Consider the following 72,089-nt stretch of genomic DNA (forward strand, 5'->3'; position numbering starts at 1 on the left):
GAAAAATAGAACGCTTCTCCTTAAAATGCTCCTTTTGCTGAACTTTCTCTTTGCTATGTGCTTCCCTGGGACTTCTCATTATTTTCCCACCATCAATCAACCATACTCCCCAGTGAATCAGCTCATCCACTCTGTTTCGCTCCCTGCAATTTTCCAGCAAGGTTAGCAACTGAAAATTGCCATAATGCTAAGTAATAAAAACCAACCTTTTTACAACTTGGCTGTTGCTTATTTTTCTCTAGTGGATGCCAATAAAAGAGAAAGAGCTCCCTTGAGCAGCACATCTGAGAAGCTGGAATGCTTTTAAGTGCGACAGGTTAGAAGAGGTCTTTGGAGATAATCTCCAGTGCTCTTTAAAAAGAACTCCTTGGGGAAAATCCTAAATAATTCTTCATAATTAGAAACTTTGTAACTGGTTCCAGCATAGTTACAACTACTTTATTGCCTCTGTTGTTGAAGCAGCCTTCTGTTACACTGAAGACTAGGTAAGCCTGACTGCTTGTGTGTTCTGCTTTTCTGCTCATGCAAAACCACTGACACCAAGGAGGGTAATGTGAGCTATTGTAACGCTCTGTTGAGTCAGATCAAGTCTTCAGCTATGTAACTACTTATTGTGTGGAGTTTTTATTAATCGCCCTCCTCCAGTTTGTTATCTGTTTACAGAAATAGTTCCTAATGAGAGGACAATACCCTGCAGGTAGAGGAAAAGGAAGAATACTGGAAGAGACAAGGTGGCAGGGAGAGAGACAAGACAGGTAACATGGCCCTTAACCTTCTTCTCCCTGTCCATCCTTTAGACTCTTTCTGTGGTGGCACACGGATTCAGACACACAGTGTGAAGGCTCACACACAGCACAGTCCCCAGATCCGGATCAGGGTTGGATCCAGCCCTGCTTGTGTTGGCTATGCATTGGTGACATTCAATGCTCATAGTATATGTGCTATACCATAAAATATGTGGTGAGAAATGTGTAGCAGCAATAAAAATATACTCTGATTAAATATTTTCTGCATGTTATTTAAAAGATACACAGTGCAAATGAAGTCTTCTGAGAAGGTGATTGGGAGCCATCAGCATAGATTTACCAAGGGAAAATCATGCCTGAGCAACTTGATTACATTCGATGGACCCCACTTGTGGTTTCCGAGATAAACGAATAACAACAAAGATGGGAAAAGGCTGCTCAAACTTAGCTAAGTAAAATGCTAATTAAAAATCACAAAATCACTGAATCATTAAGGTTGGAAAAGATTTTTAAGATCATAAAATCCAACCATCAACCCAACATCAGTCAAGAAAAAATAAATAAATGCTTCATGGATTCCAAATGCCAGTGCAATGAGTTGTTCCTGTATTTGGTATGTCTGTAAAGGATAACTTTGCAAAAAGTTTCCTGTATCTCTTGGGAAGCTACTGGGGTTGACCTTATCACTACACACCAAGTTTATGAACAGTTGTCTTAATTCTGAAGCCATCTCCAAAGATATTGACTAAGAAATGTAGTCTGCTTTCTGCCCAGCAACTTTGGGCCAAATGGGCAAGCCAAGGAATAGGGGGTATTGAAGTAACATGAAGCATCTGAAGGGCTGAAAGTTTAAAGTGCATGACAAATTTTAAAGGAATCGGTAACTAGGCAAGCAAGAGAGAGAATCCATAAAGAGTGAAGGTCTTACCCAAGATACTTGATCCCTGCTCTCAGCAGAAGCTCAATAACTCACATCCAGTTTTCTTGCCAGTTTTCTGATTTCTTTAAGGATCTGTGTCATGTTTGTTCATTTCTATCTCTATGCAAGAAAGAAAGAAAAAAAAAAATCCAGGAAAAATAATAATAGCTACCACAAAACAAAACAATCAAACTGATAAGCAAACAAAGCCCCAAAACCTTTTTAATGCTGTGTTTGCAAATAAGACATGATCCCTCAGGGGTCCGTGTTGGGACCAGTACTCTTTAATATCTTCATCAATGACAGTGAGTGTGGGATCGAGTGCACGTCAGCAAGTTTGCAGATGACACCAAGCTGAGTGGTGCAGTTGACACGTTTGAGAGACGAGATGCCATCCAGAGGGACCTGGACAAGCTCGAGGAATGGGCCTGTGTGAACCTCATGAGGTTCAACAAAGCCAAGTGCAGGGTCCTGCACCTGGGTCGGGGCCACCCCCAGTATCAATACAGTCTGGGGGATGAAGGGACTGAGAACAGACCTGCCGAGAAGGACTTGGGGGTCCTCGTGGATGAAAAGCTGGACATAAGCCAGCAAGGTGACTTGCAGCCCAGAAGGCCAACCACATCCTGGGCTGCATTCAAAGCAGCCTGGCCAGCAGGTCAAGGGAGGCGATTCTGGCCCTTTGCTCTGCTCTCATGAGACCCCACCTGGAGTCCTGTGTCCAGCTCTGGGGCCCCAAGCATAAGAAAGACATGGATCTGTTGGAGTGGGTCCAGAGGAGGGCCACCAAAATGGTCAGAGGAATGTAACACCTTTCCTATGAGGACAGGCTGATAGAGTTGGGGTTGTTCAGCCTGGAGAAGAGGAGGCTCTGGGGAGACCTTATTGCAGCCTCCCAGTACTTAAAGCAGGCCTGTAGGAAAGACGGTGATAGACTTTTTAGCAGCACCTGTTGTGAGAGGACAAGGGGTAATGGTTTTAAACTAAAAGAAAGAGGGTAGATTTAGACTAGATATAAGGAAGAAATTTTTCACAACGAGGGTGGTGAAACACTGGAACAGGTTACCCAGAGACACGGTAGCTGCCCCATCCATCCCTGGAAACATTCCAGGTCAGGTTGGATAAGGCTCTGAGCAACCTGGTCTAGCGGCAGATGTCCCTGCTGGTTGCAGGGGCATTGGACTAGATGACCTTTAAGAGTCCCTTCCAATCCAAAGATTCTATGATTCAATGATTCTGTACTTGTCAACCTCTATTAGCACATTAACCATGCATAAACCAGACAAGTAGTTTGCATTCATAACACAAATTTCCTTGGAATTAAGGAAAATTAAGTGCAAAATAAATTATATTACCTGTATTGAACTTGACAGTTTGGGAGATTTGCACATTTGATGTCGTTTCTCCTGAGGGTAGTACTGGTCCTGAGGGACAGCAAGTACAGTTTGTCCATGAATTCAGATTAGAGGTAATTCATGTTTCTGTCATTACTGGAGCATGTGTCTATGATACAATCGACGAAGGTGATCTAGAAGGAAACAGTTGCAACATCTGCTTTGTGAGGAAGTAAAGGCTTTTGCAAGAATCCAGCAGTTCTCTTTTGGCACCTCATATCAAGGTATGTGTTACAGAAAAAGTCATAGGTCAAGAAAAAAGGCAGCACAACCTCTTGCTTACGATTGCAATAAACTGTTGTGGAATGGAGAGGCTCATAATAGAGCATGCCATAGTCTCACTCTAGCCATAAGTAGCAAATAGCATGTTAGTTCCTATAAACCATAGAGCATGTTTGAGAATATCATGAAAGCATATATATTGGGTTTAGCAGTGTAACTTATTCTGCTTTTTATACTGAAGGATAATGTTGCTATCGCACACTGCAACTATTTGCTCAAGTTATTAACTATTGAAGTCAACTCCAAAAGTATTTTAATGTTTTTTGTCTTTTTTTTCCTTGTTAAATAATTATCTTATGGAAATTTTTGTGCACTTCAGACGGAGGTAGACTTTATGATTTAAAATGTAACTATTCCATAGCAAAACATTTTCCATGTTCTTGTATATCTTGATAGACGTGAGGCTAATCTGGATTATGCCTTGATGCATGAAGAAGAAAATTAGGAATACTTCAGATTGAGGTAAATTTTGTGATGGAGTGGTGTGGAGCTGCATTCAGAACCCATGAAAGAATCGTATGTACATGTCCACATAATAGCTCTTCAGTATTTCCTTTCCCACAAATTAGTCCTTCCTTATTGACAATTAATAATAACACACATAAAGAAGAATGAAACTAGATTCCAATTAAAAAAATATAGCTGATTATGTTATCCAGTTTCCAGTAAGGAATCTAACGGGGCTGCTGCTGTAAGGATGGAATGGCATCTCAGCTGGTCCTGGCTCAGGACTGGTGCCTGCTGCCCATCTGGCAGTAAAGTGAAAAAGCAACAACAGCTGCTAAGGGGCACGGAGAAGTTAATTTGAAGAGATATGCATGCCTGAAGCAGCTCGTGTAACTGCCTGAAGAAATAACATGTGCCTGCTACCCCATGGCCATAAGCAGAATGCCAGAAAGGGGACAGAGGAGGATGGAAAAGAGAGATGAACCTCCCACTGTTATTGACTGGAAAGAGGAAAAAAAGGATGATGTTAAGTGTTACCACGGGAACTGTACATAATGATGGAAGTTAACATTCTCCTAAAGATGGAGCAGTATGAGGTGCCTGTATAATAATAAAGCATGCTACTTAGAACGGAATACAAACTACATTGAAACAGTGATTTCAGACTAAAGAAACTGAAAAATATGAAGAAATTTCTGGGAACTTTTACTTTGCACAAACTTACTTTTAAAGAAAAAATATGATCCTTTTCAAATTTTCTAAGACAAAAGGAACTCACAAAAATCTATGTTTGTATAACAGAAGCAAAGAACTTCTGATTTCAAATCCTGGGTTTGGTACTAATTCCCTTTGTATGTAACTTAACGCTTCTGCCTTAGTTCTGATTCACAAGTAGTAAACAAGTAAGCAAATGTATTACGTCTTACATAGAAGTTTTATGAAGATAGCCGGTTCAATATTGGAGAAAGCTTTTAAGGTGCGTTTTCAATGAATAAGAAATTCTCTACCTAAGTTAGGACTTGCTGCAATGGTTCACATAATGATTTGTGTTACTTTGGGAGGAATAATGGGGAAGGACTGTATGTTGTGGTTGAGAACATCTTCCTGGAATATCTTTGATACACTGACAATGTGTTTATTTTCTAAAGGGATAGCTGGGTTTGCAGACTGTCTGTTTTGCCTGATGGCTGGGGAAGCACTTTAGAGCAGATTCATTGAAATGTACAGTCTGTTTGATTTAATGTATGCATATTTTATAAAGGTAATTTTAAGTGCTTCAAGGGACAGATGGAGGCAATAAATCCAACACAAGATGCTTATATATTGTTTTGAGGATGCAAAGTACAGGAGAGACAGACAGTTGAAAAAATTGTTGTAGCCCAGTGAAAACTGTTGAAATTGAAATTGTTATAATAAAGTCTGAGCAGCAATGGTATAGATGGCTCAAAACCCCAACCAACCACCTTCACAAAGAAACTCTAAGCCCAGGTAAAGAACTGAGCTAAAGAAGAGATGAGCTGTAGAGCATAGCAATGGAAACCTCTGGATGCTTTCAGGTTTTGTGGATGTCTTTGCCTGAACATGTCTACCAGTGACACGTATAACTTTTCTGTGTGTTTAATAATGCTGTATGCAACTGTTAACAATATTCCTTTGGTTTTACTGGCTGCAGAAAACACCATTTCACCCAGGATATAGTCAAAAGAGGGCAGACCAAAGTATCTACTTATACGGCTAAAACCCATATGCTGCTATGTCTTTGCAAGATCAGGTTTGGAAACCTTTTTCTGATTTCATCTAACAATATCATTTAAACCAGGTTTACTAAATAACTTCAGTTTAAACACATGCTTTTGCATATCAGTGTATGAGCAGTTTCAGCCAGTCTCAGAGTCAATACGTAGTTTCAAGATGTCTAAATATTTTTTTAACACAGCTATTCTGGCTCTTTTGAACCTGGTGCAATTTGGGAATGTTTGTTTTCAAAAGTCCCAACTGCCATGCACATGGACTCCTACTTGCCTAAGTTGTGTGCCCTGTAGAGATCTGCTCTGTACACAGGCTTCATATTTAGCAAACATGCTAATTTTAATCACTGTGTGCAAGGTTGTCTCTTACAGAGTTAGGGGTTCCTCCTTGTTACAGAAAAGCTGTCGTCAAGTCCGAAAAACAGTGCGTGTAGGTTGCCTTGGATAGAGTGGGTTTTGGGGCTGGAGAAAGATATTTTATGTACAGACCCTGCCCCTCTATCCTGTTTCTTGTAGCCTCTCCTGTAAAACTCCATTTAAGTAATACTAAAGGGCATTTTGACATTTACAGGACCTCTTGTGACTTGAGGGAGGACATCACCTGAAAAGAACACACAACCCTTTTTCATGTGGTTTCCTATCAACACATTTTCTTAAAGTCCTGTCATCCCTCCCTGTCTCGTCTGATCAACCATTTGTTTGTATTCTGTGTCTATCACCTCAGCTGCTTGATGTGGAGCACCTTTTACGAGTTCCTGAGTGCCCACTAAGCCTGCTGAGGACTACTGAATCCTTCAAGAAAAAGAGGACACTCCAAGCCTTTGGCAAAATCTTTATTGTGAACATAATGGATTGCTGCTCTTGCAACTAGCTTGTGTCCCTCATCTCAGCTGCTGGAGTAGCGGTGCAGACACCAGAGCCTAAAAAAAGCAGGCAAGAAGTGGAGTTTCCATTTTGCAGTCTTAGCACATAAGAGGTGAGACCATTAAGAAGAGACTGGGAACCGTTTTCCAAACTCAGTCATAACCTGTCTCTCCTTTAAACTACACAGCAGAGCAAGGTCAGGCTGCCTACTGTACTCTGACTTTTGGGGTTTCCTAGTTTTGGAAGTTGGACCCCCCCCCCTAGTTGGGGCCTCCTCTTTTGCATGGAGCTAGAGCCATAATAATTAGAATGGGAGGCAAATTAGGCTTCAAATCATGTTTTCACCAGTGTTTAATGTAAAATGTGAAGGTTCCCTCAGAGGAGATTTGTAACTCATCAGTCAGTCTGGCTAGAAACTAGGAAAATAAATAATTTAGTAGATATACTACAACAAGGGTTGTAAACATGTAGACTGATACACTTGTGCTTTGTTGCAGCAACAGTGCCTGATATAGGCTCTGCCATTGACTTTAGAAGCTGGAATTTCTTCAATCCTCATCCTTCTCCAGAGGCATAAAAGCCTGCTCTGTTCAATGCCTGCCAGCACTTACCACGCTGTGGTTTCTCAGATAAAGGGATAACAACAAAGATGGGAAAGAGCTGCTCAAACTTTTCTAAGTAAAAGCTAATTATAAATCAAGACAGTATATAAAAAATAAACCCATGAGCTGCTTTCTGATCTTAGACTGCTATAACTGGGATCAGTGGCCTGCTTTATACCAGCAAACTTAAATACATGTTTGTTTATCCAGCCTACAAACTCAAATACAATGTCTGCTTCAGTGTTGAATTGAAGCTAACCTTAAAGCTGCTTGATAAAGCTTAACAGTAAAACTCTGTCAAATATTACTGTGGTGTTAAAACAGAATCTTTGGCTCTTGGGTTAACCTTTAATGTTAAATACTCTTACAAAAACCACTGATCCAAAAATATTAGGAGAAACTGACCTCCAATCCATAATCTGCTAGGACTATATCCTTGACATGGAAATAGTGAAAATGCAGTCTACTTTTCTTTGTTCTGAAACTTAGTCTAGTATACTTCAAAAGTTTATATATAAAAGGAGATAGACATTGCTTTTACATACGGGCTTAGATAAAAAGCGTTGCAGATGTATCAAAAGGAATGTGATAGCTTGTTGAAGAATATCAAAGTATATTGCTTGAAAGACACACATTTGTGGGAACTGATGAAAACATGACACTAAGGATCTGCTAACGTTTCCATTTTGCTAAACCCCTCCCATTAAAAGTGCCCTGAGCATGGTATATATTTAAAGACTCTTCTTCTTTTAGTCAATTTTAAGTGGAGAAGAATCTGTGTGTAAAAAAACGAAATAAATGACTTTACTGAGAGAGTTTCCTATTCCTCAGATATGCTTTGCTCGCTGTACCTTATTTCACGATACCCAAAATTCATTTTGAAAGCACAGCTTCTAAATGTTAGCGCTCTCAAGAACTGCCTCACGTATTCTGTTGCATGAAAATGTAGATTCTTAGTTAGTGACTCTGGTAGAAGTAAGTAATTGTACGGCTAACATTTTGAGGTGTATCCAATGTTTGCACTGTGCAATTCAGGGGGACACTATCAACCTAATAAACTTGGCCTTTCTTCTATAGCTTGCCATTTCCTAGTCCTCACAAGTAATTTCGTGACTTCCAAACTTTAGGTTAACTACTCTGCATTACACCAACAGCCCTTGACAAATGCAACTTCTGGCAACAAAGCAGTCATTTCACGGAATGAAAAATTGGCGGAAGTTTCTTCTGTCAAGCTAAGGATATTCTTTTGTAAGGAAGAATCCCATGTGAGTCTTTAAGATGAATTGGCTTCAGTTTTCCATTACTGAAACAGCCGGAAGCAGCTATAGATATACCAAGTCTACAGCTGTGTTTCTGCCTTACATGTATAAGGATGGTTTAGATTTCTCATTTGCTCTTTCTGGGCTAGGACACTGCAAGGAATATCATGTAAGTCATCATAAAGCCTCACAGTTCTACTGAAATGGACTTGCTTTAGGTGTGTCACTATTTATATAATAACTAATACCAGAGTGGTGTCTCAGAATCTTCCCTTCAATGTAAATTTCAGCACATTGCTTAATGTATTCAATTTTTGTTCATGTCTTACATACAGTTGTAATAAAATCTGTTTGACATTTTTCTTGTAAAATCATTGTATTAACCATATATTTTATGTACATACATGTATGAAAAGAAACACGTTAATTTTCTGAATTGTATGAGTTTATGACAGTATATCAAATTATTGAATGTCTTTAATATGACTTTTTAACATGGCTTGTAGCTGAGAGGCTGAGACCATAAATAAAGTAATAAAGTTTCTAGTCCTATATGTAAACACCTAATCAATCAAGCTGCAAAATAACAATCTGGATTCCCATCCTAAGACTTAAAAAGTAGTACTCTTTATGAATACATTTATTGAGTTTTACAGGCATTTAATTTTTTTATGTTTGTATCTTTTATTTATAAATCTTTTCCGATTAAGATAGCTCCAGTGAAATCAATGTTACTTGGTCAATATTTGCTGAAAAAATTAAAACATTGGATGATTCTGATCGGATGTGTGGGAATGGTTCAAAGCTGCACCAGGGAAGGTTTAGATTGGACATTAGGAAGCATCTCTTTACCAAGAGGGTGGTCAAACACTGGAACAGGCTTCCTAGACAGGTGGTCGATGCCCCAAGCCTGTCGCTGTTTACGAGGCATTTGGACAATGCCCTTAACAACATGCTTTAACTTTTGGTCAGCCCTTAATTGGTCAGGCAGTTGGACTACACGATCATTGTAGGTCCCTTCCAACTGAAATAGTCCATTCTACTCTATTCTAAGTTCCTAAAATAGCACCATTTCTCCTCTTGCATCTTGTCATGGTTTAACCCCAGCTGGCAACTCAGCACCACGCAGCTGCTCATTCACTCCACCCTGGGTTGGGATGGGGGAGAGAACTGAGGTGCAAAAGTGAGAAAAATCGTGGGTGGAGATAAAGACAGTTTAACAGAGAAAGCAAAAGCCATGTGAGCAAGCAAAGCAAAACAAGGAATCCATTCACCACTTCCCATCGTGAAGGTTGGTGTTCAGCCATCTCCAGGAAAGCAGGGCTCCATCAAATGTAACAGTTACTTGGGAAGACAAACACCATCACTCCAAACATCCCCCCTTCCTCCTTCTTCCCCCAGTTCTATATGCTGAGCATGTCATCATATGATATGGAATATCCCTCATATGATATGGAATATCCCTTTAGCCAGCTGCGGTCAGCTGTCCCAGCTGTGTCCCCTCCCAGCTTCTTGTGCACCCCCAGCCTACTCACTGTTGGGGTGGTGTGAGAAGCAGAAGAGGCCTCGGCTCTGTGTAAGCACTGCTCAGCAATAACTAAAACATCCCTCTATTATCAACAGAGTTCCCAGCACAAATCCAAAACACAGCCCCATACTAGCTACTGTGAAGAAAATTGACTCTGTTCTAGCCAAACACATCTCCTGTTCCTGATGTAGCAACTTCAGAACTGGCAGTCACCTTTTACTGGAATATGAGATTAACAAATCTCATATAAAGCTACATGATAGCTTGTTTTCCTCTAGCATACTTCTCACTTGCTCTGACAAAACTGTGAATGCACATGTATTTAAAATATAAAAACCCAAATCAGTGGTGCCCAGCCTACGGCCTGCAGACCGAATTTGGACTACCAGAAGAATTCCTCTGATCATAGCTTGCTCCTTGCTAACATCTTCCCCCAAATCCTTGCAACACATCCTCTGTTAAACAGCAAAAAGTATTTCCCATCACAAGCAAAGCGTATGCACCTTCCTTCATATGGATGTGAAGGCACATACGACAAGAAAGACTGCAGATGAGATGGAGGCATTTCCAGTGACAAAATCAGCCTGCTGTGGTCAAAGAATGGTTACTCCCGACATAAATTAGTCAGTGCTGCAGGCCCCACCAAAGGACTTTCATGTTAATGCTGACAGGATTAAACAGCATAGGCATTTAGAAGTACAGTGGAGTTACGGTCCTTAGTACGATCTTCTGAAAAAAAGTCCTGTGTCTCCCTCCTAAAGAGCAATTCAGAAATAACCATGGCAAGTTTTCAGGAGCTCACAACTCAGAATAATTTTGGTTCCCGATTCATGGCTTAATGTATCCTCCTCTCCAGCTTCAGGACCCCTACGCAGTATGGACCAGTCACATGGGCTTAAATGAGTCATGTCTTTCAGTCCAGTAAGATGACTCCCACACTTAGTTGGCTGTGTTTGCATGGTAATTATTCCTTGAAATAAAAAAAGAGACAGGAGAAGCAGAGTTTCAAAATGCAAAAAAGTATTTCTCCATTGCTTGTGTCAGATCAAGGAAATATTGTGGACCTACAACATGGGCCTGGAAAAAACACGCTCATGGCAAAAATTCTTCAATATCCAGTACAATCTACATCATTATGAGAGCATCTTTCTATAGAAACACTTTTCTTGAAGCAGAACAGTCCTCTGGCTGTTACCCTGTGCCTCCCAGGTTTTAAATTGATTCGCTGGGAAATACGAAAACAAAATACAAAGACAGGTAAGAAATCTGCTCAAATGATACATGAGTTTAAAGAGAATCTAAGTAACTCAGCCTGAGGAGGTATATGAGCAGTTTTAATTGATGTAAATGTAATCATTTAAACCTGCATATACTAAATCTGTAATTTTTATTCCTATTATTTCAAAAAATTTCTGAAGCTACCCAGGCCAGCAGTGCTCTTTTAAAGAATAGGTTAGACAATGTTTGTTGGAAATTATTCACTAAATCAACTAACTAACTTGGGGGAAAAAAAATAAAGTGCTATCTTTTAAGCACAAAGTGTTTGTCCAAGAGCTGTGTGCTCAAGAGCGTCCCTGTTTTTCGAAGTGTAGTGAACGGTCTGTTAAAAGATAACTGCTTTTCCCTACAGATCTTGCCTTGCTTATATCATCAGACCATTGCAACTGCATCATTCATAGTATGGGAATATCTTGATTCACTGACCAGTAAATCTGAAAGGCAAACCATTTCATCCAACAGCTGGCAAAATTTCAAGGGTGTGTGAGGTTGGCTTTTTTCCCCTTCAGACAGTTATGAGCACGCCAGGAAGACTCGCAGGAGCCAGCTGACGCTGCCTCTCAGCTCTGTTGCTGTATCTCCTCTGCGTGTGGAGAGCCTCCCAGCTCCACGGGAGTCCTGTTGAATTCCTGTGGCCTTGCTTGGGTGTTTATCCAAAGATGCTTCAGCTCCTGCTCACGACCATGTTCCATGTCACTCAAAATCCGACTGCGTGTTGTCTTTCCTTCCTGAGCTATGCTCCAAGGATCTGTACAATGCCAGGGTTAGCTATCTTAGGGGGGACAGGCAACAGATGAAGTAAAGAATTTTCAGCTTTTATATTCCTATAGAATAGAGAAGCATCTCCACTAACGAACTAGTTAAAATATTTTTATAGGTTGGAGTGCAATATCAGCAGCAGGAGATTCATTCGAGCTCTGAGCACAAGGTTGCACACTTTAAATGCCGAAATGTAGGGGCAGCGTAAAGCATATAATTCTGACAGACATTTCCACTCAGGCTTTTTCATATTCTATGAAAGCAACTGTACTGAACAAAAATATACACAAGCTGAATCCACATCAGACATACATGCATTTAGTATAAAACCAGAAGTTAATATTTTGTCTTCTTGCCTTTCTACCGAACTTCCAGCCTTTCCTAGTTTGCTGAAATGCCTTACTGAATGTACAATTATGCCCATCATCCTTTAGAAGTCATAATGCAGGGCTTTCATGTTGTTGTTGTTGTTGTTATTATTATTATTATGCTGTGGCCAGCAGGAGTAGGGAAGTGGTCGTACCCCTGTACTTGGCCCTGGTGAGGCCGCACCTCGAATACTGTGTTCAGTTTTGGGCCCCTCACTACAAGGACATTGAGGTGCTGCAGTGTGTCCAGAGAAGGGCAATGAAGCTGGTGAGGGGTCTGGAGCACAAGTCTTATGGGGAGCGGCTGAGGGAACTGGGGTTGTTCAGTCTGGAGAAGAGGAGGCTGAGGGGAGACCTTATCGCTCTCTACAGCTGAAAGGGGGTTGTGATGAGGTGGGTGTTGGTCTCTTCTCCCAAGTAACTAGCAACAGAACAAGAGGAAATGGCCTCAAGTTGCACCAGGGGAGGTTCAGACTGGATATTAGGAAGAAGTTCTTTACTGAGGGAGTGGTCAAGCATTGGAACAGGCTGCCCAGGGAGGTGGTGGAGTCACCATCACTGGAAGTGTTCAAAAAACGTGTGGACGTGGCACTTTGGAACATGGTTTAGTGGGTGTGGTGGTGTTGGGTTGATGGTTGGACTTGATGATCTTAAAGGTCTTTTCCAACCATAATGACTATGTGATTCCGTGATTCTGTGATTACAGATGTACACTCTGCCTGTGTTTGCATCATAAGTAAAGAGCACACACAAAATCAAATGCTCACATTTGGATACAGGTAACAGCAAGAAAGCAGATTATGCTGGAGATATTTATCTGCAACTTCCCTGTTGTAGAGTCTCCCAGGATTGTTTTATTCTGCCGTGGTGCTAAAAGACATCTGTCATTTTCTTAGCCTGATTTGTTGGCTTGCTCACGTTATATCATTTCTAACGGCATATTTTGCAAGTGAGCATATTTGCAGCACATTCTTCAAGGTATGTTCTGCATTTTGAGATTTTAGTTTTGTTTTTTCCATTCACCCTTTAACCTTTACAACTCCCCCACACATTCTCATTTTATATACGGTTGCAAATTTCCCAGCAGAGGAATATAACTCCACTGGAACACATATTATGTTTAAGAGTTGTAAAGAAAACAAAACCCTTTCTGCACTACACAGCTCCTATCGTTAGCAAAGCTGGAGCAAGAGTGACCTACAAAGCTGTCGAGACTCGGTGAGGCTCCTGAGAAAACAGCCCTTTAAATCGAGCTCTCGCTGCGTATTCGGGCTGTTTCTTTCTTTCTAGCAACGGCTCAAAATCCAAGCTCAAACCACCCAAAAGTGTGTCTGAGCCTTCAGGCCTGTGAGCCAAGCCGTCGGGTGAGTCAAGCTGCCCCGATGTGGCCATGCAGCCGCGGAACCAAGGGGCCTTGGCTGCTGCGCGTCGGCTCAAACCCCCGCTGCTGGCTGGGGGAGGTTTGTCTCGCTTGTGAAGAGGAGAAAAATGGGGTGTTTGTGATACAAAGCCTTCAAGCAAGGGAGGGAGAGCGGCGACATGTCACAGGAGCCCGAGGGTGACCGTCTCGTCAGAGATGCCTCAAGCGCGCGTTCCTCTGACAGAAAATAACCCGCTTCTCAGCACGGTCGCTCCACATCCCGCCGGCTAAGGCTCTGCCGTGAACGAGGGCTTCTGCGAACGGGGCAGGTAAAGGCCCGGGGCTACCCACGGGCGGCGAGAGAGGCGGCCCCGGCCCGCCCGCAGCCCCAGGCGAGGGCCAGGCGGGCGGGCCGCGGCGCCCCGCTGAAGCGCACCCCGGCCGGCCCGGCGCTCCCGGGGCGGAGCAGAGCGGAGGGCGGGCCTGGCCGCAGCGCTGCCGCCGAGCCCCGCAGCGGGGCTGGGCGCCGCTGCCGCCGCCTCCTCCCCCTCCGCTGCGAGCGGCGCCCGGGCTGCCACATCGGCACCGCCGCTCCGAGGAGGCGCTTCCCGGAGAGGAGCGGGAACCCCCCGCGTGCCGGGAGATGGAGCCCCGCTGCCGCGGTTGCTGCTGCCGCCGCTGCCGTCCGCCGGGACTCGCGCTCCGCCAGGGCCGCCGCTGCCACTGCCGGGACGGAGAACGCGGCGCCGCCGCGTAACGCCGCAGCCCCGGCGGCGCGGCCGAGGGGGGAGGCAGCGCGGAGGCCGCCGCGGCCCCTCCGCTCGCCGGGCCCGCGCGGCGGCGGCGGCGGCGAAGCGCGGCCCCCTCCTCCCCGCCCTCCCCGCTGCCGCTTCCCCGCCCCCGCCCGGCCCTCGGCTGGGCTCCGCCGCCGGGAGCCGGGCCATGGCGGGGCGATGAGGGAGCGGCCGCCCCTGCCCGCAGGCTGCGTGGGGAGGCGGGGATCGACGGGCCTGGGCGGCTCGGAGGCGATAGAGCCGGGCGGCGGGGCGGGGGGATGTGGGGCGCGGGGGCTGCGGCGCTACAGCTCCTCTCCCGGGCCGTGAAGCAGGCGGCAGCGCAGGGAGCCCGGCAGGACTTGGGCCGCTGGTTGTCCCGAGCCGCCGGGACGGCGGCAGGAGGCACCGGGGATCCCGTCGGCTTCGTCCCGTCGGAGGCGGCGGGGGCTGGCGGGCTGCTGCTGGGGCCCTACGGGGAGCAGGGCGGGCTGCCGCCGGCGGAGCTGCTGCTCTGCCAGCTGCCCGAGGCGGGCGGCGGCGGGCCCGGGCTGGCCGAGGCCCGGGGCTGGCGCTGCTCCTGCTGCCTCCTGGGCACCTGCTGGTGCAAGAGCTGCCTCAGCGTGTGCGTCCTGGCGGCCCTCTGCTTCGCCTCGCTGGCCCTGGTGCGCCAGTATCTGCGGGACCTGCTGCTCTGGGCCGAGAGCCTGGACAGCCTGGCCGGCGTGCTGCTCTTCACCGTGGGCTTTATCGTCGTGTCCTTCCCCTGCGGCTGGGGCTACATCCTGCTCAACGTGGCCGCCGGCTACCTCTACGGCTTCGTGCTGGGCATGGGGCTGATGGTGCTCGGCGTCCTCATCGGCACCTTCGTCGCCCACGTGGCCTGCAAACGGCTGCTGGCCCATTGGGCGCGGGCCAGGATCCAGGGCAGCGAGACGCTCAGCGCCATCGTCCGTGTCGTGGAGGGCGGCAGCGGCCTCAAGGTGGTGGCTCTGGCGCGGCTGACGCCGATCCCCTTCGGGCTGCAGAACGCCGTCTTCGCGGTGAGTCCTGGCCCGGGCCGTGCGGCCAAGTAAGAAGCTCTGGCTGGAAGAATGGCTTGCAGCATGGTGGCCGGTGTCACTGATGGAGGTTGTCTCCTTTCCCAGGAAGAAACCTTGGTTTCTGTCTCTTTTAACAGAAGTAAAAGCAACCCCCTGCCTGCTTTTGCTAGTGGCTCTTCCGTGCTTGCGGAGGGACGGCAGTCAGGTTTTCGAGGCGCCGTGTTCAGTGACATTGTCCTTGATTTGCTCTCTGGCTTTTGAGGCTATATTCTGGTGTTAGAAAGGAGGACCACGGTGCTGTGTACCAAAATCTGCAGAGAACTCGACAGTTTTAAAGTGGCTGTGTTTTTAAAGTGATCCGAGTGGGAGGAAAAGTTGTATTTTTAAGCAGTCTTGCCAGCTCTCCCTAAACTACTTAATATAAATAATCATATGGGAAAGGAAGAAATGCACAGATTAAAATTCTTGCTCAGTTTGGTTGATGTTTGTAGCATACATCTGGCAAATCCATACAGGGTGTTAAGTGCATGCACACCGGAGAGGTCACGTATTTTGGGCAGAGCAGTCAGGTGTAGGCTCAGAGCTGGAAAGAGACTGTACACCAGAGTGGTACTGAAAGTTGGTTTAAACCTGAGTTTGGAAAAGGGTTAGTCTTGCTTTTCTTTCTACTTTTAGATGAAGATTGCTACATTCTTTAAGAATAATTATTTAAAATTTATAATCTTGTTATTGTCTTTGATCATCTTAAAGGAGAAAGTAAAGAAGAACGTAGAGCCCTTTTTGAGTACCAGCATGTTGATGATGACAATTTCAGACCCTCAGCTCTTCCTGAGTGCTTTGTCTGAAGGATCTGGTTTTGGCTGTGTGTTACACCTCAGTTGTGTCTGCTAACTCGGTGAAATCAAAACAAACCAAACCAGCTTGTGAAATACTTTAAACGTTTAACAGTAACTTGTATCTTCTTTAAATGTAAGAGACCCTCTAAACAAGTGTTTTGGTCTGCCACTTTCTTATAGCACACTTTCCTTCGCCTGTCTGCAGTCCTGATCCTGTACCCTTCTAAAGCACTTGCTTAGTTTTGACAGAATCATCTGGTTGAAATGAGTAGGTCACTGAATACAAGATTTGTTATTTAAGAAAAAATTAATCCACACAATTTTTAGGAATTAACACACACATTAAATACTTAAAATTGCGGTGTATAAAACTTGTGTGTGCTGGGGCATTTGTCTCAAGAGCTGCAATCTCTGCCTGTAAAAGCTGTAGCAATTTATAATTTCTTTTTAAGTAGATCCCTTAACCATTTTCTTGTTATGAATGAGAAGAACCTCAGCTGTTTTATTTATTTACCTATATTACTGCAGGACTGAGGAAGCTCAGACCCATGTGTCTGGAAGCAGAGTCTCCCCAGAGCCCAAGGTCCCAGTGTAGCAGATGAAGCTTCTGCTAGAGTGTGACCCTCCTAAAGTGGGGAGAGCTGGTGTGCTTTGGTTGTTCACAGCTTTTGTGTGTCACTTGAATTAGTCAGCAGATGTTGTAGAGTAGTCTTGGATCTGAAAAACTGACCAGAGAATTACCAAATTAAATTATTTCTTTCCTGGCATAACCATTCTGTTGGAAACACGATTCAGCAGAGTAGTCAGGCCAGTGCAATATTAAAAAGATGCTGTCAACCAGTGTTTTGTATTCTCTAAGTACTGCAAGCTAAATAATTTTCTTTCCAAGTGGAAGGTTTCAGTGTTAAAATAACAGATAGGAAATGAGATTAAACCAGATTCTTGGGTATGCCAAATAACTTGGATGTTGTCTGCTAAAATTACTTTGGGTTACATTTATTACTACAGATCTATTACTTTGCAGCATAGTCAAATAAAGCATGGTGTGCTCAGTTTTTAACTGAGAACATTTAATATGAACTACTAGATTAGATTACTGAAAAATAAAAACATTGCATGCAAATCAGGGAATTCAAGGCAGTTTCTCACTGTGAGTCAAGTTCAAGTAACATATAGAATACAAAATTCTACCTACACAGACTGAGCTGTCATTTCCTTGAAATCTGACTTATTTGAAAACTTAATGCTCTAATTAGGTTTAAAATGCGAGGGGGGGTGGAGTACCATCTATCCATTCCCTGTGCTAGCAACTTCAGTGATGAATGTGAAAAGGATTGCTCTTAGTAGTAGAGGAAAGAATGGTGAACTAAAGAAAACCTATGCATCTTTAATTTTCCAGCAGTCTGGTCTATGCATGTTTTCTATGTGCATATTTATAAGTAAACTGGAGATACTGAGAATACTTAAATGAGAGGGAAGGGAGGAAGTGGCACATGAGGTCCAGGACAAGGCATAACCTTGATGTGAGAGGGGTCATCTGCAGGGCTGGGATTAACAGGTTTCTGCCAGCACTTGTTCAGTGGTATTTACCATCTGCTGAGGGTTTTCAGGAGGTTGAATTGCAGAGGAACATAGAGAAGGAAGGAATTGCTTCCTGGCATTTGATTAGTGATGGGATCGTATTATTTGAAACAGCACAAGAACAAAATTGTCATGAAATTCTTAGCTCCTCACTAGCCAGACATGAACATTTTGCTTCTTAAGGTCATTCTGCTGCTCCTTGAGAAAGCAGTGATAGCAGGAGCAGTGGGGTAATGCTTTTACATGCCTTCAGACCCAGAAACTTCTTAACTGAAAGCATGTTTGTATTTCACTTTGAGTAGGTTTTGCTTAATTGTTGCTCCTGGGGTGCCAGGGTGGCCTGCGCTGCTGGGGTGGGCTGCTGGCTCTTACTGAAGTGTTTGTCCCCACACAGCCCTCTCCCCTTGGCAGCTCTGAGTGTTTTGAAGGCAGGTTGGTAAGGAGGCCTGGTATGCAGGTTATCATCTCCTTCCCACCGGTGTGACCCTGGAGCTAGATTTGTGCAAACTGATTATTTGTAGTGCCAGGTGTAGGTTAGATCAGAATTCATATTTCTTTTTTTCTGTCTTTGAGAAGAATATCACATGGAAGAAATAACCTGGCTAAAAAAATCTGAGTGTCCAAGTGTGCATCTCTGGTTCCAGAAATGCACACAGTGAAATCAGAATTGGAGAAATGGTATTTGCTTTGCAGGAACATGCAGGCTGCTTACTCTGCTTGTTGGATAGCTAAATTATTTTTTAGAAAATAAAGAGCATCAGAACTGTCCTTTGCTCTCGGTTGCTAAACCTACCTGATCCAAAATGCAGGGATTCATAAGTTGAAGGGAGAGAAATCTGCTGCAATCCCCAAAGGCGTGTGAGGCCCTAACAAAGACCTGACACAGGTGTTTATTCTTTGACAGGACTGAACCAAAGGTGTCAACTGCAAAGAATATACAAAAGTTCTACCAGACAAAGCCTATCCAAGGCTTAGTGGGAGAATTTCTGGCTAATCTTCTTGTTACCAGAGCAGTTAGGTGGTTCTTAATTTTATTTAAATACATTGCTATGGCCCATAACACAGTTGCATCCATGCTTGCTTTGGGATTTCACTTAATTTTTCCTGGCTTGAGCTTTCACTAGAGAGAGAGTCCTGGTAGCCTCTGTTTGGCAGCTTGGCCATGCAGATCCCAGTCTGGCAGGTTTATAGAACAGATAAAGTTCATAGAAAGAAAGATATGTAAAGCTGTAAGTTTTATTGAAAATTTCTTAGTTTTCTTAGGAACGCTGTCTGCTTCCTGTGTCTTCTGGGATACCACTGTAGGTCTAAGCCTTGCAAATGGGCACCTACAAAAATCCGCCCCCCCCTTAGCTTTCATTTTAGAGGGAAGTACAAGTTGCAGTCCAGCATATCCATTGATAGCCTCCCTTTCATTTGGAAACAGTCTCTCTCACGGCCCAGGAGGCCCAGTTGCTTCAGGACAGATCCAGATGTGCAGACATGTTGCTCTGCAACTGAAGTGTTCTTAATACATATACAGAAATGAAAGAGGTGCCCGGGAGTGTTAAAACAATCTTTGGGAAGTTTCCCAGCTCCATTAGATTTAATGACAGTGTCCTACTTAGCAAATCTTGCCTCAGCGTTAGTATTTCAGAGACTTTTAATAGCAGCTTCTTCAATCCCTTGGCAATATGGGAAGTTTTGGTTGTGCATTCTTATTACATGGCCCAGATTACTATAATGTATAAAAAAATTTAAAAACCCCAGAACTTTTCAAAGCATTGGTCAAATGTGAAGTTTGACATAATTATGTAGTGCTTTTTCATTATAAATCTAAATTAATCTTGTACAGAGAAAGAAATGTATTATTTGTGTTGCCGGTATACATTTCAGTCTGTGGGAAAGTATACTTTGCAGTGTGAAGTTTGGAATTGGCTTATTGGATCTTGTTCCAGTGACTTACTCTTAATCTTTATGCTTCATTGCGTTTTTCTCCTCCATTGCCCTTCCTTCCTCCCAAAAACTTTCCACTGATGGCGTTTAGAGCTCTGAGAATTCAGCACTGTGACTTTCATAGTAACCAAAGTTTATTTTAAGAATAGTGTGATGAAATGAGTAACTTTGCTGCTATTCTCTTGTCTTTGACATTCTACAAAGCTGTCAAGGTCAGTAATTTCCATGTAGGCTCCCAGTGTTAGGGGCTGGTCTTAATTAGAATCATAGAATGGTTTGGGCTGGAAGGCACCTTAAAAATCATCTACTTCCAATGCCCCTGCCATGGGCAGAGACACCTTCCACTAGACCAGGTTGCTCGAAGCCCCATCTGACCTGGTCTTGAACACTTCCAGGGAGGGGTTGGCCACAGCTTCTCTGGGCAACCTTTTCCAGTGCCTCACCACCCTTGTAGTCAAGAATTTCTTCCTTCTATCTAATCTAAATCTACCCTCTTTCACTTTAAAGCCATTACCCCTTGTCCTTTCACTACATGCCCTGGTAAAGTCACTCTCCAGCTTTCTTGTAGGACCCCTTTAGGTCCTGGAAGGCCAGGCTATAAGGTGTCTCTGGAGCCTTCTCTTCTTCAGGCTGAACAACCCCAACTTTCTCAGCCTGTCCTCACAGGAGAGGTGCTCCAGCCTTCTGATCATCTTCGTGGCCCTCCTCCGGACCCAATCCAACAGGTCCATGTCTTTCCTGTGCTGAGGGCTCCAGAGCTGGATGCAGTAGTCCAGGTAGAGTCTCACGAGAGCGGAGTAGAGGGGCAGAATCACCTCTCTTGACCTGCCGGTCATGCTTCTTTTGATGCAGCCCAGTATATGGTTGGCTTTCTGGGCTGCAAGTGCACCTTTCTGGGTCATGTTGAGCTTCTCATCAACCAACACCCCCAAGTCCTCTTCCTCAGGGCTGTTCTCAATCCATTCTCCACCGAGCCTGTATTTGTGCTTGGGATTGCCTTGACCCATTGTCAAGACCTTGCACTTGCCCTTATTTAACCTCATGAGGTTCACACAGGCCCACATCTCAAGCCTGTCAAGGTCCTGCTGGGTGGCATCCCTTCCCTGCAGTGTGCTGACTGCACCACACAGCTTGGTGTCATCATCAAAATTGCTGAGGGTGCACTGAATCACACTGTCCCTGCTGCTGACAAAGATGTTAAACAATGCCGACCCCAATACCGACGACCCCTGAGTACGCCACTCATCTCTGGTCTCCACTTGCACATCGAGCCCTTGACTGCAGTTCTTTGAGTGTAACCATCCAGCCAATTCCTTAGTCGCCAACTGGTCCATCCGTCAAATCCATGTCTTTTCAATTTAGAGACAAGGTTGTCATGTGGGACAGTGTCAGATGCTTTGCATAAGTCCAGGTAGGTGACATCAGTTGCTGTTCCGTTATGTATGAACGCTGTAGCCCCATCATAGAAGGCCACCAAATTTGTCAGGCACGATTTGCCCTTTAGTGAAACTATGTTGGATGACACCAGTCTTCTCCTTATTGTCCATAGTTTCCAGGAGGAACTACTCCATGATCATGCTGGGCACAGCGGTGAGACTGACTGGCCTGTAATTCCCCGAGCGTTCCTTTTTTCCCTTTTTAAAAATGAGGGTTATGTTTCCCCTTTTTCAGTCAGTGGGAACTTCACTGGACTGCCATGACTTTTCAAATATGACGGATAGTGGCTTAGCAACTTCCTCCACCAGTTCCCTCAGGACCCGTGAATGCATCACAAGGACTTGTGCACCTTCAGGTTCCGTAGATGCTCTTGAACCTGATCTTCTACAGTGGGCAGTTCTTCATTTTCCCAGCCCCTGCCTTTGCCTTCTGCAACTTGGGTGATGTGGCTTAAGCACTTGCTGGTGAAGATTTGAGGCAAAAAAGTCATTGAGTACCTCAGCTTTCTCCATATTCCAGGTAACCAGGTCTCCTGTTTCCTTCTGGAGAGGGCCCACATTCTCCCTAGTCTTCCTTTTATCACTAATGCACCTATAGAAGCTTTTCTTGTTGCCCTTTCTATAGGGCTTTAGCTTTCCTAACCTGATCTCTGGCTGCCCAGATAGTTTCTCGGTATTCCTCCCAGGCTACCTGGGGAGGCTTCCACACCTCTGTAGGCTTCCTTTTAGTGTTTGAGTTTGTCCAGGAGCTCCTTGTTCATCCATGCAGGCCTCCTGGTGTTTTTGCCCAACTTCCTTTTTGTTGGGATGCATCACTCCTGAGCCTGGAGGAGGTGATCCTTGAATAATAACCAGCTTTCTTGGGCCCCTCATCCTTCCAGGGCTTTATCCCATGGTACTCTACCAAGCAGATCCCTGAAGAGGACAAAATCTGCTCTCCTGAAGTTCAGGGCAGCGTGCTTGCTGTGTGCCCTCCTTGCTGCCCAAAGGATATCGAGCTCCACCATTTCATGGTCATTGCAGCCCTTGAGCTTCACATTCCCCACTAGTTGTTCCTTGTTGCTGAGAACAAAGTCCAGTATAGTACCTCTCCTCATTGGCTCCTCTCACCTGTAGAAGGAGATTATCATCAACGCATTCCAGGAACCTCCTGGATTGCTTATGCCCTGCTGTGTTGTCCCTCCAACAGGATACTGGGGTGGCTGAAGTCCACTTGTTAGACCTTGTTTTATTACTGTGTGATCAGTTGGATTATCTCGAAAATTCCTTAGACTGCTTGTTTCAAAATTGCCCTTTTCATACTCTTAACCCGTAAGTTTCCTCTGATTTCAGTTTTCTTGTGTAAATATCTCTTGGCCTCTTGGCTCTTGCATTTAATATTTCCGAATGGCTGCTGACTCTAATTTAGCTAGTACTGTGTGCTTTGCTCCCATGTAAACTGTAGACATACTGACTCAGAACAGAAATTTCGCATCAAAGAGAGGAAAATATCTTGAAGTATTATTAGTGTTTTTTCCAGAGAAACTAACAAAAGCTATAGCCATGTGTACTATTTTGTTCACTAATTGAAGTGTGACGTAAAATATCTTTGGTATTAATGTTACCTTATTTTGATGATAACCATGTATATCATTATAGATATAGATAGATACCGCTGATAGTGATGACTGCTAGATATATATGTATGTTAATGAGCTATATAACTTCCCTTGCAGAGGCAAATTGTATCTGCCGTTCTGTTTACCTAGATCATATTTGATACAGTGACATTTTGAACAATGGCCTCTTTTATTAGTTACCATACGTGTAAAATGCAAAGCAAATAGATTTTTGCTTTAGACCTTCACATTTGATAAAGTAATTTCTTCCTGCGAGCAAATTCTCATAAATTGTAGGGCTCCATTCACCGTGAAGAAAAAAAGATCTTCAACGAACAGTGTAATTGCATCCTTAGTTAATGACTTTTGCACAGAGATGTTGCATAATGTAAGATGAAATGGGACTAAAACCTGGTAACTTTAAAAAGGCCGGATGAAAACTAGCCACATACTGTTTTATTGTATTATCTTAGGTTCACATACAGCGGAAAGTTGCAGTGAAGGAATGTAAGAAATTCTTTCATTATTTTGCACGGATGATTGTGGGAGCGGCAGTCTGGTTGTTTGTGCATAGACTGTGTTGGAGCTGTGCTCGATTTCTTACGCTGTCTTTTACTCAGATTACAGATTTGTCACTACCCAACTACCTGATGGCTTCTTCAGTTGGGCTGCTTCCTACTCAGCTCCTGAACTCCTACTTGGGCACTACCTTGCGCACCATGGAAGATGTGATTGCAGAACAAAGTGTTAGTGGCTATTTTATATTCAGTTTACAGGTAAGTTAAAATGATTGCTTTCATGGATCTTGGTAACAGTAATGTTAGTCTCTTTCTGACTGCTCGGGTAAGCAATTACTCTTGGAAACAGTCATGTTCTTGTGTTTGGGTTTATTTCTATATCCACCTAACTTCTTTCTCATCTACTGTACCAGTGGAATTCAAGACAGAATTTTTCTTCTGGAGGCAGCAGACAAGTTTCTTTCCTGTAGCTTTGTCTCTTCAAGTCATTGAATGTTTGCTTTGGAGACTGCACGCCCGTAGGAATGTGTGTGAGACATAGAGTGATTAAGTGTTGCGGATTTGTCTTTCAGGTTCTACAATCCCAAGTGTAAAAGGAGTGGGCTGCAGGAGGTTTAGGGGGCTGCTCCCTAGTCTGAGGCAGCCGGCCTCTTACAGGCTGAGAGCCAAGCAAGTATGGCATGTGGTATTGAAAAGTAGCAGGTTTTAAAAAGTGTTTAATTTGTAACTCTGTTACTGGTATTTTCAGTCCCTTGTGTAAAACAGAGCTGGTGTTTCTTTTTCACAGGCTTATTGACTGCTAGATACCCAGACAAATGGATTTCCAGTGTACTGTTTTCTTTTGTTTTCTTCTGTTAGAAAAGTTTAATTCTCTGATACCTCACATGACACAAAGCAGAACTTAGTCAATGTTCTCTTTTTCTCTTTCTGCCACAGTTTTGTCAGGTTTTCCTCTCCTGCCCTCTGTGGTAATCTGCTGCTTAATTTTAGACTTGTCAAACCACCCCTACACAAAAGCCCATGTGCCACCAGCTGTGAGGTAGTGTGCTCAGGGTGTGCAAAGCCAGCGCTTGTGCAGTGTTCACTGTTAGCACTGAACACTCCTGATTTTGCATAGGTGTTCAGGATTAAAAGTACTGTAGAAGTACAATTTTGCTAATGCCTAAATCAGAATATCCTAATTTTGCAAGTGAGTAAATTCATGAGAAGTATATAGTACCTTTACATGAGCTTAGCCAATGAAATAATTTGTCAATAAATCTTGGAGGGGAGCCTGAAGTCTGAGACCATTATGAGCATAGAGGTCAGGAGTATTTCAGACCCAGATTATATATTAAAACCTCCTCTGACAGTGTCTTTACTTCAAGCTATGTTTGACCAGCAGTTACCATTGCAGACTTTCGGTTGGTACCACAGTCATTTATCTTCCTCAGATCTTGCCACCTGTCCTGGTTTCTGCTGAGATGGAGTTACTTTTTTTTCTGATAGTTGGTATAGCGCTGTGTTTTGGATTTGGGAGGAAAATAATGTTGATAACATACTGATGTTTTCAGTTGTTACAAAGCAGTCAAGGACAGTCCAGCTTCTCGTGCTGGCCTGCCAGCAAGAAGGCTGGGGGTGCACGGGAAGCTGGGAGGGGACACAGCCAGGACAGCTGACCCAAACTAGCCAAAGGGATATTCCATACCATATGATGTCATGCTCAGTATATAAGCTGGGAGAGCTGGCTGGGTAGGCGCCATGGCTCAGGAGCTAACTGGGCATTGGTCAGCAAGTGGTGAAGAATTGCATTGTGCGTCACTTGTTTTGTATGTTCTTTTATCATCATTGTTATTATTATTCGCTTTTTCCTGTTCTTTGAACTGTCTTTATCTCAACCCCCGAGTTCTACCTTTTTTTTTCTGATTCTCTCTCTGATCCCGCTGCAGGGTGGAGGTGTGAGCGAATGGCTGTGTGTTTGTTTTAGCTACCTGCTGGGTTAAACTCCAACACAGTCATAAAACTAATATAAAACTAAGTCTAGGACCATTTTACACGCCCCCCCCCCAAACTGTGTGTTCTTAAATGGAACATATAATTTATAGGCTTCATAGGACAGGTGTATGAGTATTAAAAATGCCTTTGTAAATATGGGGTAAATAGCCTCAACAGATGAAAGAGCAAATAAATGTTCGCTTGATCAGCTTTCATTTTAGTCATGAAATGTTATTTCCAGGTTAGTAATTTTTAGTGGTCTTTTCCTTTTTTTTTTCCCCATTAATTTTTTTTTTTAAATGACATTGACTCTCGTTTGTAGATTATATAGGTTGTAACGTAATTGTCGCTCACATAAGCGCTAGCTGGACAGGCTGAATGTTTGAATAGGAGTGATCACCACCTTAAGAGCAATCCTTGGGAGCTGACTGAATAAGTGAAGGGGAGCCTGTTAGTGGAGGAATTACTTATGTTCTCACACTTTTACTCAGGCATCTGTCTGGCTGGGCTTTGATGGGACTTTGATTTAGTAAATAGCTCTAAATGTTCTTCACATTTCATGGTTGTCTGTGTATATATATTGTTTTAATTATTCATCTATTCAAACCAGGCTACTGGTGATAGCATTTCTAAAGCCAGTCAAATTTAAAAGTTTGGGTAAGCTTTTAGAATATGATTTTTCCTATGTATTCAGAACTTGGTGTCTGTGGTCTCTTTTTGACTCTTACATTGCCCAGCTTTTGAAACGTATAACTTGAATTAGTGAGGAACATCTTTCTCGCCACAAGGGTAGTCATGCAGTGGAGCAGGTTGCCTACAAAGGTGGTGAAATGTCTATCCTTGGAAGTTTTCAAGACCTGAGTGGACAAAAGTCTTGAGAAACCTGGTCTGATCTTGCAGCCACCCTTTCTCTGAGCAGCAGGGTGGGCTAAGAAACAGCCAAGATGCCTTCCAGCTGCAATTATCCTGTGACCATACTTGTCAATCATCTTAATCTGTGATATTCTAGCATCTTCTATACCACGCTGACAGATGTTTTAAGTGATAGTTCTTAATATTAAAGAAAATGTAGCCCTAACAATTAATAATGAAGTTCAGATTTTGGACTTAAAACTTTATATTGTTTACAACAGAGCCTAACCTTTTTGGTTTTTTGAAAGGAAGTTGCAGATTCCAGCTAGTCTCATAAAACATTCTTAAAAAAGGCAGAGGAATTTACTTCTTTCAAAGAGACTCTCACTTTGAGACAGCTTGATTTTTATTTGAAAATTTTATTTTTTTTTTTAAGGAGGATCTCAGCTGAAAACTTAACTGGTGTTTTATTGAAACCAAAGGCTGCCTCCGGGGAGTGCAGTGCACACCAATGTCATTGAATGAATAATTTCTAAGCAAAAATTGTCCAGGTTTATCCCTGATGATTTTTGTGGTGAAAGTTTAAAAATTCTTGGCAATAAAATTCGGAGCAAAAACCTAAACTAAACCTCTAGTTTTGGACGATATTTCCTCCTTAAAACAAACAGAAAACCCCCACACCACCAACATCCTGTCCTCTCCCCAGAAACCAAGTTCTTCCTGTAGAGACTATGTCACTCAGAAGCTCTGATTCTGTCCTGCTTAGTCCTGATAGCTGAGAAGCACAGTGACGCTGCTGCTCTCTGCAGTCTTCCACACCAGAGGGGCAAGGACAAGAAGTTTTATTTCCTTTACTTTGGATCATTCTCTGTCTCTGCTCTTTTGTAAGTTGCAGTACAATTTCAACCTGTTATTCACTTGGTACATGGAAAACAGACCTTTTGACTTAGGAACACACCACATCATTTCTTTGTGGAAACATTTTTGCCAAGAGAGAAGGTGAAGGGATTGCTTTCTAACAAGTATGCGGATGTCAATGGAAAGAAAGAAAATACCTTTTCACTTCATATCGATATTTAAGTTTGATGTAATGTCTGTGTTCTGGTATGCTGGTTACGTTGTTAGCATATGTAGGTTTAGAGCCACTCACTGGTTAAGTTCATCTCCCTTCTAATGTCTTGCCTGTGAGGCATTGAGTCAACAGATGCCTCCATGAATCTGCCAAAATCCAAAATCTTGTTTTGTTCAGAACGGTTGCTTTGTATTCATGCTTACAGTTTATGTAGCCTATAAGACTCTTTTGTTTTATTTGCAGATTGTCATAAGCATAGGACTCATGTTTTATGTTGTTCACCGAGCTCAAGTGGAACTGAATGCAGCTATTGTAGCGTGTGAAATGGAAATGAAGACATCACTTGTTAAAGACAGTCAGCCGAGCATCAGTGGTTCAACCACATACTGCAACAAAAGGACAGTAGCATTCTCTGGAGCAGGTGTCAATATTGTGTGATTTCAAGTATTAATAAAGTAAGGTTTTGTGAACCTAAGCTATTGCCTAGAAATATCTATGGACAATTCAACTAGTTTTAAAAAAAATTACAAGTGCTTACAGGTTGTACTGTGGCACAAACCAACCGACCAGCTCTTGAATTGCACACGGGGTGACTTCTAGCAAGAAGAGAAAGATGGTGAAGTAACTTAAAATGTAAATGCAAATTTGGCTGCACCTTTGGTCATTTATTATGCCTGTCATGGCCTGTAGTCTGCACTTTAGTTTTTTTTCCTTTGCTCCTATAAACTGAGAAATGCTTCTATAAACTGAGAAAAGTAGCACAGAGGTAAATATTTTTCTGCTTCATTATTTATAAGGCTAAATAATTATATGCAGTAGAATTGTATTACTGATAAAGATGAATGAGAAAGTATGCAATTCAATGTATGTGCTTTTGCTTTGGAATTGCTTCCAGAACATGGAGTGTATTATTTAGCTAATGATGGGACCATTTGGCTTTTCCTTCATTTTTGATTTAAAAAAAACCAAGAGAGAACCCTATATAAAATTTTGGTTGAATGTATTTTTGTAAATCATTAGAAATGTTGCAGAGCCATGCATATGTATTCACACAAGCTTAAATCCTACATTGTGGGACTGAAGTGCTCTTAAATAACATTTTAAGTTACACTGTGTAATATGCAAAGTAAAAGGGAAAATACAGAAGTTATAATAGATTGCAGTGACTATTTGCAGGAGACTTCATGACTTAACTGTTGCATTGGTTTTACCACCTTGGTGATTGTAACAAAGGGCTGTTCTATGTTAGTCCTATTTATAGTATTTTTAATTGTTAAAAGGATGGAGCTTTTCAGCTCATGTGACTGCATGTAATAAGGCTTCCAGAACAGGGAGCTAGATCTCTCCTTTAAACAAAATGATGAGATACTGGCAGTACTAATTCTACATGAAGGTGGCCTTTATTTTGTAAGTGAATCCCCCCTCCCTTTAAAAAGCTTTAAAAATTCACTTTGGTTGGCATGGTTTTTTTTCTAAAAGTTTTGCATTTTTTAAGGTGCAATCTACTATAAATCTCATCAGAGTGAAGAAATGAAAACTAGAGGTTCTCCTTGGAAAAATAAATAATCCAGTAATGGAGGAGGATGGTAACGTCTCTGAGACTCAGGAATTCTGCTCCATTTTTGCAAGAGAACACTGTATTGGATAATGCTCCTTTTACATGTGCTGTGGACTGTTTTTTCACTGCATTTGCATAGACTGGATAACCCGGTAGTAACTTGTGTGTGTGTGTAAAAGGAAAACAACAATAATGCCTGATCATGATGTCTTGTATGTGTGTTTCATGTAGATGTATGTACCAATGCAATTGCTCAAACACGTGCAAGTCATCTGATACAAAAATAATGTATTGCTTATTTTATAGTTATTTTGCGTAAGTTTTTAAAGATGCTTTCAGTCTTCAAGATTTTGTGTTATCTTCTAAGAGCATGACCGTGCCTCCTTTTTGTAAGGCTGTTTGTTAGGTTCAAGCATTTTTGTCTTGAAAATAGCAGGTCTTCAAGGTTTTTGGGAAGCAGAGATTTGATAGCCTCTAACAGTCTTACTGCGAGGATGTACAGTACTCACATAATGTGGCATCTACACATTCCTTGATAGTGGAAGTTCAGTTTTGTTCTTTAAATATGTATCCTTTGCAGACTGCTTGTTCTTGGGCCTTGTGACCTAAGGAACTGAACTAGTTAAATGAACCAACAAAGTTCAGATTGTCTCCTTTTTGTTGTTTTGGGGTTTGGGGTTTTTTTTTGGGGTTTGCTTGGTTTGCTTTTGAAAGGCAATCTGTATATACCTGGAAGTGTTCATTTACACATTTCTGCCTCTGACAGCTCCTGTGTGAAAACAAGAGAGCCAGATAACTTTTTGATGGCGTTTTTTGTCATCATAGTATAATTGAGCTCTTTCTTAACTAATGTTTTTATTTTTTTGTTTCTTGGAAAGAACAGTCCTTCAATAAATGAACTGATCTGAACTTTGCTCCATCTTGCCAAATCAAGAATAGTGTTTTGAAGAAGGTATCTCTTTCTTTGCATTTTTTAACTAACTTAAGGAAGTGTTGATTATTCAAGAACATTTCCCAAATATGTATTTTGAAGTGCTTTTATTTCCATGACATTTTGTAACCAGAGTAACTTCACTGTGTGAACACTTTTGTAGTATGGAATTAGTTCTTAAGACTTTTGCATTTTGCTTGATACTTGTAATATTTGTGTACAAGTTAATGGGAAATGTGCATTAAAAGGAACTTTTCTGTACCATGCCAATCATAATTTTATACAATAAATTCACTCAAATTTCTTTAAAGGAATATGTATTAAATATTTAGGTTGCTGTGAAGTAGTTGGAAAGCAGGTGCAGTGGAGTGTTGTCTTTACGTACGCATGCAAAGATAGTTGTCTGCATTACATAATAACAAGTTAGGATTTAAGGATTAATTCCATGGGTGGGGAATTACTGACAAGGGAAAGACACTTGATTTTATTTTTTTTTAAACTAAACACATGCTTAATTCTGTTACTTTGAAGGTTAGGTATTTGTAGCTGCCTTTTTGGTAGAAGAATAAGCATACATGTGTTTATGAGAAATGTGCTACTGAACTGAGAGGATTGGTATTTTTGAATCTAAACGTTGTAAAAGTGATGTGGGTTTTTTTGTTTTTAAACAGTCTCCCTACTTAGTGCAATTAAAAAATAAAAGAGATGAATATAGTTTTAAAAATACGTGGCAAGTCACCTTGATGAATATTTGCTGAGTTGCCTTGATGGTGATTCTGCATTTTATATATGAAATGTGCCTAAATTACAGGTCATATGGAAGAAGGAATCTCTCTCAGCTGTGTGGCATCAGTTTTCCTTCTTCCTTCTTGTGGTAAGTGCAACTGTGTAATAAATGTCTCAAAATTTAACTTTATCTTAAGCACCTCTGAAGAAACCCCCTTTTTGTCCAAGAGCTTTATATGCTATTTTCATACTGATTTTTGTACAATAACTTCAACAAGCGTTGCCGATGTTGAGTTTGAAAAATGGAAAAACTGCTCTTACATGGTGTGTGGCTAGTGTCACGTATCGGATCCTTTGCATTCATTTTCAGCTTTCTACCCGAGCCTGGTACGATTTGGATTTTGACTGACCAAGTTTACTGGAGTCATCAGTGGCCTTGCAAATGATCTAGGAGACGATACTCAAGAGGAAATACTATAAATGTGTTCCCATTCATTCTGTGGTTGTTCTTAATGACAGAAGCAAATAGCTCAAGTAGCTCTGTGACAGACTTCCTCACTATAATAAATTCAAAGTTGGTACCAGTCCTGTCCATATAAGACAACAACGGTTTGGGCATGAGGGGATAGGAAATTGAGTGCAGAGGGGAAGCTGATGCAAATTCAGCCTCTGCTGGGGAAAGCAGCTCGTCCCTGTCTTCTCCAGTCCTGCAGAATTAGTGATGTGCCTGGCAGCACAGGGATGGTGGGTCTAACACATCCTCTCTTTGTAGACATTAGCACTTGTCTCACACTGTCCTGCTGTATTGATCTTCAATTTATATTAATTTGTTAGTAATAAGTAGCAAGAAATAATTGAGTCTGCAGTTTCAGTCCTGTCCCTTTCCTCCTTCAATAGATTATTTTGGCATATTGCTAAACTTAAAACACTACATTTTAATGAAGTCTTGCATTCATTAATGTAAGTTAAGTCCTCCTTGCTGGCCAAGTGACTAGTATATATTTGGTTGGATCAGGATTCTCAATTCGTTTGGAAAATTAGCTGGGCAAGATTTGCTGTCGTGAGGATGCAAAGTCCTCTAACTTTCCTTCTAATTATTTAGGACTTTAGATACATTGTGAAATTAGTTATCTGTATAGGTTTATTGTACAGGGGTTTTTGTTGTACAAAAAAAAAGTTGTTAGCAAGATAGCAGAGGAAGGTCCTGAGCCTGAGACTTGAATACTGAGTGTCATTCTCCTTGGGAGATGAGAACGTTGCCAAGATGTAACACACATGAGCTTAGGTGAGTCAAGGTAATTAGGTGCCTGCTTTGGTGAAGGGGATGTAAAACCTGTATCTTCGGGTCAGCATGGCAAGTCTCTTTTTTATCATACAATCTACAGACCAGCACAGTTTGGCATTGGTGGCTGCAGTGCATTGCTACCCATCCCTCCTCATCTGGAGGAGGAGGAGTCTAGAGACCTACAACTCTGTCAAGCTGAAGGGGAAGAAGTAATAGTCTGATCACAGTGGACACAGTTTGAGGAGGGTAAATTAACCTTAATGTTGCCAGAACTGTGAGTACATCTAAGTGCCTTGTTTTCTTAATTGCAAAATCCTTTGACAGCTTCCACTTCTTTCCATGGAAGGGCAGGTGGGTGGCCTCACCTGGAGGTAGGTCAGCATTTGGTCTCCTAGAGAATTTCAGCATGCTTTGGCTTTGGGACCTCTTAACTTCTAAAATAGTCTTTTGAAAAATTTTGCTGACCTTTTTCTCATTAGAATGGTAATTAGTCCCAGTAACAGGGTGAGGTCAGCTGGGGTGCAAACATTTATGTAGCAAGTGGTGTTCATACATGTGCACCTGGCCCAAGAAGGAACTTCTGTAGGGCAATGTGCATGAGCTCGGTTTGCTGAATGTGAGGTGTTTCCCTCTGTCCCAGTGAGCTATAACTGTTTCCCTTGAAGACTGTAGGTGGGAGGAAGGAAGGAAGGAAAGGCCTGTGGTGATGGACTATTCTAATAGCAAATTTTTGCTCTCTGCCTTGGAAACTTGATTGCTTAAGATCACAAATGTTCTCCATTTAATGTGAGAAATGGTAGGTGGCGGAGGAATAGACTAATGAATTCTCTGACTGTGGTTATTGTGAGGGAGTAAGAATTTGCTTCAATACATGATGAAGCACCCAGATGGTAGAGGGGTGGTTTTTTTGTTGGATTTTTGGGGGTGGGGATGGGTGAGGGTGGTACTACTGGAAGCAAATAATGCTGAAATGGCAATGATATGAAGTTACTGCTGATTCTTTTGAACCTTGACTTATGACTGTTTCAGTTGTCTTTTACAGCTATGAATAGTGTCTCGGAAGCAGCTAGAGTAAGAGCACCTCGGCTTCTGGAGGGCTGCTAAATACGTAAATTGCTGCCTCCAGGGCCTGCTTTTATAACCTGGGCTAGCAAAGTCCAAACCAGAAGCAATGGATAGCTCTCGTCAGAAGAGGAACATTTGTTGCTCCTTTTTTGATATCTTAGGCAGCAGAAGTATATGGCAGATGGTTTGCCTGCCTGAAAGGCTTCCTTTTTGCCTTGCTCCACCTAGCTCAGGTGGTGGCTGGGTGAGGAAGAGCTGTGCACTGGCTGTTTGCTTTTCCACCAGCTGGGAAGGCAGGGTCTGCTGAGTTGAAGCCAGAGGTTGCTTGGTGTCTTCCATTCTCAAAGCACTTTCTGAGTAGCTTCCTTTCCCCTATGCTCTAAAAAACCCTCAACTAAAAACTGACAAAACACCCAACAAAAAAACCCCAGCACCACCAAAAAACATTCAGGACTGGTAAAATTCATACCAGTAAATGAATCATAGAATCATTAAGGTTGGAAAAGACCTTTAAGACCATCAAGTCCAACTGTCAACCCAACACCACCATGCTCACTAAACCATGTCCTGAATTGCCACGTCTACATGTTTTTTGAACACCTCCAGTAATGGTGACTCCACCACCTCCCTGAGCAGCCTGTTCCAATGACTGATCACTCTTTCAGTAAAAAAATTTTTCCTTTCCGATCTAGACCTCTCCTGAATATCCTATATATTCTCCTGTGGATGTAAATTGAGGTAGAAGATGATGTTCTGTTTTCATCCAGCTGTAGTAATCTCTTCCACACTCAGCGGCTCCTGTGCTGAATGAAGTTCTCGTGCTGCTGAGCTTGCTAGGATCCAGGACTGTGGTAGCCATGAAGGGGTTTGTCCTTGCAGCTTGCACTGTATCGAATCACTGATTTCCAGTCTTCTTAATGTTGCACTGACTTTTGGGGTTTCACAACTGTGGAAACGATACCTGCACAAGCGTGTGCAGTTCCAACATCTCATAAATCAGTGCTTTACAAGCATTTTGTGTTGTCTCTTGCATTTTGTGGGAAGGCTGCACTGGTTGTAACGTGATGCATGTCTTGTCCTGGTTTTGGCAAGAGTACAGTTGTTTGTTTTTTTATGCAGTGTGTTGAACTGTATTTCACTGACTGTGGCATGCCTTTCTGCCCCCCGCCCCCACATCAGCCACAGTGGTTTACCAGATGTTGTATGGTTATTGCTTAATTTGCAGTCAAACAGAAGACTCCAAAATGCTTACGTGCTGGTCCAGCATTGAACAGGTCCTTTCCTGCGTCTGGCTCCTTTCAGCTGAGAAATCTGCCTTTTTTCCAGCTACATCAGTCAGTCTAATGAAAGACATTCACTCTCCTTGCAAATGATGCTTCTTTAGATTAAGCTGGTTATGACAGTGCCACTGTTTCTTTCAAACAAGCTTTGAGATGGGAAAATCCTCCAGGGTCTGGAGGAAGAACCCTGGACTCCTCAGAGTCCCTGGCATTTGCACTGGGGAAAAGAGACTTGGAGTAATGAGTTCTTAAAATGTTGCCATGAAGAAGCAGTTAGAGACTGGAATTGAAAAAGGAGGAGGGGAAAAGTTGCAATTAGTGCAAGAGTATTAGTCTACTTACTAGGAGGTAAAAATCCTGGTAGCTATAATTAGATGAGGTTATTCTCCCCTTTTCAATGAGTCATTCCTCAGAGAATGGATTAAATGTATTTTTTTTTTAAAATCCTTTTCACTTGTTAAAACCCGAGTAGAAAAAGGAGAGGGAGTCACAGAAGAATGTATTAACAATGCAGAAAATGCAGACTTGTAAAGATCACTGAGTATTAACCTTGAGGCAAGGCAGAAATTTGCTTTTATAAGTCGCAGGTATGTTGGCATAAATCTACTTTTCTTCATTATATCCGCTCTGATAAACAGTAAAGGGAAGGTAGCTATGTAGTGAAGCATGGATAGATTTGTATCATGTGGATTATATTCTCTTGGGGAAAAGTCCTTGGGGATTCAGTCCTTTATGGTTGCATGTAGCACAGAAGTACCTGGTGTCCTCTTCCTATGCTCCGTGCTGTGACTGCGTATGAGCCATTTCTGTGTCTTGGAATTGGCCAAATGTACAGCTGGAATAGCATGATATAAGTCTGATCAAATAATCCCTCCCTCTTATCAGCACCTCTTACCAGCTTGGAAATTGATTAAAGGAAAGTTGGGAGGTGCACCTATATTTTCTGATAATGGGTATAATTATCATTAATGATATTTACAGTGTTTCAGGTACCTTTAACGGAAGCCCTGTACAGATGTAATGTGTGATTGCATTTGCCCAAATAAGACTTGAGTTTTCTCCTAAAAAACCCCACAACTATTTCACCTACTATTTAAGCATAGTCTTATCCAAGTTGGGAACTTCTGTCTTAACCAGATGAGATCAAACTGATCAGCTGAAGCTCCTCTGAAAAGCAGTTTGTCTTCAGGTCATAGCACTATAGAGTAATGAAGATTGGAAGGGATGTCAACCAGTCCAGCCCCTGCTCAGATCACATCCATTTAGATCAGGTTGTCCGAGGGCTACATCTAGTTGAGGCTCGAATATCTTCAAGGATGGAGGATCCACAAACCTGGGTGACCTGATCCAGTCTTGAACCAGCCTCACAGTGAAAGAGTATTTCCTTATACTTGGTCAGAATTTCTTGTGTCCATTGACTTCCCTCTTGTCACTGAACACTTGCAAGAAGAGTCTGTCTCTGTCTTCTCTTGCCTGCCCATTAGATAGTCAAAGATAGCAGTTGAATGGGAGGTGGGAGCCACCATTCCCTCAGAGGCACCTCTGCTGGTCTGCTCCTGCCTTGCCCTGGCCTGCAAGAGCCCAGCTGGAACAAGCAGAAGATGCTGGGGTGAGGGCTGGCGCTGGGGAGTTTGTAACCGCGATGGGGGAACTTGGCTGGGCAGACAGCAGAAGTGCAAAAGGTCATGATCATACACACAGCCCTGCGGGTCAAAGAAATGCACGGTTCCTTGGACTTCTTGTCGCTCTGAGATTGTAAGGAAATGCACATGCTTTGCGTATTTACATTGCAAAACAGTTATTTGTGCAAGAAGATCATGGATGAGGAGAAAGGCATCTGCAAACACTGACCTGGCTAAGTTACAGCTAGAGAACAAAGAAAAATATGAAATCCCAAGTGACATCTCAGACTAATTTTGTTTTTATCCTACTGCTGGATATGCATTTTTGCCATTTTATGAAGCAACTTCTTAGGCATGTCCCGAAAACTTGGATTTTTGAATTGTTGTGTTTAATGGCTTAAATGAAGTATCTACATCATGTACTGTTTTATTCAAAATTTTTTCTTGTAAAAATTCCACTGAAATTACCAAACTATTCTTTTGAAGGTATCAAGCATTGGAACAGGCTGCCCAGAGAAGTACTGGAGTCACCATCACTGGAGGTGTTGAAAAAACATGTAGACGTGGCACTTCGGGATGTGGTTTAGTGGACATGGTGGTGTTGGGTTGACAGTTGGACTTGATGATCTCAGAGGTCCATTCCAACCTTAATGATTTTATGATCAACTTAAAGTAGTATCAGGTAAAAATAATACCAGAATATCAGTTATTCAGAGCAGAGTGTTTTTGCTCATAGAGGTAAGTGTCTACAATAATGACTATTAATCCAAATGTCTAAACACATGCAAATATGTGTTTTAAGTACTGTGAAATCAGTGTGAAGCTTTTGCAGTCCCAGCAACTGCTTTACCTTTTCTATTGTTTAAGGGTAGTGGGTATTTAACAGTAGCACAATGGTGATGCTACTAACACAAGAAAATAATTTGTTTGAACTTCTCACAGAACACTGGAAGTTCTGTTATGCATCGTAAGTATTAGATACCCAGAGATCAGTTTTCATATAGTACTTTGATGTGTGAAGCTGTGTACCAAGGGTCTCCAAAGCACTCCAGCGCCCAGTGCCACTGAACGTTTCTGATGTTTACCAGTGCTTCTAAGCGGTGATCTGTGTCTTTGCCTTCTGACCTGCTAGCATCTGTATCACTCTGTCTTGCCCTGCGTTCAGTGAGGCACAAGAGGATCAGAGTGAGAGTGCTCTGGTGTCTTCTGCAAACCAGCAATTCCTTGATCCTTGCTCCCACTGATGTCTGAGTTCAGCAGCTCTTGGGAATCTTCACTCATGCCGAATCAAGATACTATGATAAAGGTCTCATGGCTCTTGGAGAGGAACTGTCTCTTGCTGAGTTGCCTCAGTCATGTTTACCTCTAGTTTAGAACAGAAGAATTAAAATTTTATATACTTTTCTTGAAAACTTGCCAAACCTTAATCTACCTAGATGTCATCATTTAAATGCAGACTGCAGAGTAAGCTCAGTTATACGCTGAATTTCACATAAATCACAAGTGAAGGCTGTGACTACTGAAACACGAGACAGTGAACTAGACCCGCTCCCTACTAACATCTTAAATTACCCAACCTAAATCACGTGGGGCTTGTGAGTAGGAACTGTAATGTAATGCAAAGCAAAAGTGCTGCTTGCTATGTATGGTCTCACTTTGCTCTAGAGGTTTCTCAGCATGTGTCTGAGATGATCCTGAAGAAGGTATTGCTGACATATTGTTGGGGTTTAACCCCAGCTGGCAACTAAGCACCACACAGCCACTGGCTCCCCCGTGGGGTGGGGAAGAGAATCAGAAAAGTAAAAGTGAGAAAACTTGTGGGTTGAGAAAAAGACAGTTTAATAGGTAAAGCAAAAGCCGTGCACACAAGCAAAGCAGAACAAGGAATCCATTCACCACTTCCCATTGTGAAAGTTGGTGTTCAGCCATCTCCAGGAAAGCAGGGCTCCATCACGTGTAATGGTTACTTGGGAAGACAAATGTCGTAACTCCAAATGTCCCCCCCTCCCCTTCCTCCTTCCTCCCCCCGGCTTTATATACTGAGTGTGATGTCATATGGTATGGAATATCCCTTTGGTCAGTTGGGGTCAGCTGTCCCAGCTGTGTCCCCCCACCAGCTTCTTGTGCACCCCCAGCCTCCTCGCTGGTGGGGTGAGAAGCAGAAGAAGCCTCGGCTCTGTGTAAGCACTGCTCAGCAATAACTAAAACACTCCTGTGTTATCAACACTGTTTTCAACACAAATCCAAAACATAAGCCTCATACTAGCTACTCTGAAGAACTCTATCACAGCCAAAACTAGCACACACATTTTGCTTGTACTCTTTGTACTGTGTACAGGAAGAGAGAGGAGACGTGGAACAAAGAGGTTAGGAAATCAGTTGTTCATACGTATATGTATATAGGAGACTGCAGATTAAGTAGGCTCACAGCCTTATGATCTCAGACACACAGGCATTCTGGACCTCAAAACACATTTCTTCTTGATCTGACCAAAGCAACTTAGCAGCCATGCAATTTTAATCTGCAAAAAAATTTCGCACAAGGGTTTTTGTGGGGCACTGCGTCTGTGTGCTTACAAGTCAAAATCCTTTTCTCGCTTTCCTGTCCTTGAAAAATCAGCCTGAAAGTCTGGCCCCTGGGAGTGCTTCTGTGAAACTAGCTCTGAGATGCTGCGCTTGTGTCTTTGCAGAGAGGGACATCAGGAAGACATACTGCCAATTCAGGCTTGCAATTGCTTTCAGTAGCATCCTCAACACATTTCTCTTTCTAAGGATGTTTCTGATTCACAGCAGGTGAAAGGAAGCACTCATTGTTGAAGGTAATGCCGTTAGTTGCCAAAGACTGGCTTCCACATTGCCTTGGGATAAAGTTTTATTCCATTTGGAGATAATTCCTTTCAGCAGTCTGCAGCATGCGTGATCAGTCTTCAGCTGCTATTTGGAAAGGCTGAAATTTTGCAATAAGAAAGTAGTGGCAATAAGCAATAAGAAAGCTTTATTATCTTGTGTCAATATTCTTACAATATTAACTTCATATGGATTCCAAGAACTCTGTGTTATATTTAGATTTGTGTCCTCTTATGTATACTTAACAGTTCGGGGATTTAATAATAAATTAAAATACAGGTGGCCCCCACTCTGGAACTAGCTGGTTTATCTCATTATAAGTAACTGGAATTGGAGCAGATAAAAGCAAAAACAGTTGTATTTTATAATTTAAGTATAATTTAATCTTACTTTAATTTAGGGTTATTTTATCAGTACGTTCATGTATAGATGCATTAAATCTCTAGCTTCTACTTAAAGGCTTCAGGAAATGCTTGGATGAAAAAGCAATATGCTAAATATTCAAAACTGGAGGGACAAGAGGGAACTCCCCCACTGTATCTGCCATCCTCCCTTTGTTCTAGGAAACCAGAAAAATCCCTCATTTTCTAAGTGTTTTCATGTGTTCAAGGATTTCAGGTCTTACAAATCTAATAGGATGCAGGAACATTGCTTAAAACATTCTCTTTACATTCATCTTCAGAGATGGCAAATAAAGTCAACAAATATTTAGTCAATATTAATAATTAATAAAAAAGAATAATAGAAAATAAAAGAAACAGCTGCCTCTCCCTTCATCCCTCCTCCTCTTTGAATATATATATGAAGCTCCAAGCAGCATTTCTGGAAAATGTCAAAGTTTGGACTTAAGTCTGAACCCAGCAGAGAGGTCTGTACAGCAAAGTAAGTTCACGCATTTTTGCAGAATAATGGATTAATAAAGTAGTGCAATATCCCCCAAAGAAAATTATTGTGTTAAATGCTACATTAAATGAAATCTTTTTAATCATTTCACTACCTAAATACCATTCCTTTAATAATCAGAATAATATTCAGTGGAGAAAAATTGCACGAGAAGTAATAAAAAGGTATGTTGATTCATTGTGAGTTGCAGAGGTGAATCCCTCTACCCACCTCTTGTAGAACAGTATGTTACAGTCTAGTTCAGAATGAATTAAAAAAACCCTGTTCACTAAAAATATAAGGAAATTTTTAGGTAGGTAGGCTACATGGAGGCAGACAGGCAGCTTTTTGTACAGTGCTCATTTTGAGAGTCTTTCTCTCTTCTCCCATTTCCTACTCTCAGAATGGATTCTTTGTATTGACAAGGTCAATATCTGTTAAAGACAGATTTTATTTTTTTTTTAAAGGGGTAGCAATTTCTGAGGATTAGGAATCTTTTAAACTCCCATGGTAGCAGGATTTGATCCTGTCTCTTCAGTGGAGCTACTTCTCCTTTCGCAGTTTGTTTTACCTTTGTAATGTTTGCCTGGCTTTCACTTGCAGCAGAAGAAAAGGTGAAGATCTGGTCAGCTGCCACATGCACCCCAAATTTGCCTGTAATAAGAAAAGAAATTGGTGCAAGGCTGACCATGGTTTTTCAAGAGGGATGCTTTGGGATAGAAAACTGCTTTATATTCTATCTGCTAACTTGACCTATTTGTGTGCACATCAATAATCATCTCTCTTTAGAATTTAAAAAACCACAACTGTGGGTCTTCTTAGGAGCCTGCTAGCTTCCTCATGTTGATAACCACGTCTGGCTAATTAATGGGAAAGATCGATTAGTGTGGTCAGGAGGGGGAGTTCTGGTCCACAGTTTGTAATCTCACTGACCACCTCTTCCCAAATGGGGATTCACGCAGGAAAACAAATGACTGTTTATCTTAGTAACCTTGTGGTCTGTGGCGGATGCAGGAAGCAATGGGAATCACAGCAGAAGTTTCTTTCCTTCTCTTTGATCTACTGATTTATTTCCACTGGAGCTATCTGAAGAGGAGCTGTACAGTTTGGCAAGTAGGCTGACAGGCCATAATTAACAGAGAGTTAAGCTGTGACTGTACTGATAAATTACGTCTGGGACTGTTCGCTGGCACTGAGACATAGCACTGTGAGTAGTCCATGTCCACCCAGCTAAACCCTCTTGTGCTGTTAAACGGAGTGCAGATGCCCAAACTGGATGAATTCCCCAACCCTACTAGCTCCCAAACCCAATTCGGAAGCTTTTTAGGAGAGTGACAGTTAGCCTGGGGACTCTTGCTGGGGACTGTTTTGGTAACTGAGCGATGTAGTTGAGAGGGTGAATGCTCGAGATCACTCCCCGTCACTTCTTAACATTTGTATTTTGAAAGCCAGTGTATCGCTTGCTTTATGGAAGAAAAGGAGTATTCCTAGGAACGTTTCCATTACTGTGGGGCACATGAGCCTGCAAACCTCAGTCAAGCTGAGGGAGATGAATCTAAAACGGAGAAAACATCTGCCAGGCAACGGGACCCTTCTCTCGCTGCAGAATGGTTGAAGGAAAACTATCCTGTCCTCTGGAGAGTTACCAGGTTTTCCTTGCCAGGTATTACAGTCCCTTCTTCCTTCAGGCTGAACATCTCAATGGCAGCCCTTAGCCACCTCGCATGCCCACAGTTGTCCTGCTGGAACATATTGCTTCCTCTGGGGACAAAGGGCACACTACGAGAGATTGATCAGAAAAAATGCCGATCCAAAGCAAAGTCTGGTCAAATCACCTATTCAAGAGCATAGTATGCTGCCTGGTAGAGCGTGCTAGACAAGAAACAAGCACAATTTCCTCCTGCAGCAGTTGTGAGCTGCAGCGATACCACTGTAATCACAGATGACCGGTACCACCACCCCCATGGTAACTCTCACGTTAAAGCCATGCTTGGATACTCTTTCTCCTGCTGACTAACTCTTTATGTCTCAAACAATCTCCTGGCTTTCTGGGCTTCAAAAATTCAGGTCCACACAAAACTAAGATGTGTTTATTTACAAGCAAAGCACCCCATTCCTCTGGGGAAAGAAAGGCAGACCCATGGTAATAATCATAGAATCATTAAGGTTGGAAAAGACCTTTAAGATCATCAAGTTCAACCATCAACCCAACACCATCATGCCCACTAAACCATGTCCTGAAGTGCCACATCCACATGTTTTTTCAATACTTCCAGTGATGGTGACTCCACCACCACCCTGGGCAGCCTGTTCCAATGCTTGACCACTCTCTCAGTAAAGAAATTTTTCCTAATATCCAATCTAAACCTCCCCTGGCACAACTTGAGGCCGTTTCCTCTCGTTCTAACACTAGTTACTTGGGAGAAGAGACCAACATCCACGTCGCCACAACCCCCTTTCAGGTAGTTGTAGAGAGCGATAAGGTCTCCCCTCAGCCTCCTCTTCTCCAGACTAAACAACCCCAGTTCCCTCAGCCGCTTCTCGTAAGAGTTTTTCTCCAGACCCCTCACCAGCTTCGTTGCCCTTCTCTGGACACGCTGCAGCACCTCAATGTCCTTCTTGTAGTGAGGGGCCCAAAACTGAACACAGGATTCGAGGTGTGTCACTGAAAGCAGGAAACCTAAGGTTGAGTCTCCTGTGTTTTGGGGGAAGTGTCTCTCAGCTTTTGTTCCTCATCTGTAAATAAATATTGTTTCTGTTTTCTGATGTGCTTATGTTGTGTGCTTGTGACAGCAGTGGGCTTGCTCACAGTGCAAGCAGCTACAGACCCACTACAGGGGAGTCCTGTAGCTGCGGGAGTACTCTAGGCACTGTGAAAACTATGAAAAGTAATAATCAGGTATATGTAGCTCTCTATATGATGGGGATTTGCAATTCCTTAGAATATATAGAAAACTCTCCATGGAGAAATAAGGAATGTATTTATGTTTCATTCCTTCAGTGTGCAAGGAACCTTCTTTGGTTTTAAGTAAGGAAGGGATTGATGCTAGAAATTATTGTATGACAGAATTACTTGTAACAGCAGGGGACTGAAGTCAAGTAAAAGGATGGGGGAAGCCATGTTTAGTCCAGCACGACTGTAATTTGGTTGTGTGTTTGTGTTTGTACGTAGAATTTAATCACTTGTCTACAGCTATGCAGCACTGAAATCATGCAGAAATACAGTATTTGTACCGCCTCGAAAAGGAGATGTTAGCTATAAACGTGTCCTATGAAATATTTAGCACACTTTCCTAGTGCAGAGAGTTTGAAAGGCATGCTGCTAACGTTGAGGTAACAGTGTCTCATCTGATTTCACACTCAATACAGTTCGTGCTAGATGAGGATGCCACATGGACAGCTGACGTCTGTCAGTAGCTGGCTTGGGGACTAAGAGTGATGAGTAAAGGTAATTGAAAGAGTAATTAGATTCCAGTTAGTAGCTGTTCAGGCATCTGCCTTCTCTAGCTTGTTTTCCCTTGCAGTATTATGCAGTCTTCCTGGGTGACAACCCACAAACAGATTCAATAAGTGCTGCGTGTTTCAGATGACTCGAAGCTTTATGGTTCCATGTTTTATCGACTTTTTGCAAACTAAAGTATTCAGAGTTTTGGCTGTGACACAAGAAGCACATAATGAGTAATGTCATCTGTGTGTAAAGCAGAATACATGTATATTGATAGCGCCAGCGCCTCTCACATTGTGATATTGTCTTAAATGGCCACAAGAATATGAAGGGAAGATGTAAACAGCTGCCCCAGCCTCCCTATCTCCTGCAATCAAAGCTTATGATGCATGGACACGAGGTGTATTTGTTACTCTCTGCAGGCCCAGTCCTGCGTTATCTCCCCAGCCCCTTTCTGACCTTTCTATACATGCCATGGTAATATCTGACTGACCAGCCTGAACCAGTGATTCCTGCAAGATATTGAGTGGTTCCAGCTATCTCTAGACTCAATGGAGAGTAAGGTGACAGTTTTGGGAGGTCAGCTCCACAGTTATGGTATTACCTTAGCATGTGTGTGTAGTTACATTGCAAACTCCAGTGCCTGAAAGGAGATGTCTTTTTGCTCGTATGTGAGAAATCTCTTACAGAAAACACATACCCTTCATAAAGCTGTGAACATTTTTGTTTTCCAAATGTCTGATATTGTTCTATGTTTCTGCATCTTCCAGTGCCCACATTGATCAATTCGGTACCCCGAAGCCCTCAGGATTGTCGATCTACTAGTCAAATACCTTTTCTGACAGCAGGTTAGTGCCTTTAAGTTAATACCAGTTAAACCAGGTCTGTGCTAAGAAGGGATGTGCCTCATCCTTACGTTGTTTCTGGGCAGTACAAAGCCTGCCCTAAAATCTGACTTGTTACACTGAAGTCGGTTGTATTCATGTGTATGTGTATGCCTTCCATGAGTGTTTGCTGCCATGACCCTCAAATTCTGGTTGAGCTCACCTAACTTTAAGTGTCTGGTTGTTTTGGTTCCCAGCAGAGTCAGTGGAAATTAAAGTACATTTTGTCTGATCATATAAAAGGTGTCTACCTGAGGATGAAATGAAGCAGTCCCTGAACTGTTCTTGCAGTTCCTGCTCAGCTCCCTGCTCTCTGCAGGACTATGGAAGGATCCTAAGGTGACTTGGCTGAGATGTATGCTAGGCATAACCCCTGCCTGATTCAATGAATCTCATCCCTGCTGCGTGGGCCTTTGATATCCGGAGAGCAAACTTTCTAATCAATATCACAGAATCACAGAATCCTTAAGGTCAGAAAGGACCTTTGAGATCATCAAGTCCAACCGTCAACCCAACACCATCATGCCCACTAAACCATGTCCTGAAGTGCCACATCCACACCTGTTTTGAACACTTCCAGTGATGGTGACTCCACCACCACCCTGGGAAGCCTGTTCCAATGCTTGACAACTCTCTCGGTGAAGAAACTTTACCTAATACCCAATGTAAACCTCCACTGGCGCAACTTGAGGTCACTTCCTCTCATCCTATCACTAATTACTTGGGAGAAGAGACCAACACCCTCGTCACCATAGCTCCCTTTCAGGTAGTTGTAGAGAGCGATAGGATCTCCCCTCAGCCTCCTCTTCTCCAGGCTAAACAACCCCAGTTCCCTCAGCTGCTCCTCATAAGACTTGTTCTTCAGACCCCTCACCAGCTTCGTTGCCCTTCTCTGGACACCCTCCAGCACCTCAACGTCCTTCTTGTAGTGAGGGGCCCAAAACTGAACACAGGATTCAAGGTGTGTCCTCACCAGTGCTGAGTACAGGGGCACAATCACTTCCCTACTGCTGCTGGCCACACTATTCCTGAACAGGCCAGGAAGCTTGGTTGCCCTTCGTTGGCCTTCTTGGCCACCTGGGCACACTGCCGGCTCATATTCAGAGGGCTGTTAACCAGCACCCCCAGGTCCTTTTCCGCTGGGCAGCTCTCCAGCCACTCCTCCCCAAGCCTGTAGCGTTGCATGGGGTTGTTGTGGCCGAAGTGCAGGACCTGGCACTTGGCCTTATGAAACCTCATACAGTTGACCTCTGCCCATTAATCGAGCCTGTCCAGATCCCTCTGCAGAGCCCTCCTACCCTCCAGCAGATCAACACTCCCAACTTGGTGTCATCTGCAAACTTACTGAGGGAGCACTCGATCCTCAGCCAGGTCATCAGTAAAGATATTGAACAAGACCGGCCTCAGAACCGAGCCCTGGGGAACACCACTTGTGACTGGCCATCAGCTGGATTTAATGCCATTCACCACAACTCTCTGGGCTTGGCCATCCAGCCAGTTCTTTACCCAGCGAAGAGTAAACCTGTCTAAACCACGAGCCACCAGTTTCTCCAGGAGAATGCTGTGGGAGACGCTGTCAAAGGCTTTACTAAAGTCCAGGTAGACAACGTCCACAGTCTTTCCCTCATCCACTAGGCGGGTCACCTGGTCCTAGAAGGAGATCAGGTTGGTCAAGCAGGACCTGCCTTTCATGAACCCATGCTGGCTGGGCCTGATCCCTTGGTTGTCCTGCACATGCCCTGTGAACGCCTTCAGGATGAACCGCTCCATGATCTTCCCCGGCATGGAGGTCAGGCTGACAGGCCTGTAGTTCCCAGGATCCTCCTTCCGGCCTTTCTTGTAGATGGGTGTCACATTGGCAAGCCTCCAGTCTTCTGGGACCTTCCCTGTTAACCAGGACTGCTGATAAATGATGCAGAGTGGCTTGGCAAGCTCCTCCGCCAGCTCCCTCAGTACTCTTGGGTGGATCCCATCAGGCCCCATAGACTTGTGGGTGTCCAGGTGGTTTAGCATGTCCTTAACTACTTCCTCCTGGATTATGAGGATTTTGTTGTGGTCTCCATCCCTGTCTTCCAGCTCAGGGGGCTGGATATCCAGAGGATACCTGGTCTGGCTATTAAAGACTGAGGCAAAGGTGGTATTAAGTACATCAGCCTTTTCCTCATCCTTGGAGACAATGTTCCCCACCATATCCAGTAGGGGATGGAGATTCTCCTTGCCTCTCTCTTTGTTGTTAATATATTTGTAGAAGCATTTTTCATTATCCTTTACAACTGTGGCCAGATTGACCTCTAGCTGGGCTTTTGCCTTTCTAATTTTGTCCCTGCTTGACCTAACGAGATCCTTGTACTCCTCGCGAGTTGCCTGCCCCTTCTTCCAGAGGTGATTGATAAACTCTCCTCTTTTCCCTGAGTCCCAGCAAAATCTCCCTGTTCAGCCAGACCGGTCGCCTTCCCCGCCAGCTCTTCTTACAGCACATGGGGACCGCCTGCTCCTGCACCTTTAAGATTTAACTTCTTGAAGACTGTCCAGCCTTTCTGGACCCTTTTGCCCTTCAGGACTGTCTCCCAAGGGACTTTCTCAACCAGTGACCTGAACAGGCCAAAGTCTGCCCTCCAGAAGTCCATGGTAGCAATTTTGCTGACTCCCCTCCTTACTTCACTAAGAATTGAGAATTCTATCATGTCATGGTCGCTAAGCCCAGGACGGCCTCCGACCACCACATCTCCCACCAGTCCTTCTCTGTGTAAACAGCAGGTCCAGCAAGGCACCTCCCCTGGTGGGCTCACTCACCAGCTGTGTCAGGAAGTTATCCTCCACACTCCAGGAACCTCCCAGATTGTTTCCTCTCTGCTGTGTTATACTTCCAGCAGATGTCCAGTAGATTGAAGTCCCCCACAAGAACAAGGGCCAGCGAATGCGAGACTTCTGCCAGTTGCTTATAGAATGTCTCATCTGTCTCTTCGTCCTGGTTGGGTGGTCTGTAACAGAGTCCCAGCAGGATATCTGCCTCATTGGCCTTCCCCCTCATCCTTACCCACAAGCACTCGACTTGGTCTTCACAATTGTTGATTTCTATGAGATCGTGTTTCTGGGCTCACCTGATGACAGCACAGGGTAAATGTGCCACTGGAAGTAGAACCGCTCCTGTTTCCTCTTTAATCCGACTGAACCTAATTTCTGCCTGCATTCCCAAACCCTGTCTTTTCTGTTAGTAGCCTTCAGCAAGCCAAAGAAAATACTAGGCTCTGCCATCATTACAAGCAGGAACTCTTTAATGTTCTAAGTAAATGCACTGTGCTATTTATGTTTCACTAGTCTCTATTCTAAATATGCTTCTGTCCCTCACACAGCAAGCTATCCTGAAACTTTGCTAATGCAGATATATTGCTGGCTTGGCAACCAGCTCTTCTGTGTACTCAGACTTCCCATTCACTCAGGGATAGAAATTACCCGAGAGTTAAGCACACGTGGAACTAAAGCTCTCAGATATAATGAGGAGAGTAGCAATAGTAACATAATTATTTAACAAAAAATGTATTTTTCTGAGCACTGTTAAGAGGATTGTAATGCTTTTCCTCCATGTGAAAAGTACTAAATTTCTTTTCTGATCATTAGGAGACTTTTTATTTTCCCCTTCTATTTACAACAGTACAGTCTTAGTCTGTTGCCTTTTAGCTGGAGTGACAAAATAAATATTGTAGCTAAATATATAGTCTGCAAGGAAGTTGTTCTTGCAGGAGAAAACACTTATAAAGTCTCTCAGGACTCCTTCATCATTTGGACAGCTTATCAGTTCGTAGCTGCTGTTGTATTAACTGCTTCTAAAGTTCTTCAGGCCACATTCTTGTAATAATTTTAGCTTCAGGTGCCTACAGCCTGGAATATTTGGCTATGTCGGTATTCATAAACAAAATATGTCTGGGAATGTTCTCCAGCACTAAGAGCAACTGGCACAGAATAGCCCATGTCTGACTGTTAAACTAGTTTAACCTCCAAAAAAGGATGATTGCATCCAAGCTACCTGCAGGGAATAGTCATGGTGGGAACTAAATCCTGACATGTGCCTGTAAGTTGTTTATGAAGGTGTCAGTTGGTCCAGGTCAAAAGTTAGGGACTTTTCTAATAGTCAAATGTACAGAAAATTGAGTTCTGGTGCCTAGGAATTTTTCTTGGTGCTGTTTAATATTTACCACTAGACACAGAACTTTTGGTAGTCAGCTTCATTGTTTTTTTTCAAACTGCAACACTTTTTCTGTCCACTAGCAAGGTGGTATTGAATCTAAACTCAGAATTAGTGTTCATTTACAGACCTAGGTTTGGCCTGGATTTTAATTTTTTTTAAATCTTAACTGTACTCTTTTGGATAGTATTGTGAGAGCCTTTCCCAGTGAAGTCAACAATATTTCTGGCTCTTTTTTTTGTTGTTGGAGTTTTTTTTGTTTGTGTTTTTAAGGTCACTTTTAGCACTTCTAATTCAAACTGGTGTAAGTTAAATCAATGTCAAGCCTCTTCATTATCTTATGTTTACATATGACTTATGTTTATTACTTTTAAAAGCATGAGATAACTTTCACTGTGGGTTAAACTAACGTATCAAATGTTAATTTCAAGTTCATGAGGCTTAGTCCCTCAAAAATCTTATCCATGAATATTTTTACACGCTGCAGAAATCCAGTGCCTGGCTTTGGACATTTCACATTTTCCCCATGTCAGTGATTTAACTTTTTCTCCCACTTAGTTTTTAGGCATGTGACTTTGGTCTTTTAGTTCAGGATAAAGCTTTATAATTTTTTTTTTTCTGCTCTGAATCTCTTCTGTTTGGCTGTTGTGAGGCTCCAGCAAGTACATCTGCACTGTTTGCATTCTTCAGTCAGCATGATTTCAGCAAGGCTATTACAGTGCTTTTAGGATAAATGTCAAAAATTGTTTGGCAAGGAGCAGCGAAACAAAGTACTGTTTCTGTCTTTGGGTGGCTTTGAAGTCAAAGTATCTGTGAGTACTTTTCAGTATGGATATGCCAAATGCTTGGGAGAAGGGGTAGTTTTTTTAAATGGTTGCATCTGGAGATCAAAACAAGTGTTTCCATCTTGCTGATATTAATTTTAAAAGTTTTGAAACCAAAATGCCAATTAAGTAAATATCCAGTGTCCTCAGTAGATTTTCTTGTTTTGTATATAAAGTGGTAAGAGCCCAAGGCTCAGATCTTAAAAGGTATCTGGTTTCCTACATCTGACTCAGCTGTACTGTGAGTCAGGAGCTGAAATACCCATAAGTATATGGGATGGAGTATCTTTTCTTAACCGGGATGAGGAAGAAAGAGCTTGAGCATTACTGCAACATGAATATTTGTCATGGTTTAATGCTGGTAGGCAGCCAAGCCCCATTCAATCACTCAGTCACGCTCCCCGCAATGGGATGGGGGTGAGAGTCAGAAAGGTAAAAGTGTGAAAACTCATAGGCTTATGTGCACACAAGCAGAGCAAAACAAGGAATTCATTCACCACTTCCCATGGGCAGGCAGGTGTTCAGCCATCTCCGGGAAAGCAGGGCTCCATCACGCTTAACAGTTACTTGGGAAGACAAATGCCATCACTCCAAACAACTCCCTCTTCCTCCTTCTTCACCCAGGTCTATATGCTGAGCATGACGTCATATGGTATAGAATATCCCTTTGGTCAGTTGGGGTCAGCTGTCCCAGCTGTGTCCCCTCCCAATGTCTTGTACACCCCCAGCCTACTCGCTAGTGGGGTGGGGTGAGAGGCAGAAAAGGCCTCAGTGTAAGCTCTACTCAACAATAACTAAAATATCCCTGCGTTATCAACACTGTTTTCAGCAGAAATCCAAAACACAGCCCCATGCTAGCATCTATGAAGAAAATTAACTCCATCCCAGGCAAAATCAGTACAAATATTATTTCTTAATATTCTGCATAAGTAAAAGTTTCAATGCCCATAATGTATTCTATAAATTTGTGACAATGAAGGGACAAAAGGAATCACAAAGCTTGTTTGATTTAGTTTTTAGCTCTGCCTGTGGATCAAAGCAAGCTGGTGTTACAGTTTTCTTAATGCCTCAATGTAATGGTCATCATCTAGGGGACAAATAAGGATGGGAATATGACAGCTTCTTTTATTACCTCTTAGAATAATGCTTTGGAAGTCTAAATCAAGAGGGCTCAAGAGAAAACCATGATAGATTTAGCAGACAGAGGCTTAGGCAGCTGAATGACAGATACATTTGTATCTATAAGTACTGTATCTGTAAGTCAGGCAAGTTAAGAGAAAAAATTATTCACATATGGACACTGGTGTGACTTTTGGAGTGAAGTCTAAGTCAAAACATGAACTTTTCTCATGTCATGATTCGGAGATCCACTGTTTCTGTCAAACTGTGAATCTATAACTGATATATTTTTTCCTGGACATTTTCAGAGTAGCAATTTTCAGAATGAAAATTTTTGGACTTCCATGTAGTGAATTTAAACATAAATTGCCTTCTCTTAATTAAAGGTCATGCATCCTTTAGAATAGTTCTTGGATGTTGCAGAGTGAAAAACATTGTTCCAGCTCATTGCCTCCTGGCAGTTCTGGAATCAGGATGTTAGAACAGATGTATTTTTATCTGATCGTTCTGGTCCAATTTCTTTAAACTAAAGACCATGCAACTTGTAAAAGCAGTTCCAGTCTGCAAGAGAACTTTTCAGGTGTGTTATATATTTTCTTCATGGTTTGTGGTATATTGGCCAATTTAGGACACTCAGAGAGACAGGGGACCTGATAGCTTCTTTTCTCATCTTCTGGAATAAGTCTTTGGGGCGTCTAAAATAGGAGTATGAGTTAAGAGTATTTTTAAAGTACTTTAGTTTTTACTCAGGAGAGCAAAAATCTTTTCTTTCTTGAAATCCAGTGGGAACATGCTGACTTAAAGCTGCATTGCACTTGGTTTTGTCCCATCTCAATATCAAAGCCTGAGAGAACGTTAAGAAGAGCCCTGAGCAAGATGGATTTCCTACTGTTTTTTCATGATACATAGAACTAAATTAACTAATCAGTGGAAAAAGACACCTGACCAAAATTAAATATATTGCAAGTATTTTCAGGATCAGAACCTAATACAGGTTTCTGGAAAGCATTATTTGATTAAAGAGCGGAAAACAACATGCAAAACAAAAGCATATCTTCCTCTTAAGACTCCGCTTTTTTTTAATTTCATGTCTCTGCTGATTTATATTTATGCAGGTATTTATGTAGCTGCATTCTCTTTTCTGCCGCATTAATAAATATGGGCAATGTTACACTTTAAACCAGTCATTGATATCTTCCCTGACAGAATAACTGCATATTTGAGAACAGTTTGTGTGCTGCCTATATCTTCTGTGGAATTAAAGCTTAAAGTTATTTTCTAAATATTAATCCCCACAAAATGGAAAAATAGGCCTAAAATGAACAGAGAATTAGGACAGATAGGAAGCTGTCAATAAGAATTATTTTGTTGTTTCCTCTGCACTTGCCATTGTTTCAGAACTTTAATGTACATTTGTTGTTTCCAGAAAGAGATAGCAAAATAAATGTATCAGTGTCAAGGTTTTGTAAGCAAAATTTCAAAGCTTGCTTTCAAACTAGTTTCACAGACCAGTGAGTTGAATAGCATTTACAATGCATGGCGCTTAACACTGGTGCTAGAGAAATGTGCTGAAGCAATACATGGTTGACATTTCTATGAATTATATTCCTATTCATTTTTCCAGGTAGAGTTACCTGCTGTCAGCTCAAAGAAATAAGGAAAAATGGGAGCTGTATAGTCACAAACATGTCGTCTTACCTTCGCAACCAAGCTCTTTCAGTAATCAACAAAAGTCATAGAAACATAGAATATCTCCAGTTGGAAGGGGTGAATAAGGATCACCAAGTCCAACTCCCTGCTCTTTGCAGGACTACCTAAAACTAAACCGTATGACTAAGCATTGTCCAGACACTTCTTGACCTCTGACAGGCTTGGTGCCATGACCACTTCCCTGGGGAGCCTGCTCTGGTGACCAACCACCCTCTCAGTGAAGAACCTTGTCCTAATGTCCAATCTGAACTTCCCCTGATGCAGCTTCATTCCATTATCTCATGTCCTATTGCTGGTCATCAGAGAGAGGAGATGAGCACCCCCCGCTCCACTGCTCCCCTTGAGGAAGCTGTTGACTGTGATGAGGTCCCTCTCAGCTTTCTCTTCTCCAGGCTGAGCAAACTAGGTGACCTCAGCTGCTACTCATAAGTCTCACTCTCGAGACTGTTCACCACCTTGGTAAACCTCCTCTGGACACAGTCTAATAATCTGATGTCCTTAATGTCGTTCAGCAGCAATGCCATCCAGAGGGACCTGGACAAGCTCGAGGAATGGGCCCGTGTGAACCTCATGAGGTTCAACAAGGCCAAGTGCAGGGTCCTGCACCTGGGTTGGGGCAACTCCCAGTATCAATACAGGCTGGGGGATGAAGGGATTGAGAGCAGCCCTGCCGGGAAAGACGTGGGGGTACTGGTAGATGAAAAGCTGGACATGAGCCAGCAATGTACTCTTGCAGCCCAGACCGCCAACCACATCCTGGGCTGCATCCAAAGCAGCGTGGCTAGCAAGTCAAGGGAGGTGATTCTGCCCCTCTACTGTGCTCTCATGAGACCCCACCTGGAGTCCTGCGTCCAGCTCTGGAGCCCTCAGCACAGGAAAGACATGGACCTGTTGGAGCAGGTCCAGAGGAGGCCACCAAAATGATCAGAGGGGTGGAACACCTCTTCTATGAGGAAAGGCTGAGGCAGCTGGGGTTGTTCAGCCTGGAGAAGAGAAGGCTCTGGGGAGACCTTATTGCAGCCTTGCAGTACCTAAGGGGGCCTATAAGAAAGATGGGGACAGACTTTTTAGCAGGGTCTGTTGCGATAGAACAAGGGCTAAAGGATTTAAACTGAAAGAGGATAGATTCAGACTAGGTATAAGGAAGAAATTTTTCACAGTGAGTGTGGTGAGGCACTGGCACAGGTTGCCCAGAGAGGTGGTAAAAGCCCCATCCCCAGAAACATTCCAGGTCAGGTTAGATGGGGCTCTGAGCAACCTGGTCTAGCGGCAGATGTCCCTGCTGGTTGCAGGGGCGTTGGACTAGATGACCTTTAAAGGTCACTTCCAACCAAAACTATTCTATGAGTCTATGATTCTATGAATGTTATCAATCAGAATATAACAATGCATGAAACCCAAGTGAATGGAAAGGAAATGGCAGGCTAAAAGGACAAATATATCATTTAAGGCATCTGCATCAATGGTAGAAAGCTGTCCGTAGCTCCTGTATTTCATAGTACTCCTGCATCTCAAATAAATAGTGCAAGAACAGAAAAGATATACGGCATGGCCATGTAACCCTTTGGGGAGGATACTTAAAGAAAAATGGTCTAGAAAGAGGAAGCAGATGGTACTTCAGTTTTGTTAACAGTATTAACACTAACATACTTGAATTTCCATGTTCCTTCCCTTTTCAATTGAGAATGTCACCCAGTTCTCTGAAGGTCACTGTCTAGCAGTCTATGTTGGATCATACAAATTGACAGTAATTAGCACAATAATATTACAAGTGGGGTGTAAAAGTGGACTAAATATTGCTTTGCTTAATTGCGATATTAATTCTGACCTGCCTGATGGAACATATTCTACAATAAGTTAAATCTCACCTGGAATGAAGTCTTCAGCTTAGTTTAGGACATCTCTTTGGTTCTGTTCGCATGTGTTGCATGAACATCTATAGCAGAGAAAGTCTTAGAAGTAGACTGCAAAGGCAGCTCTTGTGCTGAAAGAGCTCAGGCAGTTTGAAATACTGGAGTATCAGGGAAATAGGCTTGATGATCTCTTAGGTTTCTTCCATCTTTACTTTCCAACTCTCTATTGATGACTTATAATTTCTCCAAGACTTAAATTATTTTTGAGCAAACAGTTTTGCTTTAATTTCTCCAAAATGTTTTGTCCTTTTTTCTCATGTAATACTATTATTTTTAAAATTTGTTCTTTTCTAAGAACTGTTGTCCAACTTTTTTTTTTCCAGAGTCCTATCTACTTCCTTTGTGAGGTTTTTCTCCTGTTCCCACATTGCAATTATTTTAACATTGCTTATAGAGTTGCTGGCTGTTGCTAGTTGTGTAAATCCTGTGATGTTTTTGCTGACTGCCTGGAGAGTAGCTAGTAGGAAAACGGAAAAAAGCAGAAGTCAGAAGATAGGTTTGTGCAAGTATTTCTAAAAGCTTATCTTCATATTCTTGCTAACGAAAGAATTACTTTTTGGGAAAAATAATTATCCCACATATACCATTAAAAATGAACTGGCTGACTCTGAAGAAGAATATTAACTTCTTTACACAGCGGCTGGAGTTTAGCTACTGTTGTTATACAGGCACATATTTACAGCTGATGAGGTAGGGCCAGGAGATTTGTCAAGGAAACTGGGCAACAGAATCAAACTCTAAATGTTAAGATGAGTGTGTTTTGCTTTCCCTCTCTTTAACCACCCGTATGAGTTGTATTTCAAAACGGTTACAGCAAGTTTCATCTATTTAACTGTGTGCCGCCCTTGAGATCTTTTTATGGTCAGTAAACTTCTCGGATAAGGTTTTCATCACCACATCTTTAAAGATGCATAAAACAAACAAACAAACAAACAAACAAAGCATGGAAGTGCTCCAAACCCCTTGATTCCAGCTCTGAAGGGGCAGGGGGGTGAGAGGGAGAGGCTTCCCCTAGCGTAAGCACTACAGAGGCTTTATAGCTTGTCTTCCAGGGATGCCCTTGCAAGCCCTTGTGTCTGTGGGGAGACAGGTCACACCAACACAACCACCAGTGCTGTCTGCCTTCGGGGTTACACTTGCTATGTCTATTTATAGGTAATTTAACTCCCTGTCTGTGAGAACTGAAATAGCAGCAGCTGTTCTAGCTTTTCCAGATGAACAGAGTGTGATCAAAAGTTATATTTGTCATCCCTGAACTAGTCTGGGGCATGCCAAGATTACAGTTTTGAATATTCAACCCATATATATATAGTTATGAATACTGGAGGGTATATGTGGAAGTACTACATCTGGAGACATGTATAGTTGGATGCCAGGCAGATTAGGCTGGTTTTGGAGTGAATGTACAGACATTAGGGCAATGTAATGCATCGAGCAAGCGGGAGATGCTGTTATAAGAAGGGCTTGCTATAACAAGGGCCTTATTTCATTCCCATAAAAGGCCAACGTCCCCTCAGAATGACTCAGTGTTACCTCAGACACAAAGACGCTAGTGAAGGTAAAATGCTGGAGACTTCTCTGCAAAGTGAACTGTTGGCAGGGACATGTGCACTTCTATGCATTTAATTTTGGCTTCACTTCTGAACTGCATTCTGGAAAGTTTTGCCTCTCTGTTAACAGTAGAAGACCAGCATCCTAGACTAGGTACCTATCTGACTCACCTAAAGTTGGGCAGTGGCGTAGCTCCCTCTCACTTACGTTGACATTATCTATCAACCTGGCAAAAAGATTGTAGTGCCCTTGGCGCCACTGGGACTTTGCAGCAGTCTGTCTACCGCACACTAATTATCCTGCTCTCAGAACGAAATTCAGCCCCTCTCCATGCTGAAGGCAGAGTTTAAGGTCTAGGGCAAAACAACTCCAAAGAGGAAGTCAGAAGGTAGTGAGCATCACCTGGACAGCATGTCCTGGTCACCACCTCTCAGGTAGGCACAGGCAGACTGTCACTTACAATGATCACCAAATCTTTGTGCAGCTTATCATGGAAGCATTAGTGTTGAAACTGGCTCTGCTCCACAAAGGACAAAGCAGGAGATGTGGCCAAAACCCACACAGAAACTTGCAGATGCGTTCTGCACTGGTGTGAAAAGCACTCCAGGAGCACCCTGAGGCTGGGAAGTGCCAGGTGACAGCATCAATGCCATCGTATCATCAGAGCTTCTGCCCTTAGTGACTATGATCAAAAATAAAATAGGTCACTGTAAATCACAGAGACACTATAATGTTATTGCTCAAATTGCTGGCTATGTTTCTATTCACTGATTGCATTCAGCTTACAGAAATTCCCCTTGCAGCTGTCACTAGATAGGATCCTTTGCATCTTGATACATACTGCTGTGTAACTTAGTCACTCGCTGTAAATGACTGCTGTGACTGTCTCTTAGCTGAGTGACTTGACAATGAAAATAGAAGGAGGCCAAAATCCCCATTAACACAACAAAGGGTAATGCTCAGTCAATGCTGAGTTACACAACTGAGCTCATGCATGCCTCTTATAATTCTGATAAATTATCCTTTATGCCAAATACTGTAACAGAAATAGCCCTAGCAACAGGATAAACTAGATTTGCAATAAATCCTGAAGAATGGCTGGGAAACGGTGTTTTCACAAAATCAATAATTTCCCCATATTTTCTTAATGCTCATGAGAGTTTTTGCACTTTATCTGTGTTACACTCTAAGCACCAGAGATGCTAAGGTAATAAAGGTAAGATCTGGTGCTGCAGCAGACCACGTTCCTCTTTGGTATAACCCCGTGGTGCTGCTCTCTGAACTGTGCATATTCTGCACAGGGTATTCTGGTGTGGGATGCAGTGGATTCATTCAATGTTTTTGCTTTTAAATTATTTGTATGTATGTTATTCCATCTTCTAGGCAAAAAAATATATGAGTAAATGAGAAAAGTTGACTTCTCTAACTTCTTGCAGGTATGTAAATGTATGTGCAATGGTAGGCCAGTTTTGTCATGTAGAATGCCTGACTGTTACAGGAACCAAAGCAAGATGTCAGCAGTTTTTTATTGTTTGCCCACAGTGTGTGGGCTGGAAAGGGAACTCTGTGTTCCCTTTGAATTGCTTTTCTTTCAGTGGAGATGAATGAAAAGTCTTCCCTCAAATGTGCATCCTCTTTTCTTCTTTAGTGCAGAGACAGCTTCAGGTGTATATAGGCCATAGCTGCAGGGAGTAGTCACCTTGTCACCAAGATGACTTCTGGATTTACAGTTTGCGGGCATCTGGCACAACTATCTTTGATTCTCAGGAATTCACACTCTGCAAGTATTGCCCTCCCTCTCTGCTTCCCAACCTGCTGAGTCTCAAATGTGGGTTATATTCAAAACAAGGAATAAAAAAAATATAATTCAGAAAGTGTAAAGTGCTGTGGGATTACCTCTTCTAACCCAAAAAGATGCATGCAGTATCTGTGAAGTTTATCCAAGAAGTACCATCCCCTGGCTCTGCTCAGCATGCTGCAATGACAGACAGGTAGTTAAAGCATTGGCTTCTACCTGCAAACCCATGGTACTCAGAAACGTTGTTCAACCTGCTCAGTGTCACAGCCTGGGTGTGGAGCAGCAGCTAAAAGCCAAATCTACAATCAAATAAAAATTGCTTCCTGGTGTTCAAGTTGCTGACAGCTGGGACAGAAATAGAGGCAATAGTCCCATACTTAATTTGATGATCTGACAGATCTTTTCCAACTCTTACTTTAATGAAGCAAAGGCAGCTTTGTTTGCTTCTTTGTTCCTTTAGAGGTATAAAAGTTTCCTATCAGCTAATTTGAGGAAAAATCTGCCATAAACAGAGGAGTGAGTTAAGAGACAGTAGTGATACTCAACAGCAAAAGTCATTGACCAATTTAACGTTTCATGGTTTAGCAAACAAAAGCAATGTGAACTGCTGTGAGGATTGAAACAACAAAGAGTAGCAGTCAGCATGGGTCAGCCTCATGCAAGAGTGACAACAAAACAATATTTAAATCTGATACCAGAAACAAAGGCCTCAAAGCTACATGTAATGTAGAAAGGGGAAATATAGTACAGAATCAGCGGAAAATCAAATAAGAGTTAGGCAGTAGGTCAGATAGTGGGGTACAATTGTTCAGTTAGCCGCAGAAAAACAGAGAATGATGCCAGTGTTAAAATGTTTGGAAATTTCATACCAAAGGTCACGATAATATATTTTTATTCCTTGGGCAACTTAATGGGAAGTGTCAATGATTTGCCATAGAGCTAAGGTAGTCTTCTTTTTTTTTTCCTCCTCAGTTGAGTTTTAACTATGAGGGAAATTATGAAGTTGACTTAAGTATAGTTTATATATATTATCTCGCAGAATGGCATATCTGTGGAGTAAAGGATAAATTGCAACAAAGCTAATCTGTCACCTTACAAAAGCAACAAATACTAATGTGTATTCCAGAGCAGCAGTAATTGCATGTGAAATAATAGCTTCACATTTCAGCCCAAATTATGAATTTTCAGGTGATTTTTTTCTGTGTTATCACTCAGGATGAAAATCCATATACCTGGATGTTTTTCATGCAGCTGAAATTTGGCAGTACTTTGGAGTTCCTATAGTAAGGATGTATTGGTGTAGATAGAACAAAAGATGTTCATGTTGCTGTTGGGTTTGGACAATGGAGGTTGAAAGAGCTGACTGTGGGCTGGGAGAAGCCATGGAGCTGAGGCTGGTTTCCTGACAGATATTTGAAAATTTCCAGAAAAATGGAAACAAAATTTCTCTTCAAACTATTTTCTCAATCTTGGATCATGCCTATGGGAAATTCTTTTCCAATTATTTAGCAGATGGCAAGAGAAAGGTCAAGGCTGTAGACATTCTTACTGGGATGGTTTAATGCTTTCCAAAGCTTCCAGACTAATTTGCCTGGGTTTTTTTTGAAATGTGTTTTAAGAAATTTCTGTTTCCCCTGCAAATGTAGTTCACCCCATTACCTACAGCCATGATTGCGCAGCATGTTAGCATGCTGGGAACCATGAAGGATATTTTACTGTCCCAGGCTCCCAGGCCCTGAACTACTGAATGCCACGGAGATGCAAATCCACACAATTCTGAATGCTTTGGAGCATCCTTGGAGATGTGAAGTTAGAAATGATCTTGCTCAGTAATAATGCCCTGTTGCAGTTCAGACAGCAAGCACCGAAGGCAGGTTTTAAGGGCGGGTCAGCATCTACTGATGCAGAAGATTACCTGTTTTTGCTTTGGACATTTGACAGAAAACATTATTCCTGGATGGTGGGGTGGGAAGTTTGCATTGCTTTCAATCCCGTCAGACCTAATGAGAAGCAACCACGGGTCCTGAGGGAACTGGTGGAAGAAGTTGCTAAGCCACTATCATCATATTTGAAAAGTCATGGCAGTCCAGTGAAGTTCCCATTGACTGAAAAAGGGGAAACATAACCCCCATTTTTAAAAGCGAAAAAAGGAACACCCAGGGAATTATAGGCCAGTCAGTCTCACTTCTGCGGCCAGCAAGATCATGGAGCAGTTGCTCCTGGAATATATGCTAAGGCACACGGACAATGAAGAGGTGACTGGTGACAGCCAGCATGGCTTCGCTAAGGACAAATTGTGCCTGACAAATTTGGTGGCCTTCTATGATGGGGTTACAGTATTTGTGTATAAGGGAAGAGCAACTGACATCATCTACTTTGACTTAAGCAAAGCATTTGACACTGTCCCACATGACATCTTTGTCTCTAAATTGAATAGACATGGATTTGACCATGGACCACTCAGTAGATAAGGAATTGTCTGGATGGTCACACTCAAAGACTTGCAGTCAACGGCTCAGTGTCCGAGTGGCATTCCTCAGGGGTCAGTACTGGGACTGGCACTGTTTAACATCTTTGTTGGTGACATGGACAGTGGGATTGAGTGCACTCTCACCAAGTTTGACAATGACACTAAGCTGTGTGGTGTGGTCAACACACGGGAGGGAAGGGATGCCATCCCGAGGGACCTTGACAGGCTTGAGAAGTGGGCCTGTGTGAACCTCATGAGGTTCAACAAGGCCAAATGCAAGGTTCTGCCAATGGGTCAAGGCAATCCCAAGCATAAATACAGGCATGGTGGAGAATAGATTGAGAGCAGCCCTGCAGAGAAGGACTTGGGGGTGTTGGTTGATGAAGCTCAACATGACCCAGAAAGGTTCACTTCCAGCCCAGAAAGCCAACTGTATCCTGGACTGCATCAAAAGAACTGTGACCAGCAGGTCGAGGGAGGTGATTCTGCCCCTGTAGTCCATTCTAAGACCCCACCTGGAGTACTGCATTCAGCTCTGGGGCCCCCAGCACATGAAAGACATGGACCTGTTGTAGACAATCCAGAGGAGGGCCACGAAGATGATCAGAAGGCTGGAGCACCTCTCCTATGAGGACCTGCTGAGAGAGTTGGGGTTGTTCAGTCTGGAGAACAGAAGGCTCTGGGGAAGACCTCATCGCAGCCTTCCAGTGCCTGAAGGGGGCCTATAAGAAAGCTGGAGAGGGACTTTTTACAAGGGCCTGTGGTGATAGGACAAAGGGTAATGGCTTTAAACCGAAAGAGGATAAACTTAGTTTATATATAAGGAAGAAATTTTTCACTGTGAGGGTGGTGAGGCACTGGAACATGTTGTCCACAGAAGTTTTGGATACCCCCTCCGTGGAATCATTCAAGGTCAGGTCGGATGGGGCTTTGCGCAACCTGGTCTAGTGGAAAGTGTACCTGCCCATGGCAGGGGCGTTGGAACTAGGTGATGTTTAAGGTCCCTTCCAACCCAGACCATTCTACAATTCTATGATTTAGATACTGCATGAGAATGGCCTCTGTCTGTTGGTGAAGCTGTAACTTACCACCACAGTTCTTCAGGACCCCTTTGAGGATGACTTCAACTTTTTCCATTCCTAGACTGAATACTTCTTGAAGTATTTCCTGAGCTCTCTGCCCCCCATCTTGAGCTGTAATACACTACAGGCAGCAGTACTAAATGCTCTCAGAGAAGGCAAGGGTTGAGGATGGGTATTCTACCATGTCTTGGCCTGAAGCCAGGCTGTGCTCAGTCCCGAACACTAGCTGCAGCTCATATGTTTGTGAGTGGCTTTTGTTGGCAGGATTTGGTTGGGAGCTCTTTGAGGACAGGGTCAGCACAATGTGTCCACGTATGTGTTTTTTGCTCTTGTTTTGGTTGTATATGATGGGAAGTTTTGGAGAAGATGATGGGATTCTGCTGAATAAGTTAATTAATCCAAGGCCAGATGATAAAAAGTGGGGTGTGTTCAGCTTGCTTAGGGCTAGGCCCGCTATAAGAGATGCATCTTCAAGGAAGTTTGTTGAATCATCTCAATACAGAGCTAGGGACTGAGCTAACAGATAAACTGTGTGGTCCGATGTTTCAGCTTGTTCCTATGACCCCTCTGCAGAAACAGGGTGCACAAGCACAACATTTAAGTGCCAGACACCTTGTGACATATAGGACTGGAAGTATGGGGTGAAGTGAGCTTTTCTTTGGCTCACAAAAGGCTTCCACATCAATATATGAATGATGCAGCACATGCTAAAAAGTGTAAAGGCCCACCCAGCTTGCAGCTTGCAAAGTTTATTTGCAGACCTATGGAGGAAATTCCATACCCCCACTTTGCACAAGCAAACAGATATTTGCAGATGCATGTTCTTGAGTATCATGACATTTTTTTACACATCGGTGCACATCAGAAAATGTACATGTGAATGCTTAAGGGAGGCTTTTGGACAACATTGTTTCTAAAGATCAAAGAAGGCAATGACAGATGATGTGCGGTCCAGTAAGGCACTGTACAGTGTAAGGATCTCTACCCACAGGCACTGTGAGAGCCATACTGCTGAATGCAATGAATTTGATACGGAATTGTGGACAATAGGAATGTACCCCTGAAATGCCTTCAAGTAAAGGGTAACACTATGCATTTTATGAATTAAATGGTAGTATACCAAAGTAGAACACAGAGAAGAGATAAAGAACCAATAAAGTTGCAGACTTTTTCAGACAGTATAAAATAACTCCTGAAAATAAGAAAGTAAGAACAGGAAAGCACTGAATAGTTTCCCTGGGATGATGCATAGTCCCCATCACTAGTGAAGTTTTTTGAGAAGAAGCTTGACAAACAACTGGTAGGATGGTTGTCATCTAAAAACTGTATCTGTGTAACTGATCCTGCTTTGGGCAGGGGAAGAGATGGTCTAGATGAACTCTTGAGATGGCTACCAGTCCTATTTTTCAAACCTGTAACAGTTCTCTCTTTACCACCCACCTTGTTTCAGCACTATAATCAAATCATGACTCAGATTTGTTGGTATAGCTAATGTCTGTGAACCAAGCTGGCTGGTTGTATAACAGCCCACTGAGTCGTTTTTTGTTTTAGCACAGATTCTTTACCTAAATGCACCCAGATACACTGCTGTAGAGAGGACATGGTCACTCACCTGCTCTGGGCTCACCCCATGAACAGCACAGGACTGTGGGGCAGATCAGACATGAGTGCTGGGATGCCTTTTTTCCTCTCATCTGTCCTGTAAAATCCTATTATGCTCTTGTCATTGTATCAAGTTATTCCATGTTATGACACATTATGAGTACAGGAAACCTTATCAGAATTTATTTGGATATTGCTTAAATCTAATGGCCCGAGTTAAGAGAGAGCCCTCCTGTGCTGCAAGGCAGTGGAAATGCTCATCGTAGATGACAGCTTCTGTTGCAAAATGGGCACTGGGGTGCGGGGGGAAAATTTACAGCATCCAAATGCAACGGCCTGTGTCAGGAAGCAGTGCTGAGTTAATTACATATGTTTGGTACAATTCCAAGATTAGGAGACATAGGTATCTCTGCTGCCACAAATTAAACAAGAAGGTTAAACTAACCTGCCAGGTCCCATTAGCCTGGGCCCAGAAGAATAGTTCTTAGTACAGGCTTTGGTTTTGACCAGTTCATTAATTTAGATTCCCTTGAAATAAAACATAAGCAAATAAAATGGTTGAGGTAAAATGCTTTTGAAGAGTGAATTGTTAGCCCTTGCAGAGGAAACGTGCAGCTAGTACCCTTGTAAACCCATTGGACTTTCACCCTGAAAGTCTAATTACATTCATTTCTCATCAGCTGCTCAAGCAGCTGAGTAATGGCTACAGCATGTGCATAGCAGAAGGAGGGCATTCTGCAAACCTGTGGAAGTTACTTCTACTGCAATCAATGGGACTCTTTGTGTGAGTAACTATTTGCAGGATTAGGTCTTCGGTCTGAGAGCAGAGACACCAAAATCCATCAGTTTGTCAAAGAGTGGGGCAGGGCTAGATGTGCTGGTTGCTTCTGACAACTCTCTGCTTAGTGGCAGCCTTTAATCTCATTTCTGATCATAAGGGGAAACAGGGTAGAAGATCAAATGAAGAAACAGAACTGCTTTTAGTGAGGGAGCTTTGTACAGAGCTTGCCAGTGACTGGCTGCCGTTGGAAGGACCTAAACGTGTGCAATGGTAGGATGGCAACAGGTGTAAAACATTTTATCAGCCCAGGCAATATTGAGTTGCTCTGCTCTGAAGGCAGCATAGCTTCCCATTTCTGAGTTATCTTACTGTATAAGGTTATACATGGATAGTTAACAGTTATAACCTGCCTCAGCTGGAGCAGGGGTAGTTCAGGTTCCTTGTGGAGATTTTAAATAACTTTTTAGTGAATGTTTTGCTTCATCTGTCGCAGCTGGCTAGAGAGTTTCAGTGATTTGTTTTCAGTCACACCTTCTGAGTTTGAGGTTTTATGGAAGTTGTGAATGCATTCTTCCTGGGGGTCCTGAGCCATTTCAGCCACTGCAATTTTTAAAAAATTTACGTGGTTAAACTGATACACTCAGTGGCTCAGGAGTGCAGATCAGTGCTGTGTGAATTCACTTTCACGTTGGCTAGCTGGCAATGTATTCTCTCTCTTCCAGCTCTGCATTTACAGAGCAACCAGGCATCTGTCAGCAAGGGGGGTTAGGAAGGTGATGCAAACTCAACATATTTTAGCACTAAAGAAGTGGATGAGAAAAGAGGCTGCTACCTCCTCACTTGTGTGGTCTGAAAGTTTTTTGAACAGTGTTTCAACCTTGAGGCTGGAATAGAAGCTAAGGGGTTGTTACTTCAAACAGGTAAGGTCCTATAGCTGTTCAGTAGTACAAAAGGAAGAAAAAAACCAAAACCACGTTGTGTCTGTGCTTACTTACTGGGATTTAAGGGTATGTGCTTGGGGATCTCCCTGTGGAAGAGGAAGGAGAGGTTGGTACATGCCTGCATATTGCTCTGATACAGAGCTTGGAGTTAGCTGGATATGCACCCAGACATTGAAAGGGATTTTGGTTTCTGTAGCGTAAGCAGAACAAAAGCCAGCTTTCCCTCCTTTTCCCATCTTGTGCTGCATGCAGTCTGCTAAGACTGGGTAATCTGATGCATACCAAATTAACACAGCTGATTTAATATAGCAATGGGGTGCAAGATGACTGATTTTCTACACAGTCTGTAACTGAATGAGACTGGGACAAAGGAGGAAAGCCCAAGACTGAAATGACTCATTTTTTTTCAAGTAAAGAGTTAATATTACCAATGTCATCAAGTCTGCTGCTGGTTTCTGTCCTGGTTTCAGCCAGGGTAGAGTTATTTTTCTTCACAGAAGCTAGTGTGAGGCTGTGTTTTGGATTTGGGATGAGAAAATGTTGATAAAGTGCTGGGGTTTTTAGTTGTTGCTAAGTACTCAAGGACAGTCCAGCTTCTCGTGCTGGCCTGGCAGCAAGAAGGCTGGGGGTGCACGGGAAGTTGGGAGGGGACACAGCCAGGACAGCTGACCCAGGCTGGCCAGAGAGATATTCCATACCATATAACGTCATGCTCAGTATATAAAACTGGGACGAAGAAGAAGGAAGGGGTGGAGGGACGTTCATAGTTATGGCGTCTGTCTTCCCATGAAACCATTACGCATGATGGATACCTGCTTCCCTGGAGATGGCTGAACTCCCTGCCCATGGGCAGTGGTGAATGAATTCCTTGTTTTGCTTTGCTTGCGTGCGTGGCTTTTGCTTTACTTATTAAACTGTCTTTATCTCAAACCATGAATTTCCTCACTTTTACTCTTCTGATTCTCTCCCCCGTCCCACCGTGGGGGAGTGAGCGAGCGGCTGCGTGGGGCTTAGTTGCCGGCTGGGGCTAAACCACGACAGTTTCCCAACTATTTTCTATTATAGAGCATTGGCTCTGAAGTAAAAGAAGCAAAACCAGTTATTGCAAAACATTTATATATATGCATTAATCATTCTCATTCAGCATCATAGCATATTAATACTTTCAAGTGATTAAGACCTGATGTTTATATTGCAACGTGTATTTTTCTAATGATATAAATGTCCAAGTTTTAAAACTGAGTCATAATATCAATATTAAATACAGAGTTTGTGAGCAGTACCTCAAATTGACACACGATGGCAGGATGATGACATTTTAAAGGAGGTCTTTTTAAGCGTGTTGTGGTAGTCATAGCAACTAGTTTGAAATGTCATCTTTAAAGTATGTTTTGCAGAGGAGAATATTTTTCAGCTTGAATTTGGAAGTTACCATTAAAGACAACTACATCATGCAGGAATGACTTTCAAAAGTTTGATTGGAAAAAAACCCCCAGCTAAGAATACAGTACATGGGGTTCTTGCCACAAGCCTTTGAAAGCATTCAATGCAAATCACTGAATTTTTGGGTTTTGTTGTCGTTGTGCTTTGTTCCCCCCGGGTTTTTTTTCGTGAGTCCTCCTTTTCAGGAAGCCTTATCTCTATTATAATACAGAGGACCTTTGCTTCTTCTCAGGAAACCAGAGTGCCTGATTTCCTCATCAGTGGAGTTGGGGGGAAGTACTTTTCATTTGCTCCTACTGAAACTGCCTTATGCATAGCAGATGAAGGGAAGACGGTGGATGTAGTTTATCTGGATTTTAGTAAGGCTTTTGGTACTGTCCCTCACAGCATCCTTCTGGACAAATTGTCCAACTGTGCGATGAGTGGGTTCACGATGCGCTGGGTGAAGACCTGGATGAAGAGCAGAACTCAAAGGGTTGTAGTGCATGGAGTTACATCTGGGCTGGTGACCAGTCACCAGCGGTGTTCCTCAGGGCTCAAATCTAGGGCCACTCCTGTTCAATATATTTATCAAAGATCTGGATGCAGGAGTTGAATGCACTATTAACAAGTTTGCTGATGATGCCAAACTGGGAGGTGCTGTTGACTCTCTTGAGGGACAAGAGGCCTTGCAGAGCAATCTAGATATATTGGAGCATTGGGCAATGATTAATGGGATGAAGTTTAAAAAGTCAAAATCCTGGATCCTGCACGTAAGTTAGAGTAATACCGGGCACAACTATAAATTGGGAGAGGAGTGGCTGGAGAGCAGCCCTGCAGGAAGGGACCTGGGGGTGCTGGTTGACAGCAGGTTCAGCGTGAGTCAGCAGTGTGCCTTGGCAGTCAAGGAGGCAAACTGCTTCCTGGGGTGCATCAAACACAGCATAACCAGATGGCCAAAAGAGGTGATTGTCCTGCTGTATTCAGCATTGGTGCGGTCTCACCTTGAGTAGTGTGTGCAGTTCTGGGCCCCACCACTTAAGAAGGATGTGAAGGTCCTTCAGTGTGTCCAGAGGAGGGTAACAAAGCTGTTAAATGGGCTGGAAGGTATGTTCTATGAGGAGCAGCTGAGAACTTTGGGCTTGTCTAGTTTGGAGAAGAGGAGGATGAGGGGTGACCTCATTGCTCTCTACAGCTTCCTGAGGAGGGGAAGTGGAGAGGAAGATGCTGATCCCTTCTCCTGGGTATCAAGTGGTAGGACACGTGGGAATGGTTCAAAGCTGTGCCAGGGGAGGTTTAGGCTGGACAGTAGGAAGCATTTCTTTACCAAGAGGGTGGTCAAACACTGGAACAGGTTTCCTAGAGAGGTGGTCGATGCCCCAGGTCTGTCAGTGTTTAAGAGGCATTTGGACAATGCCCTTAACAACATGGTTTAACTTTTGGTCATCCCTGAAGTGATCAGGCAGTTGGACTAGATGATCGTTGTAGGTCCCTTCCAAATGAAACAGTCCTACTCTACTCTACTCTATCCAAAAAGTCTTTGAGCTAAATGTTAGTCAAAAGGCAACAGTTTTATGCCAAATATAACCTCACTGAAAGAGATGTAGATTTCTTACTGTAAACATAAAACCAATTAACAGATCCTAAAGTGTAACTGATAATTTAAAGTAACCACATTGAATTTAATATGCAAAGTCTTTGGTGTTTCTAAGTATTCAGAAAATGGCCAATTACTTTCAGAAATTAGTTCTTAAAACAGTCCAGGAAGTTGGTGCACACCTTTATATTATTGTTGAAGGTACCCAAGGAATTAAGCTGGGGGTATTGTTTAACCTCTGTGAGCAGTTAACAAGGTGCAACCTTGAGGGAAGGAAGAAGATAATCACAAAAGGAACACAACTACTGAACCTTGAGTGAACTATCCTAATTAACATAGAATTAACATAGAATTGGCATAATAGAAACCTGCCCCTGGGTGGGGAAAGCCCCCTGCTCACAAAAGAAGCAAAAAAGAAGGATGCTGTGACTTTAAGTGGCGATGAGGCTGGCAAGAACCAGTGGGAATAAGAGTGAGTGAGCCAACTTGCAAAAATACTGATAACTGTTGCTCAAAATGTATAAATATTTTCCCTGTGTTAACTGAAGTGTGCTAGCTTTGTGGGCCTACCACCTAGCACCCAACTCTGCACAGATTTGGAATAAAAGCAAATATCTTGACTCGGTGTGTTTTTTGGCTCTCTGCACACCGGGTGGAAGAACCCATATTTGGGACAACACTATGATGTTTGATTTTCCTCCATTCAAACATCTATTTGGCAGAAAAATGATCCAGATATTCTATTATCACTGCACAGAGTCAAGAACAACATTTAATCATGCCTTGGGATAACAAAGAGAGGCAAGTTCTTCAGGGGAACCAACCTAGGTTGTGCCGGCATTTATCCACGTAGATAATGTCGCAGGACCGAGATCTCACCCTGCAGAAGCTGAAATTATTGAGGACGGATTATTTTCAGTAACAAGTACTATAAATTCACCAATGTGGGGGAAAAGAAGTTTTAAACAGGCTTAAAAACATTTGAGTGTGGAAAATTGAGACACAATGATGTTGGAACATCTTGTGATCTGACGTTGCTGCAAATCCCACATTTCTAATGTTTTCACTTGAAATGACTGGAAATCACTTAAGAATTGCCCTTCATGGTGTGGCACTGCTGATTCTTCTCTTTCAGAGTCTGAAAATGTATACATATCTCAGTCTTTTCAGGATGCTTCGGTTCACATTCAGTCTGAGGGGAAAAAAAGGAAGGTTCTGAGCGAAATTCTTGCATATATCATCCCCTCCATTTCCCTTTGCCCTATTGCAGTAGCCTTCACCGTATAGGACTGTTATGCCAAATATTTATGCACAGAGTCAGATTATCCTTTCCCACATTGACATGTTGACACTATTTTTAATAAACCCACACATTTTCTGAAGATTATTTTTGAGATTAAAAGGTTGTGATTTTGGGTCTAGCTCTAACAAAAGAAGAAAAGCAAACAAAATGAGAGGGTGGTCAGGCATTGGAACAGGCTGCCCAGGGAGGTGGTGGAGTCGCCATCCCTGGAAGTGTTCAAAAAACGTGTGGATGTGGCGCTTCAGGACATGGTTTAGGGGACATGGTGGTTCTGGATTAATGGTTGGACTTGATGATCTTAAAGGTCCTTTCCAACCTTGTGATTCTGTGATTCTGTGAAAAACCCCCCAGCCATTGTGTTCAGAATGTCTGCAGGGCAATGATGCATCTTGTTTTTTAATGGAAATCCTCAACTCCGTGTATCCAAAACAAGCTGTAACGGCTTTATAGTGAAGTTGTTTTGAGGTTTTTTTTGAAGTTTACTACTCTCAGTTTTCATTTATTCAATCGTACATATGCATAAAACATTTTTATTGTTCAGATAGTAATTTGCATGAGCACTAGGGCTTTATCTCAAAAGCTCACGAAGAGGGCTTTTCTTCTGTTGGGTCAGCTGGAAGTTATTCTCCTTTATTGTAGGGATTTCAGTTAATTGAATTCAAAGAATCTGTTTGACTGCTAATGCCTGTTATATTCCAGATAAGAAAAAAAAACCCAAACATTTTTCATCAGTCTGTGGGGAGAGATGCTGCTAACGCACCTCCTCAGCTGTAGCCACGATACACATTGAAACTTAGGATGTGTGGCCTGCCCAAAGGTTGACCTAATATTTTAGTGGGGCATACCCATCTGTGATGAATACAGAATGGCTCTTCTGATGCATTTATTATATAAAATAAACACATTTCTGAACTTTTAATGCAATGAAAGTTTGTCTGGAATATTATGCTCTGCATGTGATTTCAGACACAGTTGCAATAGAAAGGGCATTTACCTAAATTATCTTTCCAGAAAATTGATTGTTCTTATGAAAGTCAGTAAGGAATTAAGAAAATTTCGTTCTTTTTTTTCTTACTTGAGTTCCACTTTCTGACTGCAGCTTTGGTTCTGCTAACTAAGGGAGAAACCCTAGTGGCCACTTTCTGACTTTATTTGTACTAGTTTAGGAATTCAAACTAAGTGAAAACCAGGTTAACAGTTGACCCAGGCATTTGAACTTTATATCAGCCATGAATCCCTAAGTGTCTGGCAGTTCTGTATAAATCACAGCTGATAAATGAGGACACCTCAGCTTAATAACAGTGGAAATGTTTTTATTCTATACTGTTGCCTCTATATATACTAATGGTCCACATTTTCTCACATGCATCTTCCATAAATCCTTTTGTGAGACTCCCCAAAAGGGGCTAAGCTATACTTTTTAAGACAAGATGGCTACCCAGTTTAAGAAAGGAAGTAGTAGAAACCACATTCTTTAAGGTATTTAATAGGATTCACTGTACCATCACTAGATATCTTTACTTGGTAGGGAAAGACAAGTTCTTGAAAAACACTGTAAACCAAGCAACTGTGATTGAAACTGATTTCCCAACTTTGCCTTCAATAGTGTTGATCTGGGAGTTTGAAGAAGGTCACCTTTTATGCTGAATGGAAGGAATGTGGACGATATTTACTGATCTAAGAAATTCAATAATTAAAGAACAATAGAATGGTTTGGGTTGGAAGGAACCTTTAAAGATCACCTAGTCCAACCCCCCTGCCGTGGGCAGGGACATCTTTAAATATATCAGATTGCTCAGAGCCCAGTCCAGCCTGACCTTGAACACTTCCAATGATGGGGCATCCACAACTTCTCTGGACAACCTGTGCCAGTGTTTCACCATCCTCATGGTAAAAAAAAAGTCTTCTTTATCTCTAATCTAAACCTACCCTCTTTCAGTTTAAAACCATTGCTCCTTGTCCTGTCACTACAGGCCTTGGTAAAAAATCTTTCTCTGTCTTTCTTATAAGCCCCCTTTATATATTCAAAAGCCACAATAAGGTCTCCCTGGAGCCTTATCATCTCTCAGCTGAACAACTTGCAACTCTCTTAGCTTTTCTTCATAGGGCAGGTGTTCCACCCCTCTGATCATTTTGGTGGCCTCCTGTGGACCCTTTCCAACAGGCCCATGTCTTTCCTGTGCTGAGGGCTCCAGAGCTGGACACAGGACTCCAGGTGGGGTCTCACCGGAGCGCAGTAGAGGGGCAGAATCCCCTCCCTCGACCTGGCCATGCTGCTTTGGATGCAGCCCAGATTATGATTGGCTTTCTGGGTTGCAATCACACATTGCCAGCTCATGTCCAGCTTTTCATCCACCAGCACCCCCAAGTCCTTCTCCACAGGGCTGCTCTCAAAGATAATTCTATAATTTTTCTCAGGTTTGTTGGCATTCAGGTTTTGCTTTGCTTTAGGCATTCCACAAAAACACATTAATATTTACCTTTAAAACAAATTTTTATCCATCTTTAGATCTTTTAAAACATGAATTGATAACACAAAAGGCACTGAGGATCAGGGAGTGAACTTGTACCAATTTTTATAGACCTGAGGACTTGAAAAAGCTCGACTTCTGTCTTTGTTTCAAAGAGATAATTTGAGACATTGGGTAGATGGAAGAAAAGGGATTGATGGGTGTAGATAAGGAGAAATGAGCCTGAAAGCCTGAGGAGAGAAAATTTGAAGAGAAAAAATATGATACAATCGGATTGAGCAGAAATGGAGAATAAAAAATCATCAAGGGACTTCCCTTAAAAGAGACGGTAGAATGGAGATATATTTTATAGGCTGTTATATTGGATTAAAGGTGGCCTAAAATGAAAAGCTGTGTGAAAAAAAGGTATGAGGCAGATGATAGGTTTCTCCTCTTCTTTTTCATGGCTGGGGGCTTCCAGCCCTTTTCACATTTGGTTGCTTGCAAATTATGAAATCTCAGAGGGTCACAGTTATCTTTGCCTTTTGTTGGTGAGAGGTACAAAGCAGACCACATTGCATGCTGCTCCTGTTATAATAAAGCACCTTTCCTTCAGGAGGAGTAGGGGGAAAGTTAGACAGATTCTTTTTATCCAAGCACATGGTAGAAATACAAGAGTCAGAGTATAGATCATTACCTATCCAGTGGACCAAATGCACCCTGGAGTCGCTGAAGTAAGTGGAGTTACACTGAAGATTTTAGCCAATATAAAGTTTGATGCAATGTTGGTGCTTCTCTTTTCTCTGTTATTTTGTGATTGCCTTTGGCAAACTTCAACTTTTCTCTCTCCACTTTTCTATAACCTCACTAGACCTTATCTTTTGAAATCTTAAAATATCAAATGCCTTACATCTAAATGATGCACCAAGCATAGGTGTAGCGTGGCCCTATACCAAGCCCGTTGTGCAACCTGACCTGACTCATTTGCCCTCAGACAGAGTGGCTGCTGCCTGATGTGGGCAGTGATGTGCTGGTGCTGCTGCTGAGGAGATGTCACAGAGAGAGCCTGAGCTGTGGGCAGGGAATAATGTATGGAAACTACTCCAAATCAGTTCTGCCAATAACATGAGACTGTAAATTTTTTCCCTAACAAGATCTTCCTTGCACCAGAAGCCAGCTTCATTCAGGGGCTGATGGATCCAGCACTCAGAAGTTCATGTTTAAGTGCTGTACTGGAGGAGAGCAGTGTGGCTAGAAAAATATAAAAAGCTTTTTCTTTCTAAGCTATGAAAACCAAGGGAAAAAAAAATCTTTTTCCAGCCATTCATCCTCTCAGTTTAATTATTGTAACCACCTCTTTACCCTGGTTTCTAGCTTTGCACTTTCCTCTCACCGGCAATCTGCCCAGGTGCTGTTTTGTCCGCAGCGGGTGCCTCTTTGATCAATCAGCTGAAGTTCAATTGAGCTGTACTCCACCTGCATCTCATTTCTGCTCCTCTGCTTCTCCCCTGATCCCTCAGGCACTGTATTTTTCCACATTGTAAGGATGCTCAATGCTTTTTTCAGCACCTTTGTCCTCATTCTTTTTCATGACCTCTTTTGTGTTGCTCTGTACTCCAGGAGTGCTGAGATAAAAAGGCTGGGAG

At 42.6% G+C, this 72,089-nt stretch overlaps 1 protein-coding gene across 1 annotated transcript; it reads left to right on the forward strand.

The window, feature by feature from the left end:
- Positions 1-14,365: 14,365 nt before the first annotated feature.
- Positions 14,366-27,610, forward strand: TMEM64 (transmembrane protein 64; the record flags this gene model as incomplete). Its single annotated transcript, XM_082014754.1, has 3 exons — positions 14,366-15,370; positions 23,377-23,532; positions 27,416-27,610. Exons 1-3 carry the CDS (start codon positions 14,609-14,611, stop codon positions 27,608-27,610), a joined length of 1,113 nt encoding a protein of 370 aa, XP_081870880.1. The 5' UTR covers positions 14,366-14,608.
- Between the last annotated feature and the right edge of the window lie 44,479 nt (positions 27,611-72,089).

Source organism: Phaethon aethereus, assembly GCF_964289735.1.
Source record: "Phaethon aethereus genome assembly, chromosome: 2".
NCBI lineage: Eukaryota > Metazoa > Chordata > Aves > Phaethontiformes > Phaethontidae > Phaethon > Phaethon aethereus.